Source organism: Triturus cristatus, chromosome 7 (assembly GCF_964204655.1).
Source record: "Triturus cristatus chromosome 7, aTriCri1.1, whole genome shotgun sequence".
NCBI classification, from domain to species: Eukaryota; Metazoa; Chordata; class Amphibia; order Caudata; family Salamandridae; genus Triturus; species Triturus cristatus.
In genome coordinates, this window is record NC_140590.1 from 1,021,281,174 (window position 1) to 1,021,342,915 (window position 61,742).

General features: G+C 44.8%; 1 long non-coding RNA gene across 1 annotated transcript; it reads right to left on the reverse strand.

Moving 5' to 3' along the window:
• Window positions 1–3,039: 3,039 nt before the first annotated feature.
• On the reverse strand, window positions 3,040–28,984 carry LOC146811039 (uncharacterized). Its single transcript, XR_014966678.1, has 3 exons — window positions 28,622–28,984; window positions 3,683–3,819; window positions 3,040–3,118 (listed from the first exon to the last, which is right to left on the reverse strand). It is a non-coding gene; the product is annotated as an uncharacterized LOC146811039 (long non-coding RNA).
• Window positions 28,985–61,742: the final 32,758 nt, after the last annotated feature.

The window sequence follows — 61,742 nt, forward strand, 5'->3', positions numbered from 1 at the left end:
CCCTAAAAGGAGTGGAGCCCATAGGCCGGTGCCTACTTTGCCTGTTTGGTAATCCAAAACGGCAACCTGAAAGAGAGCACACCAGTAAGAACAATACACACGCACCCAACCTGCCGAGAAGCGTCATATAGTTGGGCCTCACCAAGCATGCAATAGTCCACTCTTCAGCAAACAATATTTCTCTCAAAGAAAACACAAACACACTTAAAATAGAGTTAAAATGAGTTAAAGGTGATGCTGTCACCCTAACTGCACACCGCGCAATCGTCTTAGTTACCACCTGCCCATTCCTCAAGCAGGGCAATGCACATGCCAACCCTTCAGATGGCATTGGTAAAGATCTCCGGCCAGACACCAAAAACACTACAACAACTAAACATGCACAGGATAGATCAACTGCAGCTACTCTATGGTGATCCTGTGACTGTCTTTGCCTTAACGGTATTTTTATATTTAATGTAGTTCTGCCACGTTGAACTTTCCAATACTTAGTTTAGTCTGGAAAATGTGCATTTCCACCTGTAAAATGATAGCGAGAGAGGCGGCCCATGGGCCTGCTGCCTTTTCTCGTGAAAAGGGGAACAGGGTGGCATTTAGATGTTTTCTGAAAGTTCAGCAGAATATGAATGTGGCATGGAATGAATCATCACTTGGTTAGAAAGGGGGGGGGGGGTAATCGTGGCGTAATACAGGCCAGAGCCATGCTCGCCGCTCCAGTCTGCCTCTCTGAGCTGGGATGAGTCACCAAGTCCTTTTTTGACTGTTTTACCAGAAAGTAAGAGACAACTAGTGGGATCAAAATGGTGAAACTAAACTTCTACTGTAAGAGAGGAAGATAGCTATTTACTGGAGATGGTCTATGTTTTTTTAGTTTGGCTTTGCAAGTATGTAGTCATGCATTCGCAGGAAGCCTTGTTTTGCATATAAACTAGCCTTATTCGTAACAATAGCTTGGTTTTGAAAAAAACCCTGTATATAATAGATATTATTAAGTATTGTAATGTTACTCAAATTACCGACCTCGGAAGGATGGAAGGCTGAATCTACCATTCCAGATCTGAGATAAGCTTTAAGTCACTGAGCCATCTCACCAGAATGACTCTAAGGGAACCAGAGGCGCCTTTATAAGGTAAAAACTGGTTGTAGATACAGATATTTGCTGTTGCTGATTGGTACCTGGCCTGCTTTTATGTCCCGGAAATCTGAGAATTTGGTGGAAGCATATGAAAAAGAAAGATATTTTCCAGTAAAGGGTTCTTTTGAGTGACATCATGGACAACGAGAACAAAGTATGAGTTGTTTATGATGTCAACAGAATACTGAGTCGAAAAATCTTTCCCTTGTTGCCAACTTCCAATTTAAAGCAAGCACTGCCAAAGCCAGTAGTTCTATGACCTATTGGGGTTGCTAATGCTTTTAGCCATGCTGTACATCATCCATGATGCTGTGCATTATGGAAAAAAGTCATTTTGTAGTTGTGCACACCAACCATGTGCTGCCTACAAAGAGAAGCGGGTGGGTGAAGCAACATGTGTGGGGGAAGCAACACGGGGGGGTTGAAATCATGAAAAGAGGGGGTGGAGAAGCAATAGGAGAGCAATAGGAAGGCCTAAAGGGGACGGGTGGAAGAAAAGGAGGTCGGCGGATGAGGAAGCAACTCAGGAGGGAGGCAAACAGCGAGAGAGGAACATGGAGCGGTCTGGAAATCAAACAGATGATGGAGCACAACGTGGAGTTGGCTGAGAAGCAAATAGTCGAGAAAGCAACATGGGGAAGAAGCACATAAGGCTGAGTGTGTCACAGAGTCAGGGAAGGGAGAAAGAGCAGCACAAATATAGAGAAGGGGAAGTACTCAAGGGAGACAGTTGGAAAACACATGCATTCTTATGGAGTGATTCAACAAAAAGAAAAAGTAATGGATGAAAACTGGGCTTTGGAATTACACAAATAATGTGCCATGCTCCGGGGAAGGGACAAACGAATGAAGAGGAAGAAAAGCCCACACAAGCTAATGAATAAGAAACAAGCAAATGAGAGTCACAATTAAACCAACTAATGGTAAGCAATGGGTGAGCTCTAAGCCCAGTGTAAGATGACAATTTGTGTCACAGCAGACAGCTCATACGCTGTTTTGAAGGTGGGACCTAACAATATGTAGTATACCATACAAGACTTTCAATAAAGATTTTATTTGTTATTATTTATAAAAAGAGTCCTCACAGCGTGAGGAGAGGAACACCGAGAAACAAATAACAGGAGACTCACCGACCTGTAGCAGAGATGCAACATCACAGTCAAATGGAGAGGAGACCAAGCAAAGTTATGGGGACATGTCGCAATGGGAAAGGAGCCATCAGCAGACCAGAAGAGAAATGTATCAGCAGAGAAACCCTACAATAGCAGGGGAGACCACGGACCGCAATGAATCCAAAGGCGTAGAGTAGTGGAGAAACTGGTTTGAAGTCACTAGCTTTCCACCAATGAGCAAGACCTCCCACCACAACACACTGGAGACCCATGGCTTATCCAGGGGTGCACGGCATAAGCGGGGAATAAAGAAGAGAATGCAGTAAAAGAGGAGCCAGGCTGGGTGGGGATAGTTAAAATAGGCAATGTTTGTGTTTTTTCTGTGCTTTTGATTTTGGAACATAAGAGACCAACACATGTAATATGGATTATTTTGAAAGAAGTACTTGTTGGATAAAGGATTCTTAAGAAAGAATATACATATTCTCAGCCTGAGTAAAAGTAAAGAAGAAACTTTATCAGAAGAAACATTATGGAGACAAAATAAGAACAAAGGGAGAGAGGAAAGGAAAGTTTAGTGAATGTGTGTGGCCTTGTAAAGGTAAAAGAAAGAGAAAGGCGTATCTTAGATGAATGAGACCGGTGTAAAACCTGAAGGACCAGAATAGAAGTAAAAGACTCTGACAGGGTCAATACACTGATTTCGAAAACAAAAAGGAGCAAGAAACACTCCAAAATGATGATTTCTGTTCTTTTTTTCCTTTAGTAATACCTTCCTTGGCGCTAATACTTACCTAGTGGTTTTCCTGGGATGAAGAACTGGTGGCGAGGAAGCTGGAGGCACCAGGGAAGAACTGAACGAGTGGAGGACCTGGAAAAGAGGAGAATGGAAATATCTTTGGAACACTGTTCGTGGTTTTTCCTGTGTTGGATGATTAAAGGGCACTGGGCACCACAGTAAAACAGCTAGAAAACATAGCAAAGAAAATAATCTAACCTGGTCTGTTCTGTTTGCTGACTCAGTCAAAAGCCACCATTGCAATAAGACTTTCAAATAAAAAACAAGGTATAAAGATTTCATAAAAAATGTTATGTTAATCAGTGTGAAGTGTAGTGCTTAATTTGAGCCGGTGGTTTCCGGGTCTCGGCACTTAACTGTCAACACTGGTGCCTGTGGCAATCTGCCACAAGGTGGTGCTGTCTGGTTTATTTAAGGATAACCAAAACAACATCAATTACTAATTCAATATACATTAAAAATGACAATTACCTGCTGCCCTGTATGATACAATATTAATCCATTCCTCACCGGGCCAGTCCAGTTTGCAAGGCCCAAAGCAGCAGCCAGAGAGAGTTAATGGCGCCTTTTTGGAGTGGGATATAAATATTCAAGTACATGTGCACGGTTGTAAGACAGTCTAATGCTGATACTTACGGGAGGAATGATGAATGTTCTGTCAGCAGACTTATCCTGGTGTTGCAAGGTGTGTAGGCGTGATGCTTCATTGTGGTGTACACAGTTATGATCTAAGACACCGCTGCTTATCGGAATAAAAGATAGGTCTGCATTTTCTGGAAATAAAGGAAAGAGAATAAGCAGTGCATATAGAGAAGTGAGTGGCCAACCCATAGCAGCTTCCAAAGTGTAATTTATTAAATGTAAATGCAATTAGGTAAGTGCATGTAAATGTAACCCACAAGGGACTTTCCTATGTTACAAACAAAAGTAAGCCACATTGATTCCTAGATAACACAAAGCCAAAAAGAAGGGCCTGTTTAGCACAGGTTCAACCTGTCACAGAAAAAAATACATTTGTACCCTGAGATGAAGAAGATTCATAGAGAGAGATCAGGAATCCTGAGACGAGGACCAATTGGAGAAGAGGCTCTAGACGCGCAATGTGAGGAACCTTCATAATGAGAGGCCTGGGAGAAGCTCAGCTGGCGTGAGGGAAAATCACGGAGATGTCACTGAAAGTCTGAGATAAAGGCCAGTCACAGAGGGGGATTGTAGGAGACCTGATTCTGAGGACCAATGACAAACAAAGGCCTTTCGGGTCAGCGAGGAGGGCCAATGAGAGATTTCTCTGGCTGCCTTGAGCAAGCAACAATCACAAACAGTAAACCCGTCATGGCTAAGGCAAGGACTAATGAGAGAGATGTGCCTCTGCATGTCGCATGGTAGGATTATCCACAGAGAGAGAGGCCACTACATGCCACTTTTTAAGGATCAATCAAAAAAGGAAGGCGTCAATAGCCCCGTGACGAGGACAGGAGAGTGATGTCCCTGGGTGCCAACGGTGAAGACCATCACAAGTTGAAGCATCTAGATGCCTATGACCAAGAGCAGGATCAATCTACGATACATCGTCCTCCATGCCTTGAGCTTCAGATAATCGAAGCGAGAGGCCTCTGGATGCCTAAGGCAAAGATGGAACCTAAGACCAAACCTCTGTGCTTGAGGCACAACCAGCCACGGAGACAACCTCAGGGCGCGTGGGCCGAGCGCAAATCACAGAGAGGCTTCTGAACGTCCAGGACGAAGGCCAATCAATCCCAGGCAGAGCTCTGTGTTTGTCTGAGGCCTGATTTGTGATCACAAGACAGCCATTGCTGCACATCGAAAGCACGCTACAGCGTATCTGGAATGTGTCCCATGATGTCACTGACTCAAGAATGCGCGCTCCCTTCCAAGGTGCAGATTATTATACCCATATGTAATACCCCACAGACCACCACGGATAAAAATGTTGCATAAAAGCTCATATGTTTCTCCTTTCTTTAAACAAATCCAGATTGCTGGCCCAGCGCTCGCCCTCGCGCACGTGTACTGAGTGCGCGAATGGCATGTCTGACATCTTTCCTGCATTTTTGACATTTAGATCACTGTGGAATTATGAACAATTTTTTTTCTTTTCCCTCCCTTTTAAGGCCTGTTATTTTCAAATATTTTTCTAATATTACTCTGGCACTGTCATCTCGCCTTTGCGCACACAGTATTATTTCGACAACGATGCGCTACGTCACCTCTCCAGAGGTACAAACTGCTGACCAGTACAGGAAAAAATGTTACCCTTTGGGTAGAATCTGTAGACATAAATAACACGCAAACAACAGCCAATCAGATTTCCCCTGGAGCCTCAGACGGAGGAAAGAGGGTGAGTGGGGATCTGTCCCTTGAGCAACATCGCTTAGCTGGAGTAATGTGGTTCTGATCTCATTCTGTGCTATTTCCTGAGCTCAGCCTCGTAATATTGGCCGCCCGTGTTCTGAGTTGGATTTCACAGGCATTTAAATACCATGCACTTACCATCCACACCACTTTCTTGCCTCCCTCACTCCCCAAAGTGCACTTCCTGTGTGAAGTAAATTTTACATGGATTGCACTAACAGTGCTTTTTGTAAGCTTCTCTCCACAAACACACACAAGAGGAAGACGTCACACCGAGAACGTTCTGTATATTGACAGGGCTGACTGCAGTGGCGTAACCAAACTTGAGGGGGCCCCCTTGCAGGGTACATGAAGGGGCCCCCTCCGGACTGAATCGGGAGGCCAGAGTACTGTGCTGAGGAGGCCCCCTGCAGCCCGGGCCCCCTGCACTGTGGGGGCTGCGGGGCCCTGTGTGATGCCACTGGCTGACTGGAACCTGTTTATACTGTGGAACATCATTTGCAGGGACAGGGGCTGCTCAGAAAAAGCCCACGCTGATAGGGCCTGGCCGCCCTGTTCTCCTAGGCCTGTGTGTCCCAGGGGCCTTTACTCCAATCTTGGCAAGTATTGCTTCTGTTCTTGGCAACACTTGAATCAGATAACACTGCATGCTCCTTGAATTTCTCTTTATGTTTTATTTAGGATTTGACCTTCAGAGGTCAATGGTGTTGATCAGTCAAGGGTTCTCTTGGAGGGTGGTTCTGGGTAGAACACCTAGTTCAGGCAGCTCATGTCTCACTCACAATAAGTATGTCCAAGCAGTACTACTGTTCCGAGAAAGCAGTTTTATGGAATTAGATATTTGTGTACATGTACCAAGTTACTCTATTACTTCAGTGTGCTCTGCAGGGGGATTGCACAGAACAAAAAGTACAATTGCAAATGACCATGAAACTCTAGCCAGGAACACAGGATTTGGTGTACAATTGCCTGTCAAGTTCACCCTCTTCTGCAGTAGCCGTGTTTATAATTGGGTGTGCGATACAGATCATCTTTGTGTCAGTGGGAGCAAGCTATAACTGACTGAAGAGCCCTAATAAGTATAAAATCAGTCTCGGCTTGCTTGAGTTATAGTGCAGAGAGGCCCTGGCCTGGCATTTCAGGCTGGACTGTTCCCATTGGAGCAGGGTCAAGACTGATTTGCACATGGCTGGCTCCAAACTGAGGTGCACTGTGTTCAAAATAACGATGGACTGGAATGCAGCCCGAGTAATTACCCGTGGCTCAGATTAATTCAAGCATTCATCCATCACTTTTTTGTATACATAGGTGTGATGCCTTAAGTGGGACGGGTAGGCCCAGATGTGGTCCTAGTGCAAACCGTGCCACCAGTGGCGTAACAAAACTTGAGGGGGCCCCCTGCAGAGCACATGGAGGGGGCCCCCCTCCCCCGGCGGTGCGGCCCTCCATCTACCACTTTGCCCTACCACCCAGAAATCTAGTATATTTTGATTTGAAACCTCCAACATTTAAATGAAATGCCTCTATATTGTCTTTCTCTAAGTTCTAATGAGAAAGTGGGAAACACTCTTAACATACAGCTATGCCATTTGTAACAATACTGTCAAAAGCAGATTATTTAACTGAGGCAGCAATCAGAACAATGCCAAGGAGTGATCCTATTGTCTCAGGAACTGCCTATGGCTGAAGTACAAAGAACAACTATGAAGGGTCTGAAAAAGAATTGCCAATACCTTGAAACTTTGAAAGACCAACCCAAACCTGAAATTTCATGAAAATTCGACTGACAATATACATGAGAAGTACACAAGCTATAACTCAGTATCCTGCGAAAGTCAAGAGAAATAGACTGGTGAATTATCTGCATGCCACACACTAGCGACTGTCAAGGGTTGTGCATGATAATAACGTGAACTGAGGAAGCAATTTCAATCATAATGTCTTTATTAGTAAGCACTGCAAAACAGGCAGGCAAACAAGGCTGAGGAAGAAAACTGTTTGGATGCTTCAGAACATTGATGCAGATGTTTGTCTGTTTTAATTGATCATTTCTGTAGTGTAATCAATGCTAAATACAAGATTTAAGGTACACGTATTACAGACAAGTGCATGCAATACACCATGAATAACACTGCATGTAGAATAAAAACAAACCATATCAGCAAGTACCTAATGACAATCTATACAAACTGTAGTTAGTAAAGCAAAAGAAAAAGTGCAAATACTTTCAAAGTGCAAAATAAAGCAATCACCAGTCCAGCAATATACAAAAATCAAGCATGTTTTGTAAAACAATCCAACTTTCTTCTTGCATCAAGGTGAACATACTTTCAAAGTGCATGGTAAAAACAAGTCCAGCAGCTTCCCTCACAAGGACTGACCTGAACCACCAGACTGGGCCTTAGTTCATAACAAACAGAGGCCTCAGACCTCAGTGTGTTAACACTGGCGGTATATACAATCTACTAAGAGTATAGGCACGCCTGCTAAATTACAGATTCACCATTGCCTCCAAATGGCTCTATCGTCACGTGTGACACCACCAGCCAGGCCTGGATTTTAAGCCAACAGCGCCTTGCATTCTGGGAGTTGTGCTGTGACCATCTAAGTAAGGGGTTAAACATTCCAGCATGCAAAGTGTTGTTGGATAAAAGCTACAAATGAACACTACATGGTGCCAATGCCACTTGGCAGCTATGTTTTATACAAGCACAAGGGGATGTTTAATTTCCTCAACACATGCTGCAGAAGTCCGGCGTCAAATAGCAAACACGTTGTGCGGAGAACCCAGAAACGTGCTGTGTTTAGCCCGCGTGTATGGACCTGAGGTGTCATTCTCTAAGAGACCCAGTGGTAAAAGCCCACAGTTGTCTCTAATGCATGTCAGTGCCAGGCAGTGGTCGAAGTGGGGGAAAAAATGTAGATGAACTGTGGGAGGAGAATCAGATGGCAGGAATAACCAATGGATTGGGTCAGTGGGCGGAGTGAGAGGTGTGGCAGAAAGAGCAAAATATCCCAATTTTTAGTATTCGTTTCCCATTTCACTAACCGGTTACAGCTTATTACATTATTTAATTTAACCAATAGATACACATGTTTATTTAAGGTTAAATATGTGTTATTGACATTAAAATACATTCACAAAGTGGGATACATTTCCAATCACAGAATGTCCCAAATATCCTTACAAGTGGATTCACAAGCCATTTGTCTCCCAGCCATGGAGTTTCTGTCATCAGCACTTCTCCTCCTTTTTTCCACTAGAGCAGCTGAAATGAAATGAATGAAATGAAATAGCATTTATAAAGCGCATGGTTACCCGAAGGCATCCCAGCACTAGGGCAGAAACCGCACTAAGCTGTGGCAATCAATTAGGGAAAAGCCAGGTTTTGAGCCTCCTGCGGAAGACGGTGTGGTCTGGCTCTTTACGTAGCTGAAGCGGCAAGGAGTTCCAGAGTTTTGCGGCGTTGCAAGAGAAGAGCCGGCCGCCACTTCTTGACCTCTTGATTCTGGGAACAGACGCCAGGTGGAGGTCATTTGAACGTAACCGCCTGTTGGCTTGGTAGGGCTGGACAAAGGAAGAAATGATAGCCGGTCCAACACCCCTAGCATCTTGTGGGTGGTGGAGAGGGCTTTAAAGTGGACTCTTTCCTGAATAGAAAGCCAATTTAAAGACCTAAGTGCAGCTTTGGCTGACTGGCGGCTTGGAGTACGCTCAAGAATCCTTGCGGCACAATTTTGCATGATTTGATGTTTCTTAAGGACCACACAGGGAGCACCGTGATAAAGAGCGTTGCCATAGTCCAGGCGGGATAAGACAAGTGCCTGGACCACGAGCTTTCTTGCTTGAGGGGGTAGCAAAGGCAACACTTTACGCAGCAGTCTTAGAATACCGAAGTAGGAGGCAACAACTTTCCTTGTTTGGGTTTAAAAGCTAAGCTCAGAATCGAGCCAGAAACCCAAACGCTTTATTTCGGATTTGGGGATAGGCACAGGGCCCATACATGCTGGCCAGATAGATGAAACCTCGAGGGGGGAGGGATTACCAAGCAACATAAGCTCGGTTTTATCACCGTTCAGTTTTAGATGGGAATGGCACATCCACCTCATCACCTCCTCGAGGCATGGGCCAAGATAAGTAGGGGAACTGCTTTTGTAGTTAAATGCCACCACTAATTGAGTGTCGTCGGCATATGTAATTATATGCACCCCAAAGGGTAGAACAATGTCTGCGAGAGAAGCCATGTAAACCATAAAGAGAGTGGGACTCAGGGAGGACCCCTGAGGCACTCCACAATAAAGGGGCCTAGGGCTTGAAATGGCCTCGCCCTCGAAGACCTGGAAGGATCTACCCTCAAGGAAAGTGCACAGCCAATTCAGGGCTGTTCCTGTCACACCCAGATCTTTGAGTCGATGCATTAGGATACAGTGATTAACCATATCAAATGCCGCGCTGAGATCTAACAATATCACGGCTAGAGAACCACCTGCATCAAGAATCCTTTTAGACTCTTCCGCGACTGCCAGTAAGGCTGTTTCAGTCCCTTATAATGGCAAAACCCAGTTTGGGATGGATGCAGGAGTTTTCCAACTTCAAGATGCCTAGAGAGAAAGTTCAAACATGAATGGAAAAATATCTTAGTTTGCAAATGTTTTCCACATAACTATGGCTTTGCCATATTTGCCACATAATACATCATCTGCTGCATAATCTGACGATTTTAACTAATAAATTATTCATAGCTCAAACACATCAAAAGTTACTAAAAAATGTGACTTGTGCTGCTGTGAAGTGGAAGGCCCTTTGCAAAGGTTGACTGGTCACTTTTCTCATTTCTGCAGTTGTATGTTCCACTAGTACTAATAAGGAAAAATCTTTGCAGAGACTGTTAGCATGTGTAAAACTTTCAAAATAATAAAGTGTCAGAAAATTTACAGCACCACTAATACCAGTGTAGGGCAGGGGTCTTCAAACTGTGGGGCGCGACCCCCAGGGGGGCCGTGGAGTGATGCAAAGGGGGTCGCGCCGTCCCAGTCACACTTCTGCCCAGGCCCCCCCCCCTTCCCCCCCGTCCTGTGTCTCAGCCCGGGCTGCTGCAGTGAAACTTGAGCTGCTGGGGGCTCAGCTGGGCAGTGTCTGGATTCCTATCTCCGCCACATGTTTTTTCACAGGTCTTTAAAGACCATTTAACATGCCTTTGTAAACTGCTGACAGAGGCTTAGGTTTTTTTGCTGGTTCCAGTACCCCCTGGGTCCCCACTGTGCCGTTTCCTTACATTTGGATTTTACATTCACTGCCATAGTGTGAGAATGCATTTCATGGAAAGGAATACAAAGTTGGCTTCCTGGGGGCTCCGTGTGCGTGAAAGTTTATTGTGCTTTTGAAGCACCTGCTGCAGCGTTTCTTTCCCGGCAATTACCAGGCCTCACATAAATGTCAAGATAACTGGTGTGATTAATTATCTTCCTGGAGAGAGATCAGAATGTTGTATAGTTGAGGTTTTGACTTGGGTGATGTTAGTGCAGAGGGTTAATATGCCTGCTGCAAAGAACGTGTACCAAGTAGATTACAGTGCGTATGATGTGAAGAGATCAGCAGGTTACTGCTTTCAAAAGAGACATCCTTTTGTTATTTGCAATTTATAACTTAAAGTCCTAATAGAGAATAGTGAGCTATTAACTTTCATCCTAGAACAGCATGCACACTACAAAGAATACATTATTAGACCGTTGATTAATGTTGCAAAAAGGGTTAATTTGGCTAGAAATCGATTCTTATTATTAAAGGAAACTCCCAACTATGCTGTTTCTTTTTCGACTCTGAGTTTGTGCTTCTCCACACCAAGCACTCTTGAACTATACTGCCTACCAGTATGGATGACATGTGACTCCTATACTTTTAGTCCTTTGGCTTATGTAACATTTCCTATACACTGATTTACACACTTATGATTGATTGTCTCTGTGTAATGTGTGTGTGATACAAAGTGCTCGGACACCCTACACTGGTATGAGTGGCACTATATAACTAATTCAATGCATCTGAGAGTGTGGGGTTCTGGAGACTTGGTCACTGTTAAAGGGTGCTAGTGAGAGAATCCGTGGTGGGGGTGGTCATTGTGGGGGGCACCAACAAACATGGTCGCACAGGGCACCACCAGCACTAAAGCCGGCCCTGGGAAGTATGCACAGATAAGCGCTGAAAATACCGCTTTAGGTGACTGTTTTTTTTTGTACCGACTGGGCCACCAAAATAATCTGCTGGCAACCCTAACCATAGGACTGGAAGTTTGTTGCAGGATCAGCACATTATTTATTTCCTTCACCCTCGATCCCCGATTAATGCCGCAATAGTTTAACTTAGATCTTAAAGTCTACGCCCCGTCAATAACATGCTGAGTTACTTCATAGGTCTGGGAATGCACCCTGCATTCAGATAACTCATTCCTCATTCTCGCCCTTCATTGTCACGCTCACCCTGCACTCACAGTGATCACAATGCACTCACACTGATCACCATGCACTTGCACCATTCACCCGCTCACCTTGCACTCACAGCGATCACAATGCACTCACACTGATCACCATGCACTTGCACCATTCACCCGCTCACCCTGCACTCACAGTGATCACTCTGCTCTCAAAATGCACTTGTCCTGCTCACACTATACCTCAACCTGCAGTCACACGAGTACACTACTCATCCTGCACTCATGTGACACTTCACTCACCTGTCCCCCTCACTACTCAATATGCAACTCACTCAAACAAGCCCATCAGTAATCATACATTCATTCATCCCATTCTGAACTTGCATCTGCACCCAAAATGAGAGAGGACAGCAAGGGAGTGAGAGAATTTGATTGAAGAGGTCAGGGATGAGGAGAAATGTGACTTGCCGAAGAGAAGTGTGGACACGCAAGAAGTGAGTGTGATCCAAAGGTGAGGGCTTCTGTTAGAACAAAGGGGAGATGTGAAAGAGGAATGGGGAGACTGGAGAGGTGTAAGATACAAATAGACAAAAATTTGAATGAAGAGACGAGGTGAATGAGAAGTGCTGAGGGGCACGGGAGGTGACAGGGCCAGAGAGGCCATGAGATAAATGTGAGAGACTGTTAGAGATGAGGGCAGTGAAAGGACAGAATGGCAAGAGGTGATTAAAGGTGAAGTGAGAGGTTGAATGGGGAGAGTTCAGAAGTTGTAAAAAGGGGTGAAAGAAAATGACCTGCAAAGTGAGAGAGGGATCCGGGGTTAGGAGAGGAGAGAGGGATGGAAGGGAGGGGGTGAGAGGAAAGCTGCATGGGTAAAAGGCTTAACTCTACACAAAACCGCCAGGGTTTTAAGGGACCCCTGCTTCTTCCGGTCAGGGCCAGGTGAGCTTCTAATGTGGCAGCACGTATTGCTGCAGAGTGGAAGGCCCTTCACAAAGGTTGACTTGAAATCTTTCTGATGATAATTGCATGTTGGTTATAAATGGGTACTGATTGGGTGAAATCTTTCCTCAGCGTTACTGTGTGTAAAAAATATCAAAACAATGAAGCAATGCTATCCCAAAAATACGCGGCATCACATAACCTTATTTACATTTTCATCCCACGCAATTTAGTCAACAGGTTTAGACATTTTTGTCAAGAGGGGGTCCTTACGCCTCAAAATGTTGACAGGGGGGTCTCGGCATCCAAAAGTTTGAAGACCTCTGGTGTAGGGTATCAGAGCACTTTACATCACACATATTACACAGAGACAATCATTCATATGTGTGTAAATCACTGTGTAGCAAATGTTACATAAGACAAAGGATTATACGGTGTAAGAGTCACATGACAACCATACTAGTAGGCAGCATAGTTTAATAGTGATTGGTCAGCAGGAACACAAACTCAGAATTAAAAACATAATACAATGGTTAGGGGTTCTCTTTAATAATCAGAATTGATTTCTACCCAAATGAACCCTTTTTTGCAACATTAGGATAATCGAAAACTGGGAATAAAAACATAACGCTCTAACTTATACCTTGGAGTTTGCATGCAGCTCTTACATGACAGTTAATAGCTCACTGTTCTATGTTAGGATTTTAACTTATTAACTGCAAGTAACAATAGGGTCTCTCTGACAAAAGCAGTAACCCACTGACCTATTCATACTGTGTGCACTTTGTGATATGCATGGCACATGTTCTTAGTAGCATGCACATTGCACCTCTGCCATTCCTTTTCATGAGTCAAACCTTCCACTAGACAAAACACCATCTCTCTCTACTAAGAACATTAATCACTGGAGTTAAAGACATTTTTATTGTTGCTCAAAAATGTTGCAGGCCAGGAAGGAGGCAGCAAGTGCTTTTAAAACCATAATATACTTACAAACACGACGCCTCCACCTGAAGTTAGCACCCGGTGCGGTCGTACTGCCCTAGAGCCACCCTCCTCAAGGGTCCTGTGACCTCAGTGACAGAGTCACTGCCACTCTATGGTGTGCTGCTTCATAGGTCTGTCCCAAAGACTGGAGTTGAACTTCATGGATAGTGGTGGACAGGCCTTCAAAGTTAATCCACACTTGCCACTGCTAGGGTACACCTGCTGGTGCTAAGACACCAGGGCTTTTAAAATCTTGCAGTGCCTTCTAAGGTGTAGCACAGGAATGTGCTCCCTCAGGAGAGTGGTCTGGGAGCCTGGTCATTAAGGAGGAACCTGGTTCACCAGTTCCACTTCAGCAGCTCTGACCATAGCGCCAAATCCTCTCCCCCACTGAACACTATACTGCCCCACTTAGAGAAACTTGCACCGCACTGACCCGCTATAAACACCTGGATGTGACTCAATTCTAGACAAGATCAATATGCTGCCTAAAAAAAATTAACATCCTAGAAAAAGCAAACACTCATAGGGAATGCAAGATTAAGTAAATCATGTGAAATGTAAGCAGGAACAAAATGGTTACCTTTTTCCTTTTACACTCATTATTCTGACATTAGTGAGTGCTTTTGCGTAAAAAGGTAAGACCATGACTACAGGGCCCGGAAGGGACCCGTTTCAGTGCCCATTGCTTATATTCTTTCAAAACATAGGCAGTATGGTTTAAAAAGATCACATTCCTAAACACACAGTCGCTGGACACATTTTGTTTTCCAATTCACCCATCAAGCAGGTATTTCAGTACCTCCAGGGAAGGTGCACTTTTCCACTCAGGAAAAACAATGTTGTTCAAAGAGAGAGGAGAAAACAAAGTATCACTCCACTGGCAAACACTGTAAAGTGGCGCTAATGTGTTAAGGTGTAATAAATAAATCTGGCCACCTTGCAACCACTCTGTCTTGCTTTAATTAGTTATTTATTTTCCACATTTGGAATGTTTTATTTCCCTCCACCCGGAGGCTGCACTTGTGTCAGAAAAAGACAAGTTTCCAGCAAAAATGTTATTCTTTTTTGGATCCATTTCACAGGAGAGCAAATAAACGAAAGGAGGAAAGAGAAGGTAATACTCGTTTCTTGAAGTCTCGGTTTTCACTAACTGAGGAGCGAGACAGAAAGAGAGGGAAGACTCGGAGGGCTTAGATGCCGTCACCGTGGTGTGCGCGCACAGTTTAATTTATGGTGACTTGGGGAGGCTGAAGAGGCTTCCTTGCAGACGCAGCCGTCTCCCTCCACTTAGAGTGAAGGGGCCCCTGGAGCGTGGGGCCCCCCCCTGCACCGCGGGGGCTGCGGGGGCTTGTGTTACACCCCTGCGTGCCACTGGATCCAAGCTATATCCGACTGATGAGCCCGAATAAGGGTGAAATTCGTCTTGAGGTGCTTGCATTCAGGTTCAGGGAGGGCCTGGCGGCTGCTGTTGGACTGTTCCCGTTGGAGCAGGGTCAAGAATGATTTGCATGTGGCTGGGCCCAAACTGAAGCAGCATGGTGTGCAAAATGACAATGGATAGGGCTGCAGGCCAAGTAATTACAAGTGGCTGAGAATAATTCAAGCATCCCATCCATCACTTTTGTGTATACCTTAGTACCACAATATTGTGGATCAGTGGTGCCTGACTTGCATTATGTCAGGAGGCCTTTATAGGAGGTGTAAGCACTTCTTGCACAAGGAACAGGCATTGATGGTGCAAACAGGGGAAGGATGCAGCACCCAACTTGAAAGATCATGGGGGATTGGGACACCTGAAAAATCTCTCTGGTTTCTCACAATCTCCGAAGAGGATCTTTGGGTCGTGTTAACTGGTTCTAATCAGCTACGAAGGTCTGCAGTGGGAGATAGGCCACTAGCGTCTTTCTCCTTTGATTGGTCGCTGGAGTTGAGTTCACAATTGAAAGTGGAGGGGCTCAGGGCTCAGAATCTGTGACCTGCCACCAGGGAACGATGGAGTTGATGCAAGCTGTGAACCTGCAATCATGTTGTGTTAGAGTTTACTTCTTAAGAGGCTCATCTTTTTGTGTTGAGCTTGGCAGTGATAGAGAGACTCTGGTGTTGGTCACAGTAGGAAAACTAAAGTATGATATTGTAATACAGAGCCAATCTCAGCCTCTGGCGTTGATAAGGCACAGATGTTTTCCTCAGCCATAAAGGTAAGACCCCTTAAAGTGAGACAGATACAAATTATGCCTGTATTCCTCTACACAGGTGTCAGAGGTACTTGAGTAAAAGATGAACACTGTAAGTGCTAAAGGTGCCAGCTTAAATCCCGTCTTGGGGTAGTTGGCCTAAATTCAGCCTTCTACTCAAATCGAAGTTAGTCCCAAACATTAGGGGGCCAACCTGATAAAGTGCATTTTCATTTCTGGGGTGTCACAGCTCTTTGGCTGTCAGCCTCAGGGGAGCTGTCACTCTTGTTTGTTCAGTGACTTTCATCAGGCCATGTCGCTGGATTTTTCTCACTACAGCAGAGAATGGGGGTGAGCAGGTAGTCAATCTTCGTTGTGTAAAGTGTGCATGCGTAGACGTGTATTTGACACATTCATTATTCAGGTGCTGCTCCTGCCATGTCTCTGCCTGACCTGCTGAAACTGACTCAGTGCTGGCCAATAAAGCAACCTAAGGTCCTTCCTGCTACATGAGCGGATGTGCATCAAAAAGCAGACACACAAATCCGGCTTCACAGTGGACTCTACAGGAGGCAGCAGAGCAGCTTACATGTAGGGGCAAAGGGAGACAGAATCACTTACTATCACTAAACCTTAGGCAGTGGTGGTTCTTCCTCCAAGGTGGAGGAACGTCCCCCACTGTTCTTTAAGCAGTGCTAAAAAATAAAAAAATAAAATGATAACAAGACGTTATTATCATTTTCTTTTTTCTGTGCAGACTCAAAGCCAGGTATGGGCGGGGCTGGTCTTGCCAATGTCAGAGAGAGGAGGAGTGGTTTGCACTCTCTAAGTGCGCAAGACGGTTTGGCCGTCATGCACACTTAGCGTGTTCTCCACCTGACTGTGTTGAACAGCCGGGTGGACACCATGCCCGGGCTCCCAGGCACTGCCTGAGTGGCCAAACAGGCCGCTCAGACCAATCACAAAACTAATGTCATGCAACGTTGTGATTGGCTAGAAGAGACTGGGAGCTTCTGTTCCGTGCTGCAAGTGCCGAGACTGAAGATGGAGGAGAGGCGGCGGTGTTCACAGGTAAGGTTATTTATTTAATTTTTCATCTCCCCACCCCACCACCCCCGACCTGAGGCAGCCGCCACTGACCTTAGGGCTACATACATCCAGGGCAAATCCCAGCATGAGGACCTTGCCGTCTCTCCGGTATTCAAGCACTCATGCATAGTACATACAATCGTCGGCGTCAAGGGTCCCAGTCATGCTACATTACACAGATTAATTAGGAAGGACAACAAGGGAGGTAAAAAGCCCTTTGGACCAGTATTATAATCAGCTGCTAACAATTTTTAATAGGTTTGTAGCCTGCACACCGGAACGTAATCCTCATCAGAGTAATAGTGTTGTATTAGTCCAGTGGAATTGTCAGTTAGTAATACTTGCTTTAAATTATGGGATGTGTCGATAAGTTTCTTATCTCCAACTGTATGAAAATACAGGTCAAGTGTAAGAGCCTATTGAAATTAAAGAGAGTACTTATAGCAACTCAGACAGTGCATCTACCACCTTGAAATGCAGTTGCCACTGAAGAAAGACTACAGACTAGAAACCGCTGTGGAAAGACTACAACAAACAATGCAAGAAATCACGTGTTTTCACCTGCATCCAAACACCTGTCTTCCACTCCACCTGTGATGGTGAACTAATTGCCGTCATGACCACATCCTGAAGAAGTGCATAAGAAAGATTGTGCTGGAAAAATTGAAACATTTGCTTGAGGTGATTTGGCAAGGTGTATAGTGGAAAAATAAATATTTTAACGGCGTCCAGAATTGTGACTGCCATTGCAACTAGGATATGGGGTGCTTTGAAAATGTACATCAACACTTCTATCGTATTGAGCAACTACCGAGAGCTACTTTCAGAATACGTTCTACAGCTGATTTCATTTCCCAGCCCATACCAGCTGCCCTCTGGATCCCTGATTGAGTGGCCAGACAGAGTGTCCAATAGCATGGCCTGGCCTTCTTCAGGGTTAACACTGTGAAACGAGGCCCCAGTTTTACCCTGTTGCATTTATGTCCTGCTGTCCTGGCTTTATACCTGGTGTTGCTGTGCGAGGGGCGGGGCGTCCACGTGTGCCCTCCTAGGCTAGCGTGCCTTGTGTAGGAGACCAGAGAGTCAGACATAAATCTGTTAGTGACTTAATTATAGATGTCATGTAAAGTAGGATGTTTTTGATTAGCAAAGGGCCAATTAACAAATGGCGGACAGCTTATCTCGTGAAGCCGCGACCCCACCCTTCATGATTACCGTTTGCCTTGATAGTGCTCGCACCCCAGGTGAAACAGAGTTTCCAAACTGAAAATTCCCCTCAGACAATTTCTTCGTGCACTAATTCCACCATTTTGACTTAATGCCTTGTCCATGGTGGTGAGAGTCTCCCCACTGGGGTAACGAAAAGTGAGGGGCTCTCCGGCCAGACGACTGGGCTGCAGACCCCCTGGAGCTTGCCCCCCTCCCCGGGCACCGCGGGAGCTGCCGAGGCCTGTGTTACGCCACTGGGCCTCCCACACCGCACAGTGAAAAGTGTTAATTGAAAATGCCCCCATTTGCACCCTCACACTGTGTAAGGCTGAACACTGAGCGAGAACAGCTGATTTCATTTAAATCTGCCGTGTCAAAGAGGCGATTCTTGCACTCTGACCCCACGGCGGGCTCCTGGTCGGGCACACAGACAGAACATTTCCATGAGGGCTGTCAGCTGACAAGAGCTCGGGCAGAGGCGGTGCTTCGGGAGTGACGTCCACGGAAGAAGACAGACCGGACTGCACCTATTGGCCTCGGCTCATGCCTGTCCCCAGGACCATTTTCCAGGAGATCTATGCAGTGGCATAAGGAGAAATGACGGGATCCCTACTGCAGAATGAGAAGAGGGGGTCACTTAGTCTTCCATATCTGATAGATATTGGTTGTCCTTGGGTCTAGTTGCTCCCTTAAGGATTGAGGGCCCTCTGAAGGATTGAGGGCTCCCAAAGAGTTGGGGGCCCGTGTAACACAGGAGCTACAGAGGCCAATGTTACAGCCCTGGATCAGTGCGGACCCGTGATCTGAAGTGACGTCAGCACACCGTGAAAGCAGCTTCACTGGTCACCTGTATTGTGTAGCACTAGTTGTGATGGCTTTATGCTGCTGCCTCTGTGCAGCTTGTACATATCCTTGAGCAAGAGGCTGCTGGTGATTTGCTGCACATCTTGGTCTCTCTTGGTTATTGCTGTTCTTACGAACCCCAGTAGCATCCACTAGCCCCTGTACCATCCAGGAATCCCACTAGCATCCACAAACCCCTGTAGCATCCACAAACCTCAGTAGCATCCACAAACCTCAGTAGCATCCACAAAGCCCTGTTGCATCCACGAACCCCAGTAGTATCCACAAACCCCAAAAGCATCCATGATTCTAGTCTCCCAAGGGTGTGTATGTCTGTAACCCAGCTGATGTGCTCAAACATTTTTGCGTGTTCGAATTCCCACTTTGTGGGTTCAGGAGCAGAATGCATGCAGCAAGAACATTTCGGTGTACAAGTAAAGAGACAATTGAGTGTGCACAATCCTGAAATACTGATGTACCTAAGATGAATACCTTGATGCTCACAAGAAGCAAACATCGGTATTTAAATCAAAGAAATGTTGCTGAGTGCAATAAGGAAAATAATCCCAGGGGGAAATATCAATGTATACAATAAGGAAACACGCACACAACAAAGAAGCAGTATGGTGCACTACAAAGAAATACTCCCATCTAAGGGCCTGATTCTGATGCGGTCAGGAAATCTTCCCGATCAAATCGGTTTGGAAATTGTTTCCGACCGACTCAGATCGGGAGAGTCCGACCGACCGAGTATGATGCATCCGGATGCTTCCAGATACGATTGGTTAGACTCTCATTGACTTCTATGGGAGCCTATGTTCCTAACCGAATCGTAATCTGGCCCTCGATTGGGAAGACACGTTCCCAATCCGATTTGGAAGGAGCAAATGCCATTAGGAGGCCTTCCTAACCGCATCGTAATCAGGCACTAGGTGGGAATGCTTTCCTAACCGGATCGGAATCGGGCCCTTAGTCTTTAGCCAGAGGCATCCTTTGCCACAGTGCTGGGAGACAAGGGAATGTCAGGCTACTTTTAACCCGGTGGATTGGCAGATAACAATGACTCATCCTAGTTCATTCCGTCACAGTGACATAAGGACCCAAAAGAGACCCTAACTCATGCCTTCTGTCTTCAGGATTGGACAAGACAAGAGCAGGTCTCTGGGACAACTCTATCGAGGGTGGTGTATTCCATGCCTGAGGTTAAGCCAGTGAGGACTTTTGCACAGACCCAAATTTTGATAGACTTCATGTCCATTTATGCCTTGGTGTCTCCATGCACTACTAGGTGAAGCAGGGTCGGACTGGCCTAGAAGCAGGGCCTCTGGAATTATGCGACAGGGGAGCACAGAATTATACGGCATGGTTGCCTAAATATGCTGCAAGAAAAGGCAAATTATGGGACATAATGCTGTACTTTTTTAATACTATTTATTATTTTTAAATTTTTACACTTGGTAACATTATCTGAGAAAACACCTCACCACATTAGTGCCAGTTGAACAACCAAATACAGAAAAAAGCAACCAAAAAATTACCTGTTTGCGAGCATGGGTCATTTTTTTACTTAACTCAACTCACACAAGAGCCCACGGGTCCGAATTATATGAAGGTATTCGAATGGAATACAAAACTAGCATTGGCATAGCCAATAGGTCTCGCCTTATAAGTGTTTAGTTATCCAGCACAATATCCTTGGTGCAACAACATCAAGTGTTGCATGGCTAAACACTTATAAGGTCCCAACGGCAAGACCTATTGGCTATGCCAATGCTTGTTTTGAGTGAGTGGTTCGAGCAGGTATGCCACTGTGAGGTAAAGATGCTGCAAGTGCTTTTACAGGAGCCCCTGTGACATTGCGCCTCTTCAAAATGTATCTTGGGTCTGGTGTATTACTTCTAGCCCCTATTCCCGTCTTCTCACACCCAATGCATCCTTAAATGTCCCATGGACAGCCGGGGTTGACACTCCTTTTACCCCGCCCTCCAGTGACACTTTACCTGTCACGGGTTGTGTTGGACGTGGTGGTGGTGGACGTGGTGGTGGTGGACATGGTGGTGGCTGTGGTGGTGATGGTGGACGTGGTGGTGGACGTGGTGGTGGTAGTGGACGAGGTGGTGGTGGACATAGTGGTGGTGGTGGATGTGGTGGTGGTGTGGACGTGGTGGTGGTGGTGGACGTGGTGGTGGTGGATGTGGTGGTGGTGGTGGATGTGGTGGTGGTGGACATAGTGGGGGTTGTGGATGTGGTGGTGGTGGACGTGGTGGTGGGGGATGTGGTGGTGGTGGACATGGTGGTGGATGTGTTGGTGATGGACGTGGTGGTGGTGGTGGACGTGGTGGTGGATGTGGTGGTGGACATGGTGGTGGATGTGGTGATGAACGTGGTGGTGGACGTGGTGGTGTTTGTGGTGGTGGACATGGTGGTGGTGGTGGACGTGGTGGTGGTGGTGGATGTGGTGGTGGTGGACATAGTGGGGGTTGTGGATGTGGTGGTGGATGTGGTGGTGGTGGACGTGGTGGTGGGGGATGTGGTGGTGGTGGACATGGTGGTGGATGTGTTGGTGATGGACGTGGTGGTGGTGGTGGACGTGGTGGTGGATGTGGTGGTGGACATGGTGGTGGATGTGGTGATGAACGTGGTGGTGGACGTGGTGGTGTTTGTGGTGGTGGACATGGTGGTGGTGGTGGACGTGGTGGTGGTGGTGGATGTGGTGGTGGTGGACTTGGTGGTAGATGTTGTGGTGGACATCGTGGTGGTGGACATGGTGGTGCTGGATGTGGTGGTGGTGGACATGGTGGTGGTGGACATGTTGGTGGCTTCTTTTCTGGTGTCAATTTTTGTGTATTGCATTCAAATACCTTCATATAATTCAGACCCGTGGGCTCTTGTGTGAGTTGATTCTTAGAGCGGGGAGCGCGCCTATGCTGGTCCTTAAACCTCCTCTTGGCCCTCCTCGTGTGTGTTGTAGTTACTTTTTTAGTTACCTAATTCACTAATACAGGCCACTTTTATTTTGGTGCACGGGCCTATTTCTTGTCTCAGTCCGACCCTGGGTGAAAGGCCCACAGTCGTCTCGAAAATATGGGCTTTTCTAGAGATAACACCTCCTGATCAGCCTCCAAGTTAGACTCCTGAGACTGAGCATCAGGGAAATCAAGAAGTCACCAGGTATTCAGCACACATCATCAGGTGCCTCAATTTTCATTCCGGTGTGGAGATCCAAATTCCCCAGAACCCTCTCTCTGTCTCAAAGATAACCATCCAGGGAGTTCAGTGATCCAGTCATAATAATAGTAAGGTGTTTTCACTCGTATACACAAATACTACTATTGCCTAATTTATTGGTACTCAATTTACCAACCTCGGATAGATGGAAGGCTGAGCTGACCTTGTCAAGATTAAATCTTGTGGCATGCATGTCACTGCAGATGTCTCCCGTGAGCATTTAATGCACGAATCCCTCTTTCAGTCAGAGAATACCTGGTGATGGAAAGTAGACATGTCAAAACACTGGGGTACTGACAGACACAGAACTCTGTTACCATGTCTTTCTGTCTGTTTAGGTCTCGCCTGACCAAGCGCATGCGCTGGTCTGGCGAGACTTATTGAGAGGGCTCCAAAAAGTGCTACCAGGCCAGCCTAGAGCTACAGTGCATGTGCGCGGCCGCGCGCGCCGCGATTACTTTCACTTTCGCGGCCGCAGGGCCGCTTTGATGTTTGATCGCGATTGCGATCACTTTCACTTTCGCGGCCACACGGCCGCTTGGCATAGTCAATAGGTCTCGCTTTTGGGACCTTATAAGTATTTAGTTATGCAACTGTTGCATGGCTAAACACTTATAAGGTCCCAAAGGCGAGACCTATTGGCTATGCCAATGCTTGTTTTCATATGTCTCTAGTAGTGTCCTTCTGTCTGTTTTTCAAGTGTCTGTAGTATTGAGCACCACAATTAGCGAAAGAGCTATCCTATTTTAAACAGGTGGACATGAAGCACATATGAACCCTCAGGTGATGGTGGTACGGAATGTGGTGGGTTTACGCACACCTCTGGTACCAGTAAAACCAACCTCGGATATCATTGATAATTGTTTCTAGACCCAGGGAGTGTTTATTGGATAGATCCATCTATCTGCTAAGAAACACTGTCTGATTCTTGGTTTTTCTCAGACCCACTGAAGGGGACATCAGGTTCAGAACGGTGTTTGGAGCGGTTGTAAATTATGCAGTAAAAGTTTAGGCACACAGAAGAGAGTGCACAAGGGGTTAGCCATGTTCTCAATACAAATGGGAAGGATTTTCTGACCTCGCTCGTATTTTTGCTCTTTCAAATGTTTTTTTATCTGTATTATTTTTTTGTGTAACACTTGTAATGTTGTCTAGGAATTACATTAGGGTGGAGAGGTTAGCACTCCAGCTGTGACCTCAAACAGGAGCTTCCGGCAAGAGGAGGAGACAGGAAGGGGAGGGACACAAAACAAAGGGAAGAACCAAGGGCAGTGGCAGCACCCCAGCTCCTCGACAAGGGGCCCAACTGCATATGCCAGGAGCAAGTCAATAAAGGCATCCTACACCTGCATGGCCTCTTGTTGTTCATGGAAGGTGGGACATAACAACACTAAAAATCCTTTTATAGCTGCTTCAAGCAGTATACAGTGGTGCAAGAAAGGGGGAGGGTGTGGCTTAACGGATGAGCTCCCAATTTCGGAGCTGGAACCAGGTTCCAGTCTCTGCGTGGACTCAACAGCCTGTGACACTGGGCAAATCACGTGATCTCCCCGTGTCCACAAAAAAACAACAACAAAATGAATCTGTCCATGTGTAATGTTACTGGTGCCCATTTAAAGCGCTCCAATACATTGGGGTCGAGTTTGCGCTATATAAAACTGCAAAAAAAGAAAATGAAAAGGGTGGTCAACTGATACTAGTAACATAAACAGTGGCCAAAATGGCAGAGGAGTATGGTGCACGGCAATCCCTTAAAGGATTTAGGAAAAAACATTTCCTGAATTTCAGGAAGTTCTGTCCAAGCCCAAGATGGATGGGGAGTGGAGCCTTAACAATGTAGAGATGCATTTAGTGGGATTGTATTGTATTAGCATTTATGTAGCGCTTGACGAGGTGCTGACCCACTTTGCAGTTGGGTAGCACGCTTCTCTGTGGGATCCAGGTGTTAGAGATTTATTCAAGTATAAGTACTCAGAATAGGAAGTCTGTTTTCCCTGGCTATCATGATGTTCCTAATTTCTTGTGGCTCTGAAAGGATGGTAAGCAGGTTCAACAAAGCCCTCCTGGAGGAAACACCAGCATTTTCTTTTACAGGCACTCGTGCCCTAATGTTCATATATGAAGTCAGGGAAACACAATTCCAAAAGCGTGGAATGAAATGTCTACCTCCTGTCAAGAAACAAGTGTGTGGAGACTTCCAGAAGGTTAGGTTTCAGGCCCTGGTGGGTTGAAGAATTTCCGGTCCCCTCGGTACAAAGCCCACTGCCTCCACCGCTCCCACATTCCTCCCTTAATTGTGCATTACATGTCCAATGGCTGCCGCCGCCCTGCACATGCCTCAGCCGCCACATTCCTCCCTCAAGGCCCCTGCTGGAATGTTCTATACACAGATTAGAGACAGGCTGCCCCCCCTCACTCATTATACTTAAGGTCTGATAACAGAAGCCAGGGGGGCCTGGACCAGACTTATGGCCCACAGACAAGAAACTAAGATAATATCAGATCTGTAATTTTGCACCCGAAATTACCAGAAACGCAGGAATAAGTAATTGCAGTGTGCAGAATCACTGTGGTATTCCTGGTTAACCCCTATGGAAAGGGTAAAAACATTTAAATTAGTATTTCTTCACCGATTATAAATGTCACTGCTGAATTCCGAGCTAAATCCTCCTGGTCTACCTAGTAAATTTATCACCTGAAACGGTTGCATTTCATGTCACACTCCATGCAAATTTACAGTATTCCTGGTAATTCCCCAAAAATTAAAGAGTACAATCTTTTTATTTGCTGTATTTTGCAAAGGTTTTCTTAAAACATGCAATAAAGTTTTCTATTGGTAATTCCATCTTGGGTGGAAACTCCTGCTTCGACCCACATCGAAATGAAGAGGCCACTCTTAATGACAACCTTTGTAACTGATTTGTTTCAGTCTCATCACATGACCACTATTGATGCACTGTACATGGAAACCTATATATTCCTTCTTATTTTTGTTTTGCACATAAACAGTTTCCAGACTTCAAATGGGAGTGCGGGCAGACTTTATTTTGATAGTGCCTAATAGCAAATATAAAGTGGACTACAAAGGCCTTACTCTGTGTGCAGCAGAGAACAGGATATTAAGTGTAGACCTTGTATGAATCCAATTTTCAATCAATCAAATATTCTTTATTCGGCTGTATACCAGCCATAAAAGAGAACATCTTAAAAATACATTTCATACGGTAAAGTACAAGTAAGTCAATATCAATGACATTTACGAATAGCCCGTTGATAGTCTCTTCTAGCGAACTAGTCACTGATGAGTTTAAAAAAAAAAAAAACTTAGCAGCAATTTAGTCTGATCACAACCGGGCACATGGATTAACATCTATGTACAAAGACCATATGTGTGATGAATAAAATTCCCAAAAATTAAAAAGTTTCATCATAAAAAAATATACTATACACTGCAGATGAGATAAATCAAAAACCCGCCGGGCATAATATATATACATCATCTTGTAAACACAGTATCCGTGTTAATGAAATGTGCATGGAGCGGCTATCGATACCGAATCCAATTTTGCATTCCAATGATTGCAAAGTTACTGCAATCTCTGCTTTTTCCCCCTGTACAAATTCCTCCAGGTAAAACCTGTAGAAATCTGCACAAATAAAACAGGTCAGTAATGAAGAAATACGGTAGATATCAAGTGAAGTAAAAACACATCTGCATGTTGTTTCTCATTTTGAACTGAACTTGGAATGGGCTGGTAAAGTTACCCAGGGATAAAAATGCAGGATGAAGTAATAGATTTTTCAAGGTTGATATGACTCCCCGGTACTACTGTGGACTCGAGAGAAGGCTCTCTGTAAGCTCTACTGTGTTGACAGGGGTGCATGATTGGGCAGATTGGTTAGACCTGGTAGTCCTTCAATTCCCAACCCCCAAGTATCTAAGTAGAACCAAAAGAAAAATGGCAAATGCCTGATTTAGATTTCCTAATGCACTTGTAGTAAGTGATAGGGATGTGATGGAGTACCAGTCCACCAACCTCTGTCCGGTCAAGTATGGTTCCTGTCCACCCATCAGCACCGCAAGTTTTGCCTTGCTACCACTGCTTAACCCTCCAATACAACACATGGGACAGCTTTTCACCTCTCCGGGCACTAGATTTGCCAATGAATATTCATGCCAGCGGCCTGTGTGACCAGTTTCATTGGGGCCTGTCTCTTTCTATGCATCCAAGAATGGCCTCTGCTCCCCCACACAAACTAAAATACAATGAACGGCCTCCTTTGACATTAAGAGATAAAGGTACACTGAATTTTCATGATTCTGTTTTGATTTACCTCTCACATATTGCAGCAGCTGAGACTATTGTCTAATTAACTTAGTATTCTACACATTTAAGGAGTCCATCTTCTTAAAACAACACCATGGGAGGGTACCGATGAACATCCAGAGCTCCCTGCCGCAACTGCTCCATCCTGACGCATATTGCTTTTCCCACCAAAAACTTTCTGCTGGCAATGTTTTCCACTCACGAGACCACACATGTGGAGCTCTCACAGCATAAGATTTCTGGTACATTATGTACGACTACTGGGTAGTGGAAATTTGGTACAACCTTTTTCTGTACCCCTGGAGGTTAGTTCTGGTGACTCCCTATGGAAAACCCAGTTTGTTCACCCTGGAGAGATTGATTTTTCTTTGTGTGTGGTTCATTGCCAGTGCTACTACACAGTCACCACAAAAGACCACATGAGGTTGCCAGATAGCAACAAATGATGAATAATATGACATTTCTCCTAGCGGAGAGGGAGCATCTAAACGACAATATGCTATTTTACCTGGGGCTCAGAAAACACTTCTATCAGTGATGGTGTGATGAGACTGAGTCCACAGTGACAATTATAGCCATTGTGGCGTGAACCCCTACTCTAGAAATTGTTCCTCGTCAGAGCTCCTTATTATGGAGTTACTGGTGTGCATAACCCTACTACCATAATTCCAGAGAGTGTTCTGCTGTGTTGGAGCTATTGTACTGTATTGCATTGCAACATTTATATAGCCCTTACTACCCCTATGTGTAGCACTGAATCTGTTGTCAACATGGTCAGCAAGCATTCAATGCATGTAGGTTGGAGGGTTGAAAATATGTTGTCTTTGGGCCTGAATTATGCTTTGGTGGACAGCTGTGTGTCCATGACGGCGACGTAGTAAAATGCTCCACCAAAGTTAGGGTTGTCTGCCGCCCCTGCAGACATCTCTTAACATTGGCAGGAACCGCCATCATGGCATTTCTTTTCAATGTTGTAAAGGTTTGATGGACAGCTCCGTCAAACACGAAGGCCCTCCAACCTTTACAGCATTTAAAATGTTTCAAAACAAAACTCCCAAAGCAGGAGTTTGCTACTGAAAATTAAATGGAACCAGCCCAGTACCATAATGGCATCCTAACTTAGTCCCATCCCAGTTTTGTGGACCCTCCAAACAACCAAACCAAAGTTCCTCAGCTGAAATCAAACCTTCTGACTTACGTTAAAGTTCTATTGGAATGCTGTGCATGAATTAGTGGAAGCCCTGCGGATGAATGTGGTAACTTCTAGCATGACAGCAAACACAATGCGAAACCCCTGAAGACTGAAAAACATTTGACGTCTGATAAACTTGGTGCCATAAACTTGCACTGCTTTAGGGTTGGTCACATAGGTTAGCAGATTTACAGCTGGTCACGTTTTGGACCTATCTTAGCTATTGGAAGTCTTATGTTCCTCTGATTTTTGGCACCTTGTTCTCCTTTTAACTTTTGAAAAGTGTCCAGTGTATTAGAACATTGGAATGTTGGGAGCTCCTCTGAACACAACTTTGTAGCTCTGGGTTTTTAATGGCTGGTATAAGCTCAGAGCTCAAACGTTCCAATGTTTGTCTTTAAGTTTCTCCCATTTTAATTTAAAACAGTCTACCCTTAGTGGGTGGAGTGTTCTAATAGCCTTATAGCCCTTCTACCTTGGGCTATACCGGGTGTTAAAGACCTTCTCTTTCCTTATAGGCCCTTACCTTCAGCTCGGGCCTATAATTGGGGCTCAGTGCCTTTTACAACCATTATAGACCTCAGCAGCGGGCTATAAGGCTACATTAAAACCAGCCCTTTTCAATTAAATGTATGTGAATGAGCACTGATGTTTCCTGAAAGTCAAAACTCCTGGCCTATAACTTTTCGGAGTCCAATTCATAAGCACTATTTTGCTTGATTTCTCAGTCACAGCTATTAAGGGTTGGTAAAGAGAACAACATGGGATTGACCTACCTTTATAAGAAACAGCATCCAGGCGCTGGGGCAATGAGGATAAAGCAAAGTTCCAAACTCCGATACCGCCTGTTATCAGCTCCTGCCAACGGACCTTGAAAAAATCCTGACTGGAAAGACATTCCTTGCAAAAGTGGGACATTTACTATTCACCTTTAGACTTGCATTATTTTTAGTCTTCTTTGGGAGAAAGAGTAAGTTAATGTGTTGCTTCTTCTAGCACACACTGCAAGCTGAATCTTCTCTTTACACTTGGTGAAGTTATGGTGTCCATGTATCTCAGAGACAGGATTTCAGAAGGCGGGGACGGACTCGGACACGCTGAGATTATGGCGGTCGTGCCAGTCCCCCGCAGCCGGCAGGGAGGTGGGGCTGCGCCGCTCACGGCAATGACGCGGCACCTCTCACCTCCCTTTCCTTACCTGATTGGTGGACGGTGCGTGACCCGGAAGCAGTTGGAATCGCTTCCGGGTCTAACGCCGGCAAAGCTTCTTAGAACCGGCTGCCGGCGTAGGTCTTTAAAAGGCTGTGGAGCGGTTGGGACGTTCCCTTTCTTCGCCGCTCCACTGCTGACTGCACGCCAGGACCTCGATCGGAGGTCACAACGAATTTATTGTTTTATTTTTGTTCTTGTTTCCCCTGCAGGTTGGATCGTCAGGAGCTCTTTCTTTCTCCCACCTTTTCTTCTCATTTATACAGGGAGTTGCTGGAGAGTTGCACTGCAGTTGCCTGCATAGGTCACCTGCAGCTGCTCTTGCTGGGTAATCTACAGGGGGATCACCACAACAAGAGAGCATTGGGAACAAGCATAACCCCTATACTCCCTTGCCCAGGGTGCCCTGTTTAGCCAGCTTGGGGCCACGCAGGCTGAGATTACTCGCCGGTCCCAGCTGGTGTTTTTCGGCACCCGGGCACACAGGCACATTGGTGCTGTGACTGCAGGACATCTACAGGATTCCTCAGGTGAAGGGGTTCTGTGGCTGAGGGGGCTAGCAAGCTGTGTGTGCTGGGTAGCAAAGCCTTAACGGGGTAACAGGGGCTCTTTTTGTCTGGTTAAGACTGGCGTTATTTTGGTTGTAGAATAACCACAGGGAGAGGGCCCACCTTTTTTGTTGGCAGGGAAGTGGGTCTAGGACGCATTTATTTAGAACATATAGTTGCGGTTTTCTGGGGTGTAATCACCCTGGGGGTTACTAAGCACTGTAGTCGGTGACTGCGCAATTGTAAATTATTACTAGAAAAAGGGGGTTCCTTCTTGTGGTGGTACCATGGCCCCTAAGGCAAAGTGAAGCAAACACCGCTCACACATGGACAAGTTTATGAAGTCCATGATGCAGAAAATAGAGGACATGGGTCAAGCTATAGCGTAGTTGAGGAACAAGGTGGATGGACAGGCCCAGGCGAGCGGGGGTGGCCCCTAAGCCAGCATTTCCCCCTGTGCTCAAAAAGGCGAAACCTAGGAGAAGGGTAGAACCTGCCACACCATCACCGGGGGGAGTGGATGGGGCAGCAGCGCCCACTCCAGTGGGGAATGTGCCGCAGGCAATAACGCCGGTGCCAGCAGAGGTGGTGCCACAGGCTACTGATTGGAGTGGTCAGCCAGGTGCAGCGGGTACCTCTCCTCCGGGGTGTACTTTACTAGGGGCGTCAGGTGCCCCAGCCCGCATCAGGCCCCAGTTATCCTTATGGTGGGAGGCCCGGCAGGGAGTCAACCAGGTGCATCTGGTACAAAATCTCCGGCCACAGGTGGGCCGGCAGGAGGCGCCCTAGGGCTACCTGATTTAGTGGCGAGCCTAGCAGCAGTTCTGCCATGATTGGAGAAGTCAGGTACTTGGACCCCAGCGGCAGGGGTTTTGGGTAGCGGGGAGTCCACACTTGAGAAAGCAGCAAGGATTGTGGTGCAGTCTTCGGGTGGGAAGCCTGGAGAGGGGAAGGCAGTTCCGGCAGGTGGTGCAACAGCGGGTGGAGCAGCTCCCGCAGGGATCGGAAAAGAACCGCTAGCTTTAAGCACACCAGTGGACGCACTAAAGGAGAAATCAGCAGAAGCAGCTTGCAACAGGTACACTGTGGACATTGCCAGTGTTAGGCTTAGGCAAAGTGCGCTCGTCCAGGGAAAAGTTGGCGAGACATGTGTCACAGGAGGTGAAAGAAAAAATTTGGAAGGGAAATTATGTGAATATGTTTTCCTTGCTGTTATATTAGACTGAAAGGGAGGAGGCCAAAAAGAACTAAGGTGCATATTTACAAGCAGGCGATAAAAAATTATCGCCGCTTTTGTGGCCGGTTTCCGCCGAAAAGTGGCGATAATTTTATCGCCTAATTAGCAAGGCCACACTAATGCGTGAAATCTTGCTTTAGCATGGGGATTCTTTACACCCAGCTTTGCATCTCTAATGAGATGCAAAGTGGGCGTTCCTGACCTAACATGACAGGAGAAATGTCGCTAAGCGACATTTCTCCTATCATCAAGCCCCACGCTATAAAGCATAGCGTCAGGAAAAGTAGCGATAACCCCTGTTATCGCTACTTTCCTTACACCTGCTTCAGGACTGACTTAGCCACGATAACCTTTGGAGGGTGGATATCATGGTTAAGTTTGTGAGTCCCTATCAGCAAGCTAACGCCACATTGCGTGAGATTATCACTGAGTTTCCAGCGATAATCTCACGTTAGGCAGTTAGCGTGAGGATTTTTGTCGCTGAGGAGATAAGCGTTGCTAATAGCACGCTATCTCAGCGATAAAAATCCACGTTACCCGGCGATAATTATCCTCACGCTAAGAGCGCTGAGCGATAATTATCGCCGGGTGTTGCTGATATGCCCCTGGGGTGGATGCACCCGAGGGAATGGGTGAATCGTTTGCAGAAATATAGGGTGGAGGAGTCTTTGGTTAACTGGTTCAGAGGTTTCTCAATTTACATGGCAGTCGTGTCCGAACGCTTTCCAGGCTTGGGTGCGGAAATGGCATGCTACCAGGATCGCGGGCGCTCACGATATGTATGGTGGTATCGGGTGGAAGGAATACGATAAGGACTTTAGGAGAGCAAAGGCTAATGACCCTGCCCTCACTTGGGACCAAATTAACATGATTTTGTGATTAGACCACTTGGGGCATGGGTCGCAGGACAGCTCAAAGGGCCAGTCCTTTCGGTCAGGCCCCCCTGTTAACTCGGGGGGTGGTGGAGTAAAAAAGGGGGCATCCTGGGACTTTAATAGGCATACATGCACCAGGGCAGCAGGCACGTGTAAGTTCAAGCATTCATGTTCCTTCTGTGGCAAAAAGTCCCACCCGGAGTCCAAGTGTTTTAAAAAATCAAAAGATAGTGGGGGTAAGAAACAAGAATGATTGTGTTTCCCTCATGAAGGCCCGGTCCCCCATAATAACCAGTGCTCTGATCCCATGGTTGATCAGGTACAACTGCCCCAAGTCTGCTAGAATTTTATTGGAAGGTTTCAGAGATGATTTCAGAATCCCCGCGCCTGACTACGTAGGGGTGTCACAATGCCAGAATCAGCTATCGGTGAGGGTTAATCCTGGGGTGGCGACAGCAAGAATTGAAAAGGAATTACGCCTGGGCAGAGTAGCAGGTCCATTTGACAGCTTACCGGTGGAGGGTTTTGTCTGCTCCCCACTGGCAGTGGTCCCCAAAAAGGAGCCAGGGGAGTTCAGGTTGATTCATAATCTTTCGGCGCCCTGGGGCCAGTCATTGAACGACGCCATTGATGTTGAGCTGTGCACGGTCAGGTACTCGTCCTTTGATCAGGCAGTTGAGATGCTCAGAGAACTGGGCCCTGGCACACTTTTGGCAAAGTCAGATATCAAGTCAGCTTTTCGCCTGTTGCGGGTACATCCTCAAGATTTCTTTCTGCTGGGTTTCCAATTCCAGGGGAAGTTTTACATGGATGAATGCATGACTATAGGGTGCTGTGTTTCTTGTGCTTACTTTGAGACGTTCAGTTCCTTTTTGGAATGGGTCTTCAGGCATGTGACGGGCCACCAGTATGTTTTGCATTAACAAGATGACTTCCTCTTCCTGGGAGCTCCAGGCTCGCAGGACTGTGGCTGGGGGCGCTACGGAAATTCTGTGCTCTCATGCAGGATTTTGGGGTACCCCTGGCGCAAGGTAAAACTGTCAGGCCATCCACTATGATTCTTGGTGATAGAGTTGGATTCCGTACAAGGTCCAATGACAAGATCACAAGTTTCAGGTCAGCTTTGCAACAATGCTTGGCAAAGGAGAAGATCACATTGCATCAGCTGCAACAAACAGTGGGACAGTTAAACTTCGCACTTAAGGTCAATCCAATGGCACGACCATTCTCACGCTCCTAAGCACGCACAAGCCATGTCAGGCCTCAAAGAAATAACACTACCACACCAGGTTATCCAGCGAGGTCAGGCAGGTCATGCAGATTTGGATGTCATTCCTGCGTGACTTCAATGGTAAGGTACTGTGGCCTGGCCCTCCCAAGCCCAGTACAGAGATCGGCTTGATGACTGATGCAGCAGGAAGCGAGGGGTTTGGCGCCAAACTAGGTACAGAATGGGTGGCACAACGCTGGCCGCTGGGTGGAAGCCAGTTTAACAGGTAACATTGGTCTCTTGGAGCTGTTTCCCATCTTGGTGGCATTGTCTGTCTGGCCAGAGCAACTGAGGAACCAATCAGTGGTGTATTGGTCAGATAACATGTCTGTGGTGGAATGCATCAATCATCAATCAGCAAAGTGTAAGATGATCCTATGTTTGTAGAAGGAAATAATACTGCTGTGCATGAAACTAAATATGCTGTTTAGGGCCAAACATGTCCCAGGGATATTGAATCATGCTTCTGATGAGCTCTCTCGCTTTAAGATGCAGGTATTCAGGTCCCATCACCCCGAAGCGGCGGAGAACCCAACATCTTTCCCAGAACAGCTTTGGCAGTTTAGTGCCCCCATTTACCGGCCCTCGTGGCACCTAGCCTAGCACGCAGGACAAGGAGGGCATATGAAGGGGCGTTTTGGGCATACTGTAATTTTTTGGGGAAGGAATGGGAAAAGAGCTGTCATGATACCGGGGCAGTGTTTTCCTACCTGAGAGCAATGAAAGATGAGGGGGGCTCAATGGCATCAGCAATGCGACACATAACGGCTATCTCCTTTCTTGCGAAAGTGAAGGGCAGAAGGAATCCCACTAGTACATTTATAGTGCGGAAAGCGTTAAAAGGGTGGCAGCGTTTGCAAGGTTCACAGCCGGATGCAAGGCGACCAATAGGTGTTAACACTTTGGCTGCATTACTGGAGGTGCTTAGTCAGGTTTGCAACACAGAAGCTGAAACACTATTGTTTAAAGCCGCATTTTCGGTGGCATTTTACGGTGCTTTCAGAATTGGGGAACTGGTGGCAAAGAATAAGCAGGACTGGCAGGGGGGCTGCAGTTTAGCCATGTAAAAGTGCAAGGGGCCTCCTTACTCATATCAATCCCCAGGTCTAAGAATGATCAGGATGCCAGAGGGGAAGGGGCGGCGCTCCGACGGGCACAGGGAGGAGGCATTCCTGGAACACAGGCCAAAATCCGCGGGGTGATCGTTATTAATTCATGCAAATGGTACCCCACTCACTAGATTTCAGTTCAGAAGGGTCATGGGCTTGGCCATACATAAAACTGGTTTAGACCCAAGCAGTTTTGGGACCCACTCTTTCAGGATAGGGGCTGCCACCGAAGCGGCATCTAGAGGTTTTGCTAAGAGCGAGGTGCAGAGGATCGGTAGGTGGTCCTCAAATTGTTACAAGCGCTATGTAAGGCTGCATATGCTCTAACGGGTTGGGAGGACGGTTTCACTGACAGTTGTTTTCTTCTGGTTTGAATTGCAGTTTCTACATCCTGGCAGGCGCAAGGGAAACTTGCGGCAGCTCGTCGCCTGTCAGCATCTACGGTAGACCAGGTTCCCGCCTGGGAACATGGAGCAAACGACATATGGGTCATTGGCCACTCTTATGTGGAGAGGTTGCAACAATTTTTTCTTACAGCCAATTACGAGCTTAGAGCAAGGCAGGCTGGTTTTAGGGTCTCTTTTCATGGGCAGAAGGGGGCCTCCATTTTGGCTAACTCAGAGATTTTGTGATAGGCCTGCTGGGCCGGGAGAGGACTCCCCCTAAAGTCTTTATTCTGCACCTGGGGGGGGGGGACAGCTTGGTATATCTGGGTAGAAAGGGGTTAGTGGAAGCCTTGATCTCTGAAGTGGGATGGTTGACCAAAAGATGCCCTGGGGCTATACTGGCGGGTGCCAGGGGTGTGAGGTATCCTTCCAGTGAACGGGTCCCCCTGCGTAAGGTCACTCCAGTAGGAGTTTGGGACATAGCTTGACCAGAATCTGGGGCCAGTCATTGACCTTGCCGTACGCTCAAACAGGGATACGCAGAAAGATAATGTTATGTTGTTGAATGATTAGCTTAGGATAGGAATGGCTATGTATTAGAAACATGTTAAGGTTAGCCAAATGACATACTGTACCTATCAATGCAACGGGCCGGACTTTCTGCGTATTGTGTACATAATGTAAATATATTAATGTTTGATTATTGTTATGTAATAAATACGGCCGGGGTTTATGACCCTTAACCAAAAATTGGTATTGATGAAGTTGTTTGCCTTGGGGGAAGATGGGAGGTTAGCAGCTTGGGCACGGGGAAATGGGGCCACCACTTTAAGGGAAGGAGTTAAGGGAAGGGGGGACTCTGTTGTACCTGGCCATATCAGTTTGGGGCCACTGGCTCTTAAAATCCTCCACAGCTCTGCCAGCTTCTAACGCTGCCTACCAATGTATATCAAATTAAAAGTCCAGGTTTTTCTTCACTGCTTTACAATGTAATTGAGCTAGTTTCTCTGGCTCACAGGTGTGATGCACAGGGAGAGGCTTCAATTTGCCCAGAATTACACGATTTAAAAAAGGGGGTTTGAACAAAGGTTTCCGTCATTCTTGGCCGAAAGTCAGTTCAAGTGTAACTCATGAAAATAATAGCATTTTCTGTGAAGGGGTTTTCCAATATTTTGCTGTATTAAAAGTATTTAATTAGTCTTGATTCTTAACTCGTTGATTGTATAGAAATATATGTATATGTTCACTAAATATCTATATTTTTCTATCAGTATTTTAGTGTTATTGTCACAGTATTAACTATGTTGTGTTTTTTGTTAGTAAAAAAACATTTGTAAGAAAGCAAGCAGTTTACACGCAAAATCGCAACATTTTGAATCAAGAAAGTTTGGACAGTTTGGTATAGTGCATTTATTTAGTGTTTTCTAGTGTTGATTGAGAGAAAGATGATTAGTACAATGCAAAGTGCCTGCACAGAATTTCATAAACAATACAAAATAACCTAGATTCCACATGAGAAAAAAAAACAACTGCTAACTTCCTCTTAACACTTTCCTTTCAGGATGCAGTATAAAACTCGAAACAAAGAGAGTGACTGTCTTTGGCACGAGTTAATTAACATATTTCCATGAAAGTTGAGAATTAAAAGGAGTAAGTGTGACGCAAAATAATTCAAACTGCAAACTGTGGAAAGACCCCAGCAAAGGCAGACAAGAGGTAACATAGAAGTCTAGTCACAAGATCAAGTTCCACTGTATTTACTTGGTGCGCACAGGAAGTGATAATGTTTAAACTGTAGGATGGGCAGCACTGTGCTCGAAAACGCACCCTCTAGCCTACAGCAGGCAAGCAGACCCGTCAAGTCACTGGAAGAAGTTTCGGGCCTGAGCCAGAACAGAAAACATGAAGAAAAAAACGCTGCATATGAGAGTTTTGTAGAGATTAGAAAAGAGTTCAAGTAATAGGTACATGGGGCGTGAAAGGGATCCGTAAAAAACAGCAAAATTAGAAAGTGGATTAGCAGTAGGTGCAGTCAGAAAAAAATCTGAACTGGGGGAGGTAGGTCTAATTGAACCTAAAATTCGCTAATGCAGTATAGCACCGGCCGACTTAAAGCCCTCTCAAGCGATATTAGATTGTCTTACATCGGCTTAATTGCACGACTACCACGTCAGTGGCTTCATTTTACCAAAACCATAGGATAGTGAAAGATAGTTCACCCCCCTTCAAGAAAACACAAAAGGATTCGACCTCGCATATTCTCGGGCCCCGATGACACCATGGAGCATTTAAAAGTTTAAATAGTTATTCAAAAGTCGAAGCAACAAAATGTTGCTAAAACTACACCTACAGACAATTACAAACACCCAGATTCTATAGGCAACACTTGTGAAGGCATCATATTAATTTGTGTGAGGTTTTTCGATCTGGTGCCTCAAAGATGGCCCTTGATTGGTGCATAAGCAAAGGGTTGACTGAGGGAGTCTGGGGGGGGGGGGGGGGGGTGGCGGGAGTCGACATAGCAGAAGAGGGTAAGGGTGGTGTCAGTTGTCGGATGCGGACGGATCAGGTGCCTCAAATTTCAAATTAGCCTCCGGATTCCATTCCAGCAGCAACTGTGGGTGTAGGTTGTGTCACCCTCGCGCCCGCCCCGACAAGTGTTCCCAGGCCCCCCCTGCTGACAGGGAAGCTCCGTTACACGCGCGAGGGCACCCCCCCCCCCCCGCATGTGTCCCTCAGTTACCTCACCCACAAGCCTTTATCTCATTTTATTAACAGCTGTCCCCGAGCACAGGAGGTGCGCCGTTTATGGCGCAGCTATCGCGGCTGTAAATCTGTGACGTGATTTGTTATTCGTGGAATATTCTGTCATTTCTGCGAGAGCGGCCGTTGGAGAAGAGCGACATTAAGTCAATATAGCCGATTGAATGGCTTTAAAAGTGAGTGGAAAATTGGCCTACAGGTAGGGCCTGTGTGGGTGAAAGTTTAATAGAGCTATGGTTGACCAGTCCTGTTTCTTACCAACATGACATATTTTAATGTCCCAGCTGGTACAAACATGAGGAGTATCACATAAAGCTGCCATTTCCCCCTCATCCGTGCATACATACTTAGTACTGTAAATATAAGAACAAAGCAATGTAAAAAGTGTTCCTATGCAGCCTTGGTCATTGATCCCTGATAGGTAATTAAGGTAAGCAAAGACAGAAAGGACATTTTTTAAATGAAGCAAACACAAGGAGATGATGGACGGAGTGCTGACACTTTTCAGACACTCACACCCAGTCACAGATCTGGGTTGAATCCATCATCATCCTTTGGCTCACTTCGCCACCCCAGTTTAGACACAGATATATGCAAATCAGTCTTGACCCTGTGCCTCATGGGAACAGTCCAGCCTGAACTGTCAAGCCATGTCTTCCCTGGAACAAAACAAGCATCCTGGGACCGGTTTCGGGGTAACACCCCTCATCAGCCAGGCTAGCTTGAATCCAGTGGCAAAGTGAGCAAGGGACCCACGTCTGAGCATATCCTGCCAACTTAGGGTGAACAAAGCAAATACTGTCACCCCAAGTGGAACGGGTATGCCTAGACGTGGGTCCCGTGCTCTCCATGCCACTGGAGTCAAGCTATCCTGGCTGATGAGGGGTGATACCCTGAAACCGGTCCTAGGATGCTTGTTTCCAGTCCAGGGAGGGCCTGGCAGTTCGGGTTGGACTGTTCCTATTGGGTGCAGGGTCAAGACTGATTGGTATATGGCTGGATTCAAACTGGAATGGCCAGGTGAGCAAAAGAACAATGGATTTAGGCCTAGATCTCTGTACTGAGGTAAATGTATGACATTGTTCTGCATTGTTCTGCATTCTGTCCATCAATGGTTCTTTTTGCATTTTTAAAATGAATGCTGAGAATTTTCTATAAAGTTCTATTTAGGTAGCTTGTCCAGGCCTTTGCAGACATGTAAAATGTGAACAAATGGCTGGTATTTCTTTTTTGGAAAGGTGGTAATCCTGGCAATGGTACAGACAGCCACATGAGGACTAACACTTCTCCGGGATTCCTGATCTTCAGAGGTACTGGACTATCAAGATAATTCCCATTGTAGTTGAGACCAATCTTTGTGCAACATCTTATGCCATGTTAGGCGAAGGGTGTGTATGAAGAAGCAGTGCTTAATTTGTACTGGTTGTCATTTGTATTGTGTGTGTGGTGAGTCAGGGTCGGACTGGGATAAAAATTAGGCCCAGGCAACAAAATAAAAGTGGCGCCCATTAGCGAAGCAGATAGCTAAAAAGTGGTGATATCACTGAAATCAGCAGTAAAAACCGGCCCAACTGGCCATAAAACCAGTCCACAGCTGTTAAAAATCGGCCCACACACTGATCTATCAAACTAGCCTGCTGGGCACTGCCTGATTGCCCTGTAGGCCAGTCTGACCCTGTGGTGAGAGATGTCCTTGTTACTTGCAGCTTGCTATGTCTGCCTTCTGTTCTTCCAGAAATCACAGAATGGCTTGTGTACAGTCAAGGGAGTAGCCATAAAAATAAAATACCTCCCACTTTTAACCAAAGCTCCGATGGCACAAGTGAGTGATCCCGGCCCTCCCCAGAAGAGCTTCCTCGTTTCTTCCATCCAAGCATCTATCTATTCATCCTTTCACCCTTCCATCCACCCACTGAAATCCACCAGTTCACCTTTATATTCTGTCATCCATTCATACTTTCATCCATCATTCAGTCTTTCACCATTCCATCCATCAATTGACCCTTTCCCCCATCCTTTCACCCATCCACACTTTCCCCATCCATCTTTTCACACATTCACACACCACACATTCTTTCATCTACCCATGCATCTTTTCACACATCCATGTTTTCAACCTTCCTGTCACTCAGCCATGCATTCTTTCACCCATCCAAGCTTTCACCCATCCTTTCACCCACCCACGCACATTTTTCCCATCCGCCCTTTCACCATCCTTTCACCCAAGCATCCTACACCCATCCACCTTTGCACCCACTAACAGATCCTTTCACTGATCCTCTCACCCACACAAGCATTCATCCTTTCATCCATCCCCACCCTTATTCCTACCCACTCATTCTTTCACCATTTTACCTACCCATGCATTCCTTCACCCATTCACTCTTTCACCCATCCCTTCTTTTAACCTTCCATCCTTCTTCCCCATCCTTTCACCCACTCACACACGCTTTCACCCTTAATTTGACCTTTCCACGCATTCTTTAACCCATTCACCCTTTCACTAATCATTTCACCCACTCACACATCCTTTCAACCATCCACTCATTCCCCCATCCTTTCATCCATTCATTCTTTCGTCCATCCATCCTTCCACCCACCCTTGCATTCTTTCATCCATCCTTTCACTCACCCACACATCTTCTAACCCTTGCACCCACTCTTTCTCCCACCCATGTATCCTTTCATTCATCCTGTCAACCGCCCACACAAGCTTTCACCATCCATCTTTTAAACCTTCTATTGTTCTTTCATTTTTTATCGACCCATCTTTCTTAGGTGTTAAGTTTGAGCTTTCAGTCTGCCAAGTTGCAGACAGAGGAGTCGCATAAAGATCTCCACCCCTGCTGTAGCTTCTAAAGAGAAGGGTTCATGACACCCTTGTGTACAGTATTGCTTGTTGGATACTGTATTGCTACCAAAGCTGGTGCTGGGTTTGACACCCAACAGCCTATCTTTATGCCTAGAGTTCTGAGTCCTGACAGCTTAGAACAGGCCAGTGTGTGGTTAGAGAGAGTTAGGGCATGGTTTTTAACATCCCAAGCCTCTACGGCTTTATCCTCAGGGAAGCCCTAATATTTATGAAAACACAGAGGTTGCAACTGACATTGAACTAACTCCCCCCCCCCTCTTACGCTCTCTTCAACGTCTGTGGTACATGCATAGATTGAACAGTGAGAGCAGCAAGGCACTGTCTGTGTAGACTTTACTGACAGAGCCCAGGCATTACACCAACTTTCGACAGGGAACACATTGCCATTAAGGTACAGGGTACTCTACACGATAGTGAGTGATGTTGTTTTAAGTTTGTTTTTGAAAACTGCAAATAAAAAGAATTTTAAAACAAAAAAAAAGGTACAGGGTACTCATGACTCACACGCCGTAGCAGAGAGAGAGACTGAAAGAGAGCGATTGACCCACACTGTGACACAAACACAAAACCCTTTTATCACCCAAACACAGGTTTAGTGGAAGCAGTGGCGAAACACATAATTATGGGCCCCACTGCAGAATGTGATAAAAGGCCACCGATTCTCCAATAGCTCACAAGTTTTTCGGCTGAATGGGGGCCCCCTAAAGAGTTGAGGGGCCCCTCTAGGGCTGGGGGCCCCCTTAACATAGGGACTGCATGGGCCTGCATTATGCCCCAGGGTGGAAGGTCACCAGATAGTACCTCACTTCTTGTTAATATGACAGACTTGCAATCTGCATACATAGACAGTATCAAGACAGAGTCGAAATAGCAAACGTTACACTATCCAAACCTGTGATCATATATCATAGCGTAGCATCGGGTGCACAGGAACCAATGTAAATCAGCGTGGTCTGTAACCTTGTGAAATCTTCGAAGTGGTTCATAAATCGTACATATGTAGTAGCTATTTACTCGATAATCTGGAGATCATTCTAGATCTCACAAGTGGTAAGTCCTGCATTTGTACCAATACAGCACAACACAATATGTAGACTGCTCTGAATGTGAACATAGACACGATTAGCAGATGAAATTAGGTCAGCTGAAAGTTACAGCTAACAGCACATGAAATGGTCTTTAAGCTAACATTGAATGCAGACCACACTCAATACCCCCTAAAACATCCAATGAATCTCACATAAAATAGGATGAAAGCCCTTCCTACGTTGAAGTTTTGCTTGCAGATAAACTTCAGTCTACTCTTGTAAGCTGACCTAAGCATCAAATATGCACAACACTCTGATCTGTAGGAGCGAGTGTGCCTACCAACCTAGAGGTCTTAGAACGAGATGAGGTTTTATTAGTGATAAAGATCACTAGAACTGTCATGTGGTCACATTTAGGCCCAGACCGGAACACCACCCTTTTACATGATCACGTTTAAACTTGATATTTTTTCTTGAACGTTAACATATGACATGCCTTTTACTAGCGCACTTATACGGACAATGTTCTATGAAATAACTTTGCTTACATTTACACATCTTCGTAGGCACATCATCAGATCCTTGAACATTCTGTACAACAGCTAAAGTTCATTGCGCAAAATGATTTTGTTCATTATTGTTCACTCGGCGACAGCTTTGTCAGGGTAGAATCAATAATGGCAGCTGGACTGGGACTTTGGCGTGATAATATGGGTAATGTTTATTAAATAAATGACATCACTCCTTTGTTTAGTTAGAGGAGCATTTTGCTGGCACTGTGAGGTCGTTCCATGCTGGAATTCCTGCCTAGCTGGAGCACTCCTGCGAGGGATGAAGCCCAGCCCTCCACCAAAACAGGCTCTCTGATGACACTTACCCACAGGTAACAGGGAAAGGAGATCACCCTACAGGGATTCTGGCAGATTAAACCACATTGGACACACTAGGATAGGTAGCGCTAGGTAGGAGGACAAAATGTAACAGTACTTACATGCGAGCATATATTCTCTGTAACAGCACAATGGTTAAATTGTTTATCTTCTTCATCATTCTTGTAATGCTGATCACACTGTTCTGTTTCCTTCTATTGATTATTGCAGCACACGTATTTTACTCAGGAATCATAATGCTTCAATAAATATTGTAACACCATGTTGTGTATTTCATGTATATCTCTATGGTTATGCATAAGTTACCAAACAAAAGGGTTCTAGATCTGTTACCACAATTTCCTTGGGGAGTCATGGTTGTGATGTTCTGAGGTTTCACATTTCACCTGTTACCTTATCAGGTTAGGGTTACAGATGGTGCACTGTGAGCTAGCAGGACTAAGGCCAACATCTCCTGGTGGTGTACGTAGAATCAGTCTTGCACAGTTATGACATTTATTTTATCCAACAAATGCACAGCTTTAGTGAGAAAGTATAAGCCATACAACATGACCAGCAGCCTGCATGCTCTCTAGCAGGTTTGGGGAATTCTACCTGCATTCCGATAAAAAACAGGTCTCAGACAATTACTTAAGATTTTTTTTTTCTAACATTTCAGGTTCTAAAGTACTCATCACACTCATTATTATGCCCTTTCCAGAGGGTAGGATTTGAATTGCATACTTGACCTCATTCACCTCATTGGGTGCCCCACTTCCTATGCGCCCCAGAGACCCAAGCTAATCCTGATTCTGGCAGAAGGTTCACCCATGTCTGTCAAATGTCTATTGTAATGAATACAGACAGAAGCAGAACTTTGGAAAACCCCAATCGAATCGAGCTATTTGTGACTGCAAAAATGCTATATCAAATGTACAAAAGACAAAATGTGATTTGGTAACTTGTTACTGAATTGCAATTTGCATTTGCTAATTGGTATTTGGAAGGGGCGTGTTTAGGACGTCCCTTCCAAACACTGAATTGGTATGGTATCTGAATTCCAGTCGCAAAACAGTAATACTTTATCACCAGTTTAAAAGTGGTGGTGAACCCCATTCACAAATGGGAAGGGGTCCCCTAGGGACCCCTTCCCATTTGAGAATATTTAAAAAATATTTTTTAAGAGCAGGTAGTGGTCCTAGGGACGTAAACATTTACTTTTCTTTTTTTTAAGTGCATCCCATTTTCATGTAAGGAAAACGGGATGCACTTAAAAAAAAGATTGCTTTGTTGCAAAGCTATCATAGACATGATGGCTTACTGGCCCAAGCGGGCCGCCATCCCTGTGATGGTGGCGTTTACTAATGTGTAGCAAATTGCACCCTACCTCATTAATATTGATGAGGTAGATTGATTTGCGACCTACTTGGAATCGCTATTTGAAATACAATTCATACATTAGGAATACCGATTTACTAATTTCGATTCTGAGATAATCGTAATTAGGAAATCGATATGCCTAATGTTTTTACTTCCGGCCCTAAATCCCACAGCATGGCTCCTTTAGATCCTCTACTATCAAGAATATTTTATTTTTGTGAGGTCAAGTTCCACCAATGACCTCCATCATCCTAACATTAGCATCAGCTTTAAGTCCATCAACGGGACCTCTTGCGATACAGTTGCATCCCGATGCTTGTTTAAATTCTCAAATGTGGCCAAAATACCTAGGTCTAAAATCATATTAGGAATGGCCACAGAGATTTCCTGATAATTCTCCCTTTGGAAAGACAAACACTTCTAATGCATACTTTAACAACTTTCAGATCACTTATTTTCTATCTGCTGATCTTTCCACTGTGCTGTAGTCTGATGAGAAAAAGTAGCTAACAAGTCAGGTTTCAATTTTATAGATATAATAGGGAAAGCCACACTTTTCTATTTTCGTTAATCACCAGTGTCAGGAGGTAGTGCGCATTTTATAGGGTCGGTGTAGTAGTGGGTTGAGATGGTTGGATCATGCATGTAGGCAAAAGGTAGAGCAGAGGGAGGATTTCTTATGACCAGGGCCTCACTGGCTGTGCCGGTGTAAGGAGCATCCCAATCTTCTCCTCACTTCCTTTTACTACTACAAAGGCACACAACAGCTTACCTCATGTAGTGTCCTCCATGGTATTCACTACCTATAGGGCACAAACACACACAAAATTCCCCTTACGGCTAGAAGAAGGCAGTCATATTGTAGTAGAAGCAGGTCCTTCAGTCATATAAAAGGAAACCTAAGCAGCTTAATCCAGGAAAAGGAGTTGGTGTAAGGTTTTTCCAGCTGCTTAGATTACAATGTCATGTGTTAAAGGGCTTTCCTTGTAATATATACATGTTACATGCAGTATAGGCCTGATTGTAAGCCAACATGGGCACACTCATACAATATCAGAGTATTTGTGGGTTAGGTGTAGAACTTAGAAAACAAGCTATGGTACAGATAAAAAAAGATTTCATGGAATGCAGTGCAGCACCCAAAGTTGCTGTGTTGCGTGGCATGACAGAGCGACAACAGGAAGGTGCCACATCTATAGAGATAAGGCACTATCCTTGCCTTTCCCTAGTGCTGCTGCAGAATCATGCAGCCTAGCACCACAAACACACCTTTATGCCATAGTGCAAGGGTGTGTGGGTGATGTCTAGCATAGGCTTTCTACTGGAAGAGCACCATCCCAGTACAAAATACTATGCCTAGATAAATTTTAAAAATGTTCAATCTTCGGAAGTGTTCTATACAGTGCATCATACGTGCAAAGTGGGAAATGTTAGGAGAAATAAAGTCACTTCTACTTTTAACGCCTGTTTCAAGTGACATTATCTTTTTTTTATGTTGAAATTGTTTATTAGCATTTATTAAATATAAGGCAATGTGCTATATGATAACATAAATTACATTGGAAGTAATGCATAAAGTTAAATATATATGAATTCATTATCTTTTAACACAAAACCCTTTCTACTATTGTTAGTAGATAGGGGTTTGCATCAAAAACCACAGGTAGTTGCAAAGGAACGCTGATGTACCACCCACGGAATGTCCCCTTGATGCAGGTACTTTGCGTTACTTTCAGATAACTTAAAAACATTTTTTTGCACTGGTGTGTGTCAGCAAACCCAGCACAAAATAGTTGTAAATCTAGGCCTATCTCTTTAAATGGTAGTGCTCACAAATGTGTGCAGGATAAGCTTGTTTTTTATTTTTAACACTCCTGTACCTGGGAGCACCAAAGAAGGGGCTAGCCAAGCTACAGGTGGTGCAAAATGCGGCAGCCCGGTTGGTATTGAACCTTCCGAAAAGAGCCTCTGCAAAAAAAGCCTTGGAGGACTTACACTGGCTGCCAGTGGAAAAAAGAGTTCAATTCAAGTCAATGTGTTCCTGCCATATAATTGTTGAAAAAAAAGGCCCACGATACCTGCACCCTCTCATAACATATTATATCCCTGGCCGCAATCTGCGATCAGAAGGAAGGGCATTAGTAAAGGTCCCAAGAATACAGACCACAAGAATGGGGGCAAGATCTTTTAGATACCTTGCGGCAAAATCCTGGAACAAGCTCCCGGAAACCCTAAGAATGGAACCGTGCGAAACTACATTTAGGAAAAAACTAAAAACATGGCTATTCTCCTCTGCATCCTAATGAAAACAAAGGCAGCAGCAACGCGTCCGTATACAATCCAGGGACGTGTATATCACCGTTCTCTTACCAGCAAGTCTACATAGCGTGGGGACACACCGGTGGTGTAGCCAGGCACTTTAGAAATGTATAAATAAATACATAAATCTTGACAGTGTTCCCGCAATCCAGTCAGAAAAGGAATTTTCCATCACTCTGAGGTTTGTGCAGTGCTTGCAGCCACAAATCAATCTCACCTTGCACAGAATTAGCTTGGAGGGAATCAAAGTCCTTACATCTTTGCCTTCTGTGCACTTCTGCATGGAGAGCATTGTTTGCATACAGAAATAGCAACAAAAGTGCTGAGCAGGAGTGCCCCCCTCCCGTCTATATAGGAAATCACTAGAAACTAAGGCAGAAAGAGAAACCAGAAAAGGAAAGGGTTAGACACACTGACCACATGCTGGGTGGACAAGCTAAAAGATTGTATTCCGACTGCAGGCCAAGCAGCAAAGTAAGATATTTTGGGAAACTAACATGACTTGGCATGCTGAAAATGAGTTAGGTGACACAGGCATGGCTGAAGATACTTTTGAATAAGAGATAGCCATTTTGCATAATAGGACTAGGGATGTGTGATGAAACATGCTTGGACTTTTTTGTGTTAGTTCTGTCTCTAGTCATGAATGATGAGATTTTAGTAATAATTACCATACTTTGATTTACATGTAGTTTAATGTAGTTCTATGTTGGAATGGAGAGAACAAAAATATAATGCCACAAAAATATCAAAGTCATAATATTGACTGCCAAAATGTTGCATAAGTAGGTATATGTAGGCACTCATAGATTGACTAGTCTTAACTCCACAACTACGTACCGTGAACATATAAAAACATTGAAGAGTTAACTTTTTTAAACCTACACTCACTTTCATGTCCTTACATTCACAATACTTTTATATTCGATAGACTGGCTACAATAATTTTGTAGCATATTTAAGACTTGATGTTCTGGCAAAATACTCAGAAGCTGAAACATCAAGATTTATTTTCCTTACTCATTTAGAACATACACATTACTATAGTTTGTTAACCCCTTCGACGCGCATGACGGAACGGTTCCGTCATGCACGTCGGTTGGGCTGTGCTTATAACGGAACCGTTCCGTCATGGCCCCGCCCGCGCTCAGAACCTTCAGCGTGGCGCGGAAATCCGCGCCGCGCTGAAGGGGTTAAAGAAATACTGTATCTATTCTGTTTTAAGAAAAACGTAATATCAACAGTTGGTACACTTGAGGCCATATGTAGGTAACATACTATTTACCGATTCATAAATACCGAATTTTACCGATTCGGTATTTATGAATCGGTAAATAGTATGTAGGTAAACAATCGGTAATTATTACAGATTCGGTAAATATCGGTATTTATGAATCGGTATTTACCGAATCGGTAATAATGCATCCCTTCCCATTCATTCCTATGGGCCTGGAGGCCCATGGGAATGAATGGGAAGCCATTTACTATTACCGATTCGGTAAATACCGAATCGGTAATAGGGGAAGCATAATCATGGGTGGCAGGGTGTCACATTGACACCCTGTTGCACCCCTAATTCGTGCATGTGTGCACATGTGGCGCACATACATGCCCTAAGGGCATGTATGTCTGCCACATGGCACTTTTGAAGCAGCCAAATTTTGCTTTTTGAAAGGTATTCGTTATTTAACATCAACCTGTAGTTGGTGTTAAATACCGAATCCTTACTACTGAAATTCACTCACTTGAGTGCTCCCTACATATGATTTAAGGATTCGGTAATTTACCGAATCTGTATTTTACCGATTCGGTATTTTACCGATCCCTTACCGATTCGGTAAATTACCGAATCCTTAAATCATGCCTCCTACATCTCAAATGCCTAAATACCGGTCGGTAACGTGATATTTACCGAATTTCGGCCGTTACCGACCGGTATTTAGCTACCTACATGAGGCCCTTGATGTTGAATACTATTTGACTCTTTCATGGTTGTAAAGCATCTTTCTTGCATTTACACTGGATTGAAAAGATTCATGTCAGTTTCACAGGTTTTGAAAAATGCTTTGATGATATTAGAACCTCTATGTGCCGTGGCATCCATCAGTACCACTTTACGCCAACTGCAACCAAAGAGTCTTTGTCACTGCTTTTGTATTTATTGTGGTATTGGGTAGGTCCAGTAGAGACAGCTTCTTCTAATAAGACTGCATTGCTGCAAACGTTACACCTGTAACCAGAACCAACAAAAAAATAGAACCTATAATAATCAAACCAATACAAATAATTAATAGATCTCTGCAAGTTGAAGTTGAAGAGTTCTGGTTCCAAGAATGTGTCAATAAAAAATCTGAAGATGACAAGAACTTCCAACCAATCTCCATGGCATTTGAAGAATGAGTGGCAACATGTTGGTGACTAGATAACATATTCTTAATTTGTCCAGGGACATCATTGTGTTTATAACGTCCATAAATACTGATGAATATGATTCCATTATGCCCCCAACATGAGACTTATGAAACAAGTACAATGTAGGCAACCATATATCATCTCAAACTTTTCATTAACTATCTCCAGTGCCCCACACAGCTCTTTGAACTTATTTTCCCTGCAGAAACGTTGGTACCTGATGCAAAGATGTTTGGGGTGTTTTCCAGGTTTACTAAAATCTGTGAAATGAAATTATACAGCCTTGGCAAATGGCCTTGGCCTACTCCCTGATAGTGTGAGGAGCAATATTAAGTTTATGGAAGAATGCTTCAAACATTTGTGGAGGGGCAGCTTGTGAGAATGAGTTGCGAGTCATCAGTGTAGGAGAGGAGAGTGGATGATGCTGGTTTAAGAGTTGCGAGTCTTCAGTGTAGGAGAGGAGAGTGGATGATGCTGGTTTAAGAGTTGCGAGTCATCAGTGTAGGAGAGGAGAGTGGATGATGCTGGCTTAAGGGATCATGGTTGCATAAAAGAGGGTCGTGCTCAGGGAGGATCCTTGCAGAACCCTGCAGATGACGTCTCAGGCCTCTGAGGTGTACCGTGCCAGACTGACTCACTGGGTACTTCCGGTCAGGAAGGAGCAGATTAGTAGTTATAGAGCTGGCTGGTGAATTTAGCAGTGGCTGAAGTTTGGGTACAGTAGGGGAGTTTTGTTGTGGCTGGGTTTATTAAAGGTTAGGGACTTGCTGGACATGAGGGCTCAAAGTTGGAGCTGCCCATAAGTAAGAAAGAGGCTTACTGAAGGGTGGGGTCTTGACCAATGAAATGAGTTGGAGTACAAGTGGGCAAGGGCTTGCTGGGTGGATTTAGCTGTGGCTTTGCTACAGCAGATTAGGACTTCAAGGGTGGATTTCTGTGGATTTCTCTGTGACTGGGGCCCATAAACTTTAAGGCCCCTAGGGTGAATCTTGCTTTGTCTGGGTTGGAGTTTAGTAGATTGTAAGCTTTCTCAATGGATGTTACTGTCACTTGGAAACAGTGGTTTTAAGGCTTGCTCAGTAAATGTTGTTGTGGTTGGCATACGTTGTTTTAAGGCTTGTTGGGTGAATCTTGCTGTCTTTTAATTTGGGGTGGGAATGTAGCAAATTAAAGGTGGAACTTGCAATCTTCTGAACTGGAATAGGGGTGAACATTGTCTCCGTGGATTTTGTGACTGTGGTATCGTGGGTTTAAAGGTTGGTAGGTGAATTTGTTTCTGTGGCTGGGGTACAGTAGATTTCAGCCCTGACGGTTTGATTTCACTGTGGCTGGGGTAAAGTGGCTTTAAGGCTTGCTCGATGGATTTTGCTCTGTCTGGTGTTGAGGTACAGTTAAATTAGGTTTGCTAGGTGGATTATGCTTTGACTGGATTTGTAGGTTTGAGGTTTACTTGCTGTGACTAGAGTATAGTGACTTCAAGGGCTGCAGCCTGGACTTTGATGGCAGAGTTGAAAGAGTTAAAGGTTCCCTAGACGGATGTAGCCGTGCGGGGCTTTGGACTTTAACCTTGGCGTGGCAGGCACTGATAGCGTACGTGCTCGAAGTCTGGTCAATCATTAACAAAGCCGTGCGTGATGAACGTGACGAGGAAACAAGCTACGTGGTGACACAGAGCACGCGGCCTCTGTATCACCGTGACACAGAGTGTATGCGGGCTTTTGCTGGAACTTTCTGTTGCCAGGTGCACATAATCACAGACTCTGGCTCTCAAGCACTTCATTCAGAGAAATGTCCTCATGTGCCACTTACGAACATTGAATTAATTGAGGCTTTATCAGGGATAAGATGTAAAAATGATAAAATCCTGGGACAAACAGTTGGAGTGATCACTCCCACCATTAAACAGCTGTGGCACAGCTGATGGTTCAAGCTTTTAGATAAGGAAAACAGTTTCTCATGCTTCGGTGAAGCAAAGAGAAATAAAAAAACACATACCTCGTGGAAAGCAGCAGTGCAAGCTTCTCTAATGACAAATGGTCTAATAAGATTTTTAGATTAGGGTGACCAGACCTTGAGAACCAAAAACCGGGACCTTTTGCAAAAATAGAAGAAGGACTACAATTTTACTTCAAAGGAGCGGCGCAGAATGACAGCTCTCATCAACACAGGAATACAGAAGAGGCACTAACAAAATAAATAAAATGTAATTTCTAGAACCAGCATCATGCCTGTTGATTAAACTGCTTACTTACAACATTTGCCAACTAGCACAGCTCTAGAACACCTAAAAGGTACATCTCACTGTCTCTAAACCGGAACATGAGCCAAAATTGCCAAAATCTGCCGGGACAGCTGGTGAAAATCTAGGAATGTCCCGGCAAATCCGGGACGCCTGGTCCCCCTATTTTAGATGGCACTCACTTTCTCACTTCTTTTGTAATTTAGAGCATAATTTAGAATTTGGCGGACGGGTTACTCCTCACAAACATGGAGAATATCCCAACCTCCATATTACTAGTGCCACAGGATATAATGCACTTCTAATATGGCGGTCAGGACACCGGCCACATTTGTTATGGTGTTTGCCATCCACCAAACTCTAAATGAGGCCTTAAGTGTTGTAAAAGTAAAATACATTGGCATTAATCAATGTAAACATTTTTAATTTACCAATCTCAGAAGGATGAAAGAATAACCAGGTCTTGCTGCTATCAGAAGATCACACTACTGTCAGTTCCTAGTATTTTTACTCACAGGGCCATTGTGTCGGTAAAGAATACCACGAGAATATAAGGCCGTGTTTCCATTGTCGATAGTGCACAAAACAAAAAAGGTCTTATATGGATGACTGAGTTGAGGTTCCATGTTCTTCGGCCCTTATGATGTTCTCCATGTTAGAGGCCTCACCTGAAGCTTGTAGTCCAGTTTTGGAGGCAACGTCCGGTGTAGTGTTTCCAGTTCTGGAGAAAATCATTGGTTTAGTGCATTCTGTCTGGAGCCCACATTTTGAATCTACTGAAATGTGTAAAACATTCTTAACATATGCAAGTATATCTATCACTGCACATGGGTAATCTTCTGCAAACGCATGGAAAGGTATTCAAGAACTTCTTGAGAAATACACACACTGTGACATACACATGTGAACATCACGTTAAGGATTACATTTCCATTACAGTTGAACAGTTATTCATCAATCCAAGAAAAAGACAGGAGAATGAACCTATGCTTATTAAAAAACACAATATATAACCAATTTATTAAATTTGCAACCAATTTATACTTCATCTTTTTGTAACAACTACACACATGGAAATATTTAGGACAAAATAGTGATATTAAAATACAATTGAAACTAATGGCATATAGAGTCAAAATCCATGTTCACTGAGTGAAAACACTTTAAAAGTCTATGATTAACATATGGAAGGATATGTAATGGTTTTGAAATTTTCCATACTTCTGAATCTGGCAGCATCGTAGACTGAATACATTTCATTTACAGTTTGAGCCTTCTACATACGATGATTGCTAATGTTTTGTTTGCTCAGGCAAAAAGCAACCAGCACAGGCCCACATCAGCCCTTCATTTGGACTCTTTGCTTTCAGTAGTAGGAGAGGTGGGAAAAAGACCACCTGAGCTCATAACAACGAATCGGCCTGCCTTGCCTGGTACTCAATAGGGAGTACGGCGTCTGTTCCAGGATGGCAACAGCAGAGGAAGCGCACAACCACTACCAGCCTACAGAGAAAGAAGAAGAAGCAACTCCTCAGGGGAGCCCACTGCCACTGTTTGCCAGGGATGCCACGTTGCAGGGATAGCCTGGCCATGCTGTGGCAAAGTGATAATGAGCCATGGTCAGGTAATGCGGAGGCGGCCATGTTGTGAGCACTGAATCTTAATTACTAGACTGCTAACTTGCTATGCAGCCCATCCCTGGACCACACCCACGCTGGTGACAACGTTTATCACAAAGGAACAGAGGAACAAGCAGAATTCATCATGCAGCTCACTACCTCTTATGCAACATTGATGTTGGTAGTACATATGGCCACCCGCTTGCCTTATCTTGGTTACTACACATCTCCTTAGCACAAGCTGGACTTTCATGTGACAATTCATTTTTGTCTTTGCTTTTTATTTATATTTTGTCTGGGAGTGATGGGCGAGGGCATTCTGATCTTAATCTGGATCTCACTTCTTTCGGGATCTCTCTTCTTAGCCAGAAGCTAATATAGTCTGCTACGTGTTGTGACAGTAGCCATTCAGGAGATAGGGGATGTTTTATTAGTAGTGGATCGAACATATTGTCTCCAAAAGGGTCAGTGATACCCATTTTCGATCCTGAGGCCTTGCTTGCCTCTTCAGGGTTATCAATTGAATTATTTTCTTGGACCTCAATGTCCGAATCAAAGGATGATGAGTATGAGAGATCTATCTCCGCTTCGTATTGGTCATCGCTGTCAATATGTATAGGGGGTTGTAGGCCTGTCTCTTGCCCTTCTGTGATGCCCTGGGCATCGTTCTGGTCTCCGCCTTGTAAGCGAGATCGAGCCGAATTTAATGACACCTTTGTTCTTTTTGAGCTTGAATCTGATTGTTCTGTTCCGGCTCTTTTCTTTGGGACCTTCACTGTCCCTTCTTTGACGTTTAAGTTATGTGCCCCACTAGTAGAGGGCCATGTCCTTGTAAAGATATCAAATTTGTTATTTATGGTGTCATTACATTTTTTATTAATAAGGTCATTGAAGGAATCCATCGCTTTCTCCGTGGCTTTAGAAACCATTAGGTCCAGTTTAGTTTCTAATGAGGTGTCAGTGGAAGACATAAGGGAAGGGGGTGAATGGTTTTATAAAGACAAGTGTGTTTAGGAAGCTTGTCTTTCCCCTTTAAATGAATTAACTTAGTATTTGCACAAAAAGTTTCAGGGTGTCTAATTCTATCTTCCTACCTTAATTCTCTCTCTTTTTTTTAAAAATATTGGGTATAAATATAATTGTTGATAAAATATCCATCTGCGCGTAGAAAATTGATTCCCGATGGAGTTAAGTATTAACTGCCTCGATCGCGTGAAGATAAACAAGCAACCGTTGTTTGAAGAAACTATGACAACCACGCACGTTTCTTACGTGTGTGGTTGTTATTAATGTCCATTCCTTTAATTTTCATTTGTACGCGACATGCGATTAAAGACGCGCATCGCGGTGGGGGAGAGAAGATTAGTGGGAAGCAAGTAGACGACAAGCAAACCAAATGTTGACGGCTGAAAGGCAAGGTAAGCCGACAAAGGCGCCGGGGCGTGCGGAGAGGCTCGGGTGTAATAGGCAGGCACGGGGGCAGGCCTGGATCGTATCCAGCGCGTTGCTAGGCAGCGCCCGAGATCGCGTCCACAACCTTCAGAGGCGCGCATGTGTTGGTGATCATAATTTTAAAACACGCATAGATGAAAAAAGTAAGCGGAACGGTGACTAAGTGCGCAAAGAAAAGTAGTAGTTGAAGGGTGATTTCAAGGACAAGGGAGTAGACAGACTCATTCAAAGTCCAAAGGAGACATTCATCCTAGAGAAAATAAACGCATGGTAGGGTCAATAGGACGAAGTCATGCGAGATATAAGGTATAAGGGCTAATTATAAAGTGAAATTATAAAGAAAATTTCTCAATAAATACATGAAAGTATCAACGAATGAAATTAGAGTACTTATCTCTGTGAGCAGCAGCAACAAAGAAGGATGATAGCTGTGTGCTCATGGACTTTATACCTTTTTCCAGAATGTTCACAAGTTCTATGTTCTGTTCATTGTTACTGCTGCGCTGTGGCAATAAAGGAGAATTTGCATAATATTAGCCTCCGTGTCTTTAATAAAATCCAGATTTTCTGCCCAGCAGGCTGTGAAAAATCAATATTTTGCAACATAACCTTTGTGAATGTACATTTGTAAACTGCTTGAATACAGTGGTAACTCTCCTTCTATAAGCACCTAACTTCCATTTTGGTTCTTGCTCACACTATAAAGACATTATGTCGATTTGGAAAATGAAATCAATGAATAGTGTGTGTTTGGGTTCTGTGAGTCTGGGAGTGATGGTGATGGGTTGTATGTGCAAGAAATGGGGCCTTAGAATTTATTGCGAGTTGCGTTGAAAAGATACCCTTTTAGTTCATGTAGACACCAAATTGTCCTCTACAAGTATACACACCCTAAACAATTGACAACAAAAAGAACGGCATTTATGCTCAATGAGCAGTTTGGCAACCCTTGCGGCAGAGTATTGCTTGTCACTAATGACATTATGTTGGGAAAGAAAGGAGGGTTGGTGAGCCTTTTCCTTATTTGATAAGGTGTGAGAAAGAAGGTGTGTTATTTTACCAGCGCTGGTCATGACAACGTTTACACATGTGATGACTGGAGTGTATCTAAATAGTTCACAACAGCTGATTGGAATCTCACTCGATGAATCAGACACCCAGACATACAAATAAACCTGTTTCCCGGTGAGCTTAGTTTCTCTACTGAACTGTTTTGTAAGTAATGCTCTTGTGTGCTTGTTGTTAGTTGTGTGGCCTGGTTTCAAAGGAGGTGCTAAAGATTGAGAAGGATGTCTCTACTAGAGCTCTGGTCCCAAGTTAGAAAAGTATAAAAGCATCCATTTGCAGGAATGATACCTCCCCATATGACATGCAAATCCAGATCTATTGTGCAGGAGAGCAGGAAGTGGTAACAAACCAATCGGGTGCTTTGCTTTGTCACTTGTGTGCATGGTGCTTGCTTCTTAAAATCCAATGCAAGGCTGGAAGGATTGGGGTTGGTTCTGGAGTGGTTGCGGATGGTTTTGTTACTGAGGGAAGGATTTGCAGCAGTGCTGCAATACCGTACCCCAGTAACAAAAGGAGCAAGCAAGTGTTTCCAGCCTCCGGAAGCCAGGCAGTGATTCCCCAGGGGCTGGTTCGAAAAAAACTGCCAGGGCTGCTTTGGGTTCCCAGTCCAGCCCTGTCTCCCCTACATTATTTGAATAACTCAACAAACCCTCAAGTGACTAAAACGTGGAGTCAGATTCCTAGGAATTCAAGGCCCTGAGCTGTGGAGTCCATAAAGTGCTCTGAATCTGGTGATGAGAGCAGATCCCACCTACCTGCATTTCAAGGCACTCCTAAACCAGAGTGTTTTGGCTAACCCATGACTAGACCACAGAACGGACCATAAGGAGTGGCGAATATCCACAAATGCCACATAGAAGATTGGACTCCTGCTAATCCACAGTCCAGGACTCTCACTTTTGAACTGTCAATCCGTCAATTGCAAAACAAACTATAGCACAACGATTGCCATGAAAAAACCTTTACATTGATAAAGTGATATGTGTATGGCTCATAAAATGAGTCCTTCTTTCAATGTCTCTGAATACATGCATCAGACAGGAAGTCATGCCTTCAGCATTTCCTCTATTACCTCATACAGGAAGTTCCATGTTCAGCTTTCTTGATCATACTTCAAACAGGATGACCACCAATTCCCACCTTTCATGTCGCCGCTCCCATACTTCCTGATACAAGTGCCGTCTTCAGGATTCCTGCTAATGCTTCATACAGGAAGCCTTCCTTGATCACGCTCCAGTACGTCATGGAGTGATCTCACCCTTGGAGAGCATGTCCCTGACCACCTTCAGTACTGTGTTTATTCACACTGAACAAATACCCAGGAGGATCTCTTTATCTGCCAGAACTGCAAGGAGGAACAATGAGTAACAACTAAAGGGAGTGACGTAAACTCGAAGAATGTACTCAGATCGACACATTAAAAAGCCAGATATGCCGGGGAAGAGCCAGTCATTTGTCTAATTAATAATCACACTTTTTTGACGAAAGGGTGGTAGGAGGTTCTTTGTTATTTAAATTGAGTTTTAAGTTTATCAACATCTACTTGACCTAAAGCAATCAGAAAGATGGTATGTTGTCATCAATATATAACAATAACAACAATAATTCTCTTATTGCTATTAGGAATACCAGTGATAATAATGCTCATCATTACTGGTAGTAGTATTAAGAGTAGTATTGCTGTTGTATTTCAATAATACTAATAATAATACGTAATATTAGTAGGAGTAGTTGTAGTACTGTAAGTAGTATTTTCTTTTCTTCCTTTATGCCTGCTGGATATGAGTTAAATCCTCTGCCCCGCTCACGCAGCCCAGGATAAGGACCAGCTGCTTGGTCTGTTGGAGAACCATTGTCTTCACAGGCCCACGCCGACAACTGCCCCGCGGGGCAGGGGCTTCCCGCCCGTGGATAAACATGGCCGCCACCTACGCCTCAGCGCCTTGGAATCCCGCTGGCAGCTGCAGGCTGGTCATGCAACACGTGTGAGGTTGCTGATGCAATATATCTCTTCTAGGAGACGGGGAGCATATGGAAGGGAGCATCCCACGCGACAGCCACTGCCGCATGTTTAGAATAACAGTTATTGTGATCCTTTGGTATGGGGCGAGGGCGGCATGTTTTTAGTGCACATTAACACTGCACGATATTTCATTCTGATCCTAAGGTGCGTAGTTAAAAGGGATGTGTGTTTTTTGCAGACTGCACTACTCACCAATCCAGGAATTCAAATGTGAACCATGTAATTATAATTTTTACAGAAATAAACTACCAATCAATTCTTGACTCTGATGCTCTATTCTGCCTGCTTGCATCTAGGCTTAACCGATGCCAGGTGAGAAACGTGCCGCCATCTCTATGTGCACATACAGCACTACAAATCTATACATCGACAAAAATATGCCAATAACTAATGATCAAAGCAGAGAGGTTTTAATGCATGGGCAAAGTGGGCTCTGGCCCAGGGCCCCAGCCTTTCAGGGGCCCCCCTGACAGAGTCAGCTCCTTTCTCCAGAGTTTTGCCCTAATGACCTTGATTATTTCTAAAACGGATTGTTTTAAATACTGTTTTTCTTTAATTTATGTTTTACGTGCCTGATGTGTGAGAGTCTAGTACAGCCATTTTGCTGAGAAATGTTGTGTTTATGTTTCATGCAATATACAGAAAAAAAGTTTCTTTTAGATCAAAACAAGGCCTAACGTATAAGAAATGGGAGGGCGTCACAGATTATTTGCAGTAATATTGGTGAGCTGCTGCTGTGTTACAATATTGAAAACACACAAAACTATCCCTGAATATTAGATGTAAACACATTTAGGACCTTATTTATGAGAAGTGATGCATCGCTGTGTGAAAACAGGGATGCGTCACTTCTTAGTGCAACCTCCTTGCGACATGACGGATGCGTCATATTTACTGTATGTCGCATCATGTCGCAAGGAGTTACAGATACGTCAGTATTTCTTGAGTATCTGTAGGCGCAAAAGTGATGCATTGCTGGGGTGTGTCTGAAAATAGACACAAGTCCAGCAATGTGTCCTTTCACATGTGGCAAGCCCCATGTGAAAGGGCCTGCATCAGTTTTACACCTGCTGTGAGGCAGGTGTAAGATATTGACGCAATGGCCTCCTAGAAGTGGCGCACTGAGTTCTCATAGATTTCAATGTGCCACTTCTACGAGGCTTTTTGCGGGGGGAACACCCATCCTGCATACATTATACCTGGTGCAGGTATAATGTGGTGCAGGGGTTTACAAAGTGACGCATCTGCCTAGATGCGTCACTTTGTAAATAGGGCGCAACATGGCACATTTTTTTCGCTGCCGGTGCGTCACAAAAAGTGACGCACCGGCGGCATAAAAGGGAAACCCCTCTGTTCAGTCTTTTTAATATCACCCACAGAGAGGGTTGTGAATCCGACCGAGGGTCTTGTATCATGTAACTTGGTATTATCTAATAATAAGCGCCAGGTGAAATGGAACAGGATCTGTGAACTTCCTATAAAGTTGGCCGCTCTTAAAATAGAGGTTGCGGAACAAACGGCCGCCATAGGGTCCAGAGCTAATAGCCCAGATTTTCCAGTAATCATGTATGAATCTCATTTATCCTTATTTGCCAAGTTAAAAACCTATTTTTTGCAAGATGCTAGGTCCAGTAAGCAGTCCCATAAATCGAATAAGGCTGGCTGGTTCAATGCCAACTGCAAAATGGCTCGAAAAAAATTGTGTGAAGCGCTCAAATCCAAAAATTTTTTTGGGGTAAGGGAGGCCAGGGATTCGTATAGGCGGGAGCAAAGGGTGGCAAAGAGATAATGGGACAACGACAAGTGGCAAGATCTAAGAAGAGCCTGTGCAGCCAAAGATTCTAAGCAATTTTGGAACATTGTTAATTGGGACCGGGGAGGGAGCCCAGACACACCTCAAAACAATGTAGCACAGACACAATGGCTCACTTTCTTTAAACCACAATATGCGAGTACCCACCTGGGAGAAGTTCCACCTTTGCTTTCCTTTAAATTTTATCAAGGTACGGTGTTTACCCCCAAAGATGTAGATATAGCACTCGATTGTGTGTTGGGAGGGAAGGCCCCTGGAATGGATGGCATTCCAGCTGATGTCTTTTTAAGTGACAGACCAACTTGGTGCCAGTATATTGCCTTTTTGGCCAACACAGTGGCTAATGGGTCCCCAGTGCCATCTTCTTGGAAGGGAGCGGAGATTATCCCCGTATTTAAGAAGGGAGATAAATCTCTCCCAAGTAATTACAGGCCCATTAGCCTCATAGATTCCATACAGAAGGTAGTGGGCAGTTTGGTGCTAAACAAAGTTCAAATGTGGGCGGAGCAAGCAAAAATTCTATCTCCATTCCAAGCTGGGTTCCGCTCCTGCATTAGCACCATAGACCAGGTTTTCCGGTTTATTACAATATACTGGAAAACCGTGGTCCTGGGGGAAGGCTCACTATATGCTGTCTTCGTCGACCTCAAGTCGGCGTTTGATTTAGTACCACGTGGGAAATTATGGGAAGTGCTAGGGGATATGGGGATTGAGCAGGAATTGCTAACCTTACTCGTACGCTTACATGAGGACAACTTTGCCAGGATTAGATGGGGGATGCAGGGAGAGGTTACCGACACCTTCCCAGTCGAGCGTGGTGTTCGACAGGGATGTGTGTTGGCCCCCACCCTGTTTTCGCTGTACATCAACGGAGTGGTAGAGTTCCTCTCCCGAACGCCATCTGATGCCCCCACACTGGCGAGAATTCATGTCCCAGTCCTCATGTTTGCGGACGACACATTGATTATCTCCAGGACCCCGAGCGGGCTACAAAAGGCTGTGAACGCATTCGGTAATTTCTGTACTCAGAGAGGACTTGAGATTAATACAGCAAAAACCAAGTTTCTTTCTTTCAATCAGCATAAATCCTTTAAGGGAAGGATATTATTAAATAATATCCCCCTGGAACAGGTGGATGTTTTTATGTACCTAGGGATTTCCCTTCAAAAAGATATGGGCTGGAAAAATCATTTGAATCTCACTGTTCTAAAACATCACCAGTATACAGGTGCCCTGCTGATGAAACATAAAACGTCGTTTACTAAACCTGTAACCCCGGCACTGGAAATTTATAACATCAAAGTGGTGAGCTCAGCTCTATATGGAGCTGAGCTATGGGGATTTAGCGACTTAAGACGTCTAGCCGTAGCAGAAAACAAGTTTCTTCGCAGCCTGGTCGGGGTTCCTCAAAGCACACCGATGACCCCACTTCATCTAGACCTAGGCAGGAAGAAAGTTGAGGATATGGCAAAGCTACGTCCACTCTTATACTGGAGGCGACTATGGACCACTCCGGAGCTCTCACATTTTGTTCAGGGCCTAAAAGACGTGATTGCTCTGGATCGCTTTCACAAAATAGGTTGGCTTAAAGAGATTAGAACCACACTCACTAAACTTGATTTATTGTGTCTATGGGATTCCCCAGATACCTCTGCCTTCCCAACCAAGCTGGAACTAAAGAAAAAATATTGGGACATACTATTTTTGACATCATTTAATGTGACTACAGCCACTAGCTTGTCAGGCCGGTTTTTGGATTTTAAATCCAGGCCCGTTTGTGTGTTGTTCTGGGATTTAATAGAGAAGCCATTAGATCGGAAATTATATTTCCAATTCAGGATAGGCTCCCTCCCCACTAAATCCTTCACATGTAAATGGGACTTATCTATGGGTAGTAAGTGCCACTATTGTCGGGCTGAGGATGAAACTATCCCTCACATATTTTTTGTATGTCCGCCAGATGTGGCTCCACGCCGTAAATGGCTGAGACCAGCTTGTTCTTCTTTGGGCACACGGAGCTGTAGGTCTGCCTTAAGAATTTTAGGTTCCGATTGTGCTCCTAACTTAGCTATTGCTGTCGCTAAGTTTTTGGGTTGGTCATGGGCCATTCGCACCTACACTTTAAATTCCCCTGCTGCTGATCAAACTTAAATATTGATATTTTACTTATGTTGTCATGTCAGTCTTATAACTTTTTACTAAGGTTTTATAACTGTTCTGGAGCTTTATTGGAATTTAATACTATTTTATATTGTCTAGTGTAAATGTTTAATTTATATTGTCTTGTGTTGCATGTTGTATATGTCTTTCTTGTGCCTTTATGACATTGTCGAAATAAAGCTTCTGAAATGCAAATGAAACAACAAACATGCCTCCAACAAACAAGATCAGAATTTTTAAATAACTGCCTTACTTGCCCTCTGTCAACAAGCACAGTTTCAGCTTCTGTTTTAAACAATGGAAAGAAGCATTGTGCTTGAGAGCTGTGCCTTCCATTTTTGGAGAGCATGCACGTTTAAAAAAAAATTATTTAAAGTTCCTTCACACAAGGGCAGGGTTCAACTATCCCTAATCCTAGGTGTATGTATCAGAAGAAGTATAAGTATAGGTCACGTGTAGGTATAGATATATGAATAGGTATAGGCAGTGGCGGCTAGGAGCACTTGAGAGTGGTGAGTGGGCAAATGGGTGCTGGGTGGGTGACTACACACATGGTCAAACAAAGAAAAAAAATAAACATGCACTTAAATGACGAACATGCGCCTCGCTCCGGTCCGGTTTCATTCTCTTGGCTCTTCCTCCAGCGCAGAGGGAGCTTCCCAGAGAGCCACAGGACCACAAGAAAGTAACCACAGTGCTGCCAGGGAGTTAATGTTAGAACAGCACCGCAGCGCACCACAGCACAGGGACATGGTGGCACCGCAGCCAGGAATGGGGCACTGCCTTCCTTGATAGTAGCGACCGACTGACTTCACCCTGCTCTTGAGACCTTTCCGAAGCACTGGAAATATTGGCACGAGATTCAGAATCCAGGAATCCCGGAAGAAGTGGGAATGTACTACACTGCAAGGACTCCTGGAGAGAGGTTAATAGCTCATTTATTGAGACTTGGGGTGATGGCTGAAAGAGTGAGTCAAGAAAGAGAGGTGCTTGCCGTTTTCTTGCGTAACTGAAGAAAGGCAAGGCAGTGCGGTACCCTCAACAACAACTAACAATTCTGGCGCTGTTCTCATGCATGAGAGCAGCACCAGGATTGGAGAAAGCAACCTCTCTCTGGGCTCCTGAGGGCACTGGAGGCATGGGCTTGGTCTAACCCAGCTGTCTTAAGAGTCTTCAAAGTGCGCATGTCTAGCTTGTTGTCGCAAGACAGCCAGCCAAAGGGACATGCGCACTTTGAAATGAAGTG